This window comes from Pongo pygmaeus, chromosome 9, assembly GCF_028885625.2.
Source record: "Pongo pygmaeus isolate AG05252 chromosome 9, NHGRI_mPonPyg2-v2.0_pri, whole genome shotgun sequence".
NCBI classification, from domain to species: Eukaryota; Metazoa; Chordata; class Mammalia; order Primates; family Hominidae; genus Pongo; species Pongo pygmaeus.
In genome coordinates, this window is record NC_072382.2 from 11108104 (window position 1) to 11179198 (window position 71095).

The 71095-nt window shown below is 45.4% G+C and overlaps 2 protein-coding genes across 3 annotated transcripts; both read left to right on the forward strand.

The window, feature by feature from the left end:
- The first annotated feature begins 470 nt into the window (after positions 1 to 470).
- Positions 471 to 40680, forward strand: PLAAT3 (phospholipase A and acyltransferase 3). 2 transcript variants are annotated; one of them, XM_054439859.2, is made up of 5 exons: positions 471 to 622; positions 939 to 1007; positions 16861 to 16963; positions 24595 to 24863; positions 40438 to 40680. In XM_054439859.2, exons 2-5 carry the CDS (start codon positions 993 to 995, stop codon positions 40537 to 40539), a joined length of 489 nt encoding a protein of 162 aa, XP_054295834.1. In that variant the 5' UTR covers positions 471 to 622; positions 939 to 992; the 3' UTR covers positions 40540 to 40680. The 2 variants fall into 2 exon arrangements, with proteins under 2 accessions (XP_054295834.1, XP_054295833.1); XM_054439858.2 differs by having other exon boundaries at positions 558 to 1007.
- Positions 40681 to 53351: 12671 nt separating this feature from the next.
- PLAAT2 (phospholipase A and acyltransferase 2) lies at positions 53352 to 68664 on the forward strand. The gene is made up of 4 exons (XM_054439523.2): positions 53352 to 53573; positions 56678 to 56786; positions 62762 to 63030; positions 68369 to 68664. The coding sequence occupies exons 1-4, from the start codon at positions 53565 to 53567 to the stop codon at positions 68468 to 68470; spliced, it is 489 nt and encodes a 162-aa protein (XP_054295498.2). The 5' UTR covers positions 53352 to 53564; the 3' UTR covers positions 68471 to 68664.
- Positions 68665 to 71095: the final 2431 nt, after the last annotated feature.

A 71095-nucleotide genomic window follows, 5' to 3' on the forward strand; every position in this document is an offset into this window, starting at 1 on the left:
GACGGAGTTTCGCTTTGTCGCCCAGGCTGGAATGCAACGGCGCGATCTCGGCTCACTGCAACCCCCGCCTCCCGGGCTCAACTGATTCTCCTGCCTCAGCCTCCCGAGTAGCTGGGACTACAGGCGCACGCCTCCACGCCCGGCTAATTTTTTGCATTTTTAGTAGAGACGGGGTTTCATCGTGTTAGCCAGCATGGTCTCGATCTCTTGACCTCGTGATCTGCCCGCCTCGGCCTCCCAAAGTGCAGAGATTACAGGCGTGAGCCACCGCGCCCGGCCCATGGTGGTATATTTTTAACTCCTTCAGTTTTTAAACTATAAGCCCATTCTTGAGTGAAGGCGAAAGTAAACCGATCATGGCCCTGCAGTGTGATGTGTGTGCAGAGGTAGAGCGTGTGCGACTCCTGGATGTTGGGCGCGCAGGGCATGGGTGAGGCGGGAAGAGGCGGTGCCGGGGGCGCGGGCGTCCTGCAGTCTCAGGGGCCGGGGCCGGGCGCTTTGCGAGGCTCTCATTAGCCGGCGGCGCGGGGAGGGGCCGGGTGACCTCACGCTGGCCCGGCCACCGCGGCCATTAGATCCGGTCCAATTGCTGGGGCTGCAGCACTGCCTCCGAGACCGCGAGGTGGGTGGAGCGGGTCTTCCTGGAATGTTGCGATAAGGCCGGGCGAGGTGCCTGGGATGCTTCTCCCCTTCCGCGAGGAAGAGATGAAATTGGGTGGGGCGGGTGTAGACTAGCCTGCCGAGCCGCCCGCTGGCAGCTGCAGCCTCCTGGGCGCCCGCTGGGCCCCGGCGAGAAAGTTGTTAAAGGTAGCGAGGTGGTTGTTCCTGGGGTCCGAGGCGCGCCTCGCACGCCCTGCCCAACAGAGGCCGCAGTCCCCTGGGGTCTGGAGACGCAGTTTCCTGTTAATGACAATAAATCCCTGCTCCCCCTGCCTCAGACATCTACGCAGCGAAATCGAGCCTGGCCTTGAGGGACCACACCGCGAGGGAAGATGCGTGCGCCCATTGTAAGTGCGGGGCGGGGCGGGGCTGGGGTGGGGACTCGTTGTCTCGGAGCCTGAATTACTGCTTCCGAGAGAGGAGCCTCGAGGATGTGGGGCCCACACCTCTGTCAGCTGCGAGGCATCGGTGTCAGCTGCGGGTCGGCGCGCACCTGTTGGAGTTGTCTCGGCGCCTCTTTCCGGGGGCCGGTGTGGGGTCGCCCTGCCTGAAACGCGCCCAGCAGTAGGAGGGACCCTCAGGAGGAGGGTGGCCAGGGGGCAGGTGGCCAGGGGGCAGGTCTGTCCGCAGAAGTCTGGCGCTGCCCTCCGGAGCCACACCTGGACAGCGGGACAGGCCTTGGGGGCTATGTCAGCTGACTCATCCCATGACCAGCCCTGCCTGCGGACTCCCAGCGTAACTGTGCTTGGCGACTGCCCCCCTTCCGCCTGGTCGGACCGCAGCAGAGGGATTCAAAGGATGGGATTTGGAGGTGGACCCTCCTCGTGTTGAGCATCTGGCTGTGAGACTCTGATCAAGTTCAAATCCACTGTTTCCCAGAGTGAAGGTTTTGTTTTATTTATTTATTTATTTATTTTTATTTTTATTTTTTGAGACGGAGTCTCGCTCTGTCACCCAGGCTGGAGTGCAGTGGCATGATCTCGGCTCATTGCGACCTCCGCCTCTCGGGTTCAAGCTATTCTCCTGCCTCCGCCTACCGAGTAGCTGGGAGTACAAGCGCGTGCCACCACGCCTGGCTAATTTTTTGTATTTTTAGTGGAGACGGGTTTCACCGTGTTACCCAGGATGGTCTCGACTTCCTGACCTCGTGCTCCGCCCGCCTCGGTCTCGCAAAGTGCTGGGATTACAGGCGTGAGCCACCGAGCCCTGCCGCAGAGTGAAGATTATATCACTTAATACTCAGGAAGTGCCCAGAACAATGCCTAGCACACATTTTGAGTGCTCAACCATAATTCACTGTTGTTATTATCTCAGTCCATATAAAGAGTTTTGCCTGGTGTCAGGGTGTATCTGGCATGTTTGTTTGACACCTGGAGTGGTCACTTTTTAATATCATTCCCTATTTGATAACATTATTTTTAGCAATAATCATGCAATGAACAGTAATAATGTCCAGAAAGAAACACAGTGAACATTTTCTTTTATTGAACCTCGTATATGTAATCATGACAGTAAAAACCTTATATATGTAATCATGAGAGTAAAAAAATTAAAAATGAAAAAGTAAATGTGATAGTGCAAAAGCAGGAAAAAGAAGTGGATTAGTAGGTTTTAATCACATTAATGTATTTTTGAAAAAAGGAAAAACTTATTCTTAGATGTAGGATGGTACCAGAGATGAATAATAGTAACACTACAATTTCTGTTTTTGAAACTTCTGAAAAGTTGTCCATGACACTGTCAAAATCAATCTTTGCATATTCATGGTCAGTATTCAGGGGAGCTATATCTATTAGTCCATCTTTTCTCCCAGTTGATGGAAGAACACTTTTTATTAATTTTAATTTCAAAAGCTGCTTTCATATAAAACTAGAGAGACAAAGGAAAAGCCTTAACCATTAGGATTAGTTTGGCAGAGATTTATAAAAATCCCATTTCATAATAAATTCCAGACATTGCAATACTGCCTAAGTCTTTTTTTCTTTAATGATTAGTTCTAGCAGCTTAAATATCTCCTTTTTAGAGACGTTTTCACTAAGACAGGCTGGGTGCAGTGGTTCATTACTGTAATTCCAGCACTTGGGGAGGGCAAGGTGGGAGGATCACTTGAGCCTAGGAGTTTGAAACTACCCTGGGTAATATAGCAAGACCCCGTCTCTAAAAACAAAACAACAAAATCTTCACCAGACAGTTCATCATACTTTTTTTTTTTGAGATGGAGTTTCACTCTTGTTGTCCAGGCTGGAGTACAATGGCGTGATCTCGGCTCACCACAACCTCCGCCTGCTGGGTTCAAACGATTCTGCTGCTTCAGCCTCCCAAGTAGCTGGGATTACAGGCATGCGCCACCGCGCCCAGCTAATTTTGTATTTTTAGTAGAGACGGGGTTTCTCCATGTTGGTCAGGCTGGTCTCGAACCCCTGACCTCAGGTGATCTGCCCGCCTTGGCCTCCCAAAGTGCTGGGATTACAGGCGTGAGCCACCACGCCTGGCCCATCATACATTTCAATTATATTTGGCAAAATTCCCCAAGTTTTTCTTCTGCAAAAATCAGAGAAAATGGCTGAGTGATAGTGAACCTTGACATTTATTTAATCCATTGCTTTAGAAATGATGAAAATCACCCAGGCTTTCAAACATCATTCTTTTAGTTTCTTTTAGCACTGGGAGACAGGCTGTTTTATGTTTAAACACAGGAAAATGCAGGACCATGGAGATTGGCTACATAAACTGTATAAATGGAGTTCAAATTATCCTGAGCCTTTAGGAACTGATTGCTGAAACAGAACTTATGGCTGAGTCTGTGTGTTTCAGGAACTGATAACTGCGTGTTCTCTGATTTAACTTGTAGAAGACAAAAGTTTTAGAAGGAGAAGAAATAAAAATGTGCTAATTGGAGGCTCACATGTATATGATTAAATCTCAATGGTAACTGCAGCAATTAGAATTTAGGCGAATAAGACATTTTTTGGGGGAGTGGTATTTTATCACTGACATTGTTTAAAATGGCCACACATGGCAGTAATAAAAGGCAGACCGACTTTTGATAGGTTTTATTATTGTTTTAAAATTCCCTTTGGGCCAGATGTGTGGTTCATGTTTGTAATTGCAGCACTTTGAGAGGCCAAGGTGGGTAGATCACTTGAGCCCGGGAGGTCGAGGCTGCAGTGAGCCGAGATTGCGCCACTGCACTCCAGCCTGGGTGACAGAGCGAGACCTTGCAGAAAAAAACAAAACAAAACAAAACAAAAAACTCCAAACAAAACTATCCTCTACAGAAATCTTGCTCCTATTTGTCTACAGTGGGGAAGGACATCCTGCCTCCCCACTGTGGGATTTTACGGCTTTTGTGTTAGTTGTTGCAGCAGCCCCCAGGAGCCTCCTGGGGGATGGAAGAGGGTGTGTCCAGTTTCCTGAGCCCTTTAGTTCAGCCTGTGATGCCTCCTGCTGTGATTATTTCTCTCCTCTCTGTGTTCCAAATTTGCTAGAATGAGTGGGCGGGGAACCTTTCCCTTCCCTCCTCCACCTGCGCCATCCTTGAAACTGTGTGGCTTGTTGAGCAGCTGCTGCCAAGGAAATGAAACCCCAAGTGAAACTGAGGCTCCATAATATGAGGAAATTGATAGGCCTTCCCTGTTCTCTGAGTCTAGACTCCATCATTGACTGCTCTGTGATCTGAGTTTGCTTGATTTTCTGATGGATCTCTGTGGAACTAGTTAAGGTGCAAAGGGGAGGGGAGAGAAGAAGAGAAGAGGACCCTTCTTAAATAGCAGTTGGGGCTTCAGGCCTTCCAGGGTTTCATCCCTATTCAGCCACAGGCTGAGAGGGGCTGGAGGAGGAAGCTGTGCATCCCTCCGCCATACACCTCTGCTGAGAACATTGTCAGTGCCAGGCTGGATAATGGTGAATTAGACGGAATTCTGGTCCTTGGAATGCTGGCAGGCTGGGCAAGGAAATTGATTGCTTCTTCCCACAGGCTAGGCTTAACAATGAGTCATCCAATAATAGGGCTATGGCTTGGCTGTGGAGGCAGCAGCAACTCGCTTTGCTGAGGCATCAGGGGATGCATTGAGGAGTGGACATGTTGAGTCCATCTCGAGGGATGAGTAGGAATCTTCCAGGTGAAGGGCAAAAGAGCATTTCAGGCTGAGAGTGCGGTGAGGCAGAGGCCAGTTTTGCCATGGGAGCACAGTTGTTGAACGTCAGTACCTTGGAGTGAATTACTTGGTGTGGTGGGAAGAACCTCACCTTTAAGCTCAGGCAGATCTGCTGCGGAATCCTGGTGCTGCCTTTAGGGGAGCTCCGAGACCTTAGGGAAGTTCATTCCCATCTCTGAGCTCAGTTTCCCGATTGGTAACATGGGGCTCTTATAAGGATTCCAGGTAACAGGTGAAAACCCCCAGTAGCGTTTGGTGGTAGTGGTGGGGGTGAGTAGAGGGGCAGTTCTGACTCACCAGAAGGTGAGGTTTGCCCTGTAGGAGAATAGGCCTCAGCCTGGTGGTCAAAGTCCGGGAGGGTGGATGAGTTTTGCTTCCTTTCCCAGGATGTTTATGACCTTTGGGCTGCTGAGGCTGGGCCTGGTGCCTGCCAGAGCTGCCAGTATCTTTCCCCCACTTGCTAAGAGGCCTGGGCACAGGGTGGCAATAAGGGAAAGTGTAATGTGTCAGGCCAGCTGCTGTTCATCCCTCCTCTTCCTTCTCTCTGTGCCCGAGGCTGGGAATCTGGGCAGCCAGGCCTCCTCCATCTCCTCCCTGTCCTCACCCAGCCTGCGGCATGGGGTCTCAACCCTCTTGTAGGCATAAGTGCTTTTACAGCTTTCACTTCCATTATTTCAATGATTCTTTACACAAACCCTGCCAGATGGGTCTTAGCCCTGTTTACCAGAGAAGCTCAGACAGGTGAAGTGATCCTTGGAGATCACACAGCAATAGAGTACAGAGGGGCTCAGTTGAGGCCCCCAGGGGTGGGCTGGGCCCTGTTTCTGGGAATGCAGCCTCGGAAAATAAAGACCTAGCTTCTCACGGGTTTTTCCTTTTCCTAAAACCTTGGCACCAAAACTCCCAACTGGGAAGTGTTTTATCAGTACCCACCTTGGACTTCAGCCTTTCCGTTTATCACAGGCTTTTCCCCCAGGGCATCAGAAGTGAAGGGGGTGAGTTTAGGGGTTTCCACACTCACCACAGAATGTGGTTTTGGGAACATGGAGAATTCGTTTCATTCTGGGTTTCACAGCCTCCACAGTGTCTCCACCTGGTCCGAGAGCTGTCTGTGACCTTTTCAAATCAAAAATAATGACAACATCCTGGGGAACGGTGGCAGTAAAAGCTGCCAGTTAGTGAATGGCTCCTACGTTATCAAGCCCTATTTACTGAGTGATTTTTAGGTATTAACTGCATTGATCCTCAGGATAATCCCACAAATCAGGTGCTGTACCTATCCCCATTTTACAGCTGAGGAAACTGAGGTTAGGAGTAATTAGGTGACTTGGCGAAGACTATATAGTAAGTAACTAGTAGAGCTCAGATTTGAACACAGAGCCCCCAAGTGTGTAATCGCTATGCTGTTTCTGAAAATTAAATCCATCTTGATTTAAAAACAGAGCACTCATGCTCTTTATCCCACTTTCTGTATTTTTTGTAGTCCTGAAATATGTCATAAACAACCCCAAACCCTCAAACTCTGATGAGACAAATGGCACGTAGGTGGATTGGAATGCTTCCTGCATAGCCTTGAGTGAAAGAAAAACATTCTTTTTGCTTTGTTTCAACCCTTGGGTTAAAAAGTATTCTGAAAGCATCCTCACTGTCCTCCTTGGTCCCGCACAGTGCCAGAGCGGGGGGTCTTGGACTGAGTCAGAGTTGCATGGGTGCATCTGGAGGGACTTTGACTGGAGAGAGGTAAAGTCCGCTGTAGGGCGGGGCTATCTTCTTTCTCTTTGCAGGGGCGAGGAAGTTGCCACTTTCAGGCTGCCCTCAGCAGGTGATGTTACCTCCCTTAGCTCCAGTTTCCCCACCTGTGAAATGAGGCATGACTGCCATCTCAACCCAACTCTTCAGTCTTCCCCCCCTCTCCCTTTTAGACAACCCTTCTCCTGTGGTCTTGCTCCAGGCTACACAGTAGAATCACCTGGGAACTTTGTTTTAATTAATTAATTAGTTAATTAATTAGTTTGAGATGGAGTCTTGCTCTGTCGCCCAGGCTGGAGTGCAGTGGCACGATCTCGGCTCACTGTGACCTCTGCCTCCTGGGTTCGAGCGATTCTCCTGCCTCAGCCTCCCGAGTAGCTGGGACTACAGGCACGTGCCACTACGCCTGACTAATTTTTTGTATTTTTAGTAGAGACGGGGTTTCACCGTGTTAGCCAAAATGGTCTTGATCTCCTGACCTCGTGTTCCGCCCGCCTCGGCCTCCCAAAGTGCTGAGATTACAGGCGTGAGCCACTGCGCCTGGCCCACCTGGGAACTTTAAAAAAAATACCAGGCTTGGGCTCCACCCCAGGGACCCTGCTTCTGACCAAACCCCGAAAGCACCTTGAGATTCCCACTCACCACAGTGGAAGCCCCTGCCCTGCCTACCCTCTCCTCCCGCCTCCTTATCTCCTGCTTGCCTGTCTCCATACATCTTCATAAAGGCCACTTCCTCCCCACCAGCTTCTATGATTGCAGCAGGGTGTGTAGGATTTGGATGTCCTTAGATCTGGGTTTAAATTATGTCTCTACCACATACACGTTTCCCTCATCTTTCAAGACCGAAACAAAAATCTCAGGTGCTCAGGTGCTCTCTTTGACATCACCTCCAGTTCATCTTCTCCCATTCTCTCTCTTTCTTTTATTATTATTATTATTATTTGTTAAATTTTAGAGATGCGGTCTCACATGTTTCCCAGGCTGGCCTTGAACTCCTGGCTCAAGTGATCCTCCAGCGTCCGCCTCCTGAGTAGCTGGGACTACAGGCACATGCCACTGTGTCCCCATTCTCTCAAGCACATTTCAGCCAGGCTTTTGCCTCCAACTCTCTGTAGGAGCTGATCTCATAAGGATCACAGATGATCCTCATTCTAAACCACGATCCCGAGCTTCATACTGATGTGTGCGCTGTGTCCCTGCCTCTCGTTGGGATACCCGCTGCCCAGCGTGAGTGCCTGGTTCTGCCCCAGCCTACTCTGTCTCTAAACAGCCCCATCCCGCCTCCCAATTGTTCTGTCCAGACACCTTGGAGTCATCTGACTGCTCTTTCCTTCACACCCCACCTCATTCCATCGGCACAGTCGGTGGGCTGCAGCTTCAAAGGAGATTCAGCATCCATTACTACTCATGCCTCGATCCCCCCTAGCAGGCTCCCGCCTCCTCCTTGCACCCTACATCTCATCTCTTCTCAACACAGCAGCCAGAGGGACCCTTTAAAAACCCAAGTTGGATCCTGAGTCTCCTGGGTTCTAAATTTAGCAGTGGCCCCTGCCAGTGACAGAGGCAAAGGCGTAGCGCTGTCAGGTGCTGCGTTGCCTTCCCGACCGGCTGCTCTTCTTGGACTCTCCGTTCTACCCCCGCTTCCCACCCTCTGCCCTCCCCGCACGCCTACTCCGGCCTCGCTGGCCTCTTTGCTGTTGCTCAGACACGCGCCCCGCTGGGGGCCTTTGCTCGGCTGCTCCCCCTGCCGGAGGTGTTAGCCATCTGCAAGGCTCATCTCCGGTCTCCCGGCGGGGCCGCCTCCAGCGCGCTGCTCCGGGAGTCTCCCTGACTCTCTGATTCCTATTGCACCCCCTGCCCTCACCCCACCAGCGCTCAGCTCCTGACCCTGCTCTGCTCTGCTTTTTCTTTCTTTCTGTTGGTTTTGGATCTCTTCTCATATTCTAGATTATTTACTTATTTACTAAGGGGTGTTTTTTTTTTTTTTTTTAGTAGAGATGGGGTTTTGCCATGTTGGCCAGGCTGGTCTTGAACTCCTGACAGGTGATCCACCCGCCTCGGCCTCCCAACGTGCTGGGATTACAGGCGTGAGCCACCGCGCCGGCCTACTAAGGTATTTTTTAAAAAAACCTTTTGTCTCCTGCTACCGAACAAAAGCTCCACGCCCTGATCACAGAGCCCAGGTGCCTAGATTGGTGCCGGGCGCACAGCTCAGCCAGTGTATGGGTTTCCTGGCCCTCCAAAGCAGAGGTGGGCATCCTCCCAAGGTGAAGGGATTCTCCAGGGGTGTCGTTGGCCGCTTACACCGCGCCCTTGATGGCGGAGGAGGGGAATTGCCAAAAAGCTATAGTGATCCTGCATGTCAGCAACCCCCTCTTCTGTAATTGGTGCAGGCTCAGGTCTGAGAACCACAGCTGCGGATCAGGGCTGCAGGCTTGGAGTCAGGAACCCCGTGAACTTGAGCACAGAGCGCTGGTCGGCTGTGTTGTCATTACCCTAACATTGCCTGGGACTCCCTCAGTGCGTTAGTTCTTAAATTAAACAAACAAACAAACAAAGGGCCGGGCGCGGTGGCTCATGTCTGTAATCCCAGCACCTTGGGGGTCTGAGGCGGGTGGATCATGAGGTCAGGAGATCGAGACCATCCTGGCTAACACGGTGAAACGCCGTCTCTACTAAAAATACAAAAAAGTAGCCGGGCGTGGTGGCGGGCGCCTGAAGTCCCAGCTACTCGGGAGGGTGAGGCAGGAGAATGGCGTGAACCCAGGAGGCAGAGCTTGCAGGGAGCCGAGATCACGCCACTGCACTCCAGCCTGGGCGACAGTGCGAGACTCCGTCTCAAAAAAAAAAACAAACAAAACAACAAACAACAAAACAAAACAAAACAAAAACCAACAAAAAACAAAAACAAAAACAAAAGACACTGGACAGAGGGAATGAATGGATGGACATGTTTGTGATGAAGCAAATACAGTCACGTAATCGCACAATCTGTGTGGCAGGTATACAGACGTTCATTAAAAAACTTCCTTTAACTTTGTTTTGTTTTGTTTTTTGAGACAGAGTCTCGCTCTTGTCGCCCAGGCTGGAGTGCAATGGCGTGATCTTGGCTCACTGCAACCTCTGCCTCCCGAGTTTAAGTGATTCCCCTGCCTCAGCCTCCTGAGTAGCTGAGATTACAGGCGCCCTCCACCATGCCCAGATAATTTTTTTTTGTATTTTTAATAGAGATGGGGTTTCACCATGTTGGCCAGGCTGGTCTGGCACTCCTGACCTCAGGTGATCCACCCACCTTGGCTTCCCAAAGTGCTAGGATTACAAGGCATGAGCCACTGCTCCCAGCCTCAATTTTGAACGTTTGAAAATTTTTCATGATAAAATGTTGAGAAGCATGCTGTAAACTTAAAGATACTCATTGCAGAAGACCTGGAATATATAGAAAAATAGAAGGAAGCAAAAATTATCACAAAAACCACGCTTAGCCCCAGCACCCAGAACCCAGAGGGAATGTCCATTAGGATATTGCTATAGAGATTTCTAGTCTTTTTGCTTGTGTCTGCTTTGCTATTTTTACATGATAGTGATTGTATGGATTACCACTGATTCTGTCAAGTCTTAGCTCGATTTCTGGTTCTAAAATGAACACATGCTTATTTAAACATTTCGGAAAACTAGAAAATACTTTTTTTTTTTTTTTTTTTTTTGAGACAGTCTTGCTCTGTTGGCTAGATTGGAGTGCAATGGCATCATCTGGGCTCACTGCAAGCTCCACTTCTCAGGTTCCAGCGATTCTCCAGCCTCAGCCTCCTGAATAGCTGGGACTACAGGCATGTACCACCATGCCTGGCTAATTTTTGTATTTTTTGTAGAGACAGAGTTTCACCATGTTGGCCAGGCTGTTCTCAAACTCCTGACTTCAAGTGATCTACCTTCCTTGGCCTCCCAAAGTGCTGGGATTACAGGTGTGAGCCACCGCGCCTGGCCTAGAATGTAATTAAAAAGAAAATTAATACCTTCAATTGAGAGGCAGTTTCATGAGGTTTGGCAACAGACAATATCTACATTTCCCAACTTAAAAACTGCAAGTCCATCAACATGAGTATTTTTTCCCTTTAAATACTTTTTAACATTTTTATTGTCAAAGTAATTCATATTAATGAAAATTCAAACAATAAAATAATATAACATGAAATATAAAAGTTCCTGAATCCCAACCACCCACTGTTGTGTATGTAATATATAACAGCTTGGTTATTTTTCTTAGCTTATATGTAGTGTATAATACGTTTTCTGTATAAATGTATAAAAAAGTCTATTATATATATATATTTTATTGAAAAAGGCTGGAGTGCAGTGGCGTGATCTCAGCTCACTGCAACCTCCACCTTCCAGGTTCTAGTGATTCTCTTGCCTCAGCTTCTCGAGTAGCTGGGACTACAGCCATATGCCACTATGCCCAGCTAATTTTTGTATTTTCAGTACAGACAGGGTTTTGCCATGTTGGCCAGGCTGGTCTCAAACTCCTAACCCCAAGTGATCCACCCACCTTGGCCTCCCAAAGTGCTGGGATTACGCCTGGCCTAAAAATGTATTTTAAGCAACAATGGAATAATAATGTCTTTCAACGTGCTTTTCTCAATTAATATTTCCGTGTCTGCTCATGTAAATTCACCTTACTCTTTCTAATCTCTGTGTGTGTGTGTGTGTGTGTGTGTGTGTGTGTGTGTGTGTAGGATAATTTACTTAACTAGTCCTTTTTGATGGTTGTTAGGGTTTTTTTTTCTTTTTTTTTCCTTCAACTTTTATTTTAAGTTCCAGGGTATATGTGCAGGATGTGCAGGTTTGTTACAAAGGTAAAAGTGTGCCATGGTGGTTTGCTGCACAGATCAACCCCATTACCTGGGTATTAAGCCCAGCATCCAGGCTGTTTTTTTCAATGTGAAATTCAGAGACCAGAAATTGCTCCTCAGTTTGCTTGCTAAGGAAAATGGTTGCTATGCAGCTTTTGGTAACACTGCTTTTGTGGAGAGAGAAAGGCTTTTTGTTCTGAAATCCCGTGGGTGCAGAGTCTCAACTGTGCCATTGTTGTTGCGTGAGCTGTATGGGAGAGCCTTTGTCACTGTGTGGGCTGGGGTTGCCCTGAACTTTGCCGTGGAGGAGGCAGTTCTCTTCTCAGGCACTCTGCTGGCCCTGACCTTGATCCTGGAACAGAGAACTACCTGACAAGGCAGTGCAGTAGCATTCCTGGAATCAATGTATTGTTCTTTTACAACAGGGGTTGGCAAACTTTTCCTGTAAAGGGGCAGATAGTAAACATTTTATTTTATTTTATTTATTTTTTGAGATAGAGTCTTGCTCTGTCACCCAGGCTGGAGTGCAATGGCGCGATCTCAGCTCACTGCAACCTCCGCCTCTGGGTTCAAGCGATTCTCCCTGCCTCAGCCTGCTGAGTAGCTGGGACTACAGGTGCCTGCCACCATGTGTGGCTAACTTTTATATTTTTAGTAGAGACAGGGTTTCACCAAATTGGCCAGGCTGATCTCGAACTCCTGACCTCAAGTGATCTGCCTGCCTTGGCCTCCCAAAGTGCTGGGATTACAGGCATGAGCCACTGCACCCAGACATGATAGTAAACATTTTAGATCTTGCAGGCTATATGGTCTCTGTCACAATTACTCAAGCTTGCTGTTGTAGAGAGGAATCAGGGTAGACACAATGTAAATGTATGAGCCTGGCGATGTTCCACTCAAGCATTATGGACACTGAAATTTGAATTTCATATAATTTTCATGTGTCACAAAATACCATTCCTCCTTTGACTTTTCCCCCAAGCATTAAAAAAAAAAAATGTACAAACCATTCTTAGCTTGCAGGCAGGCCATATGAAAACAGGCAGAGGTCCAAATTTGGCCCATGAACTGCAGTTTTCATAATTCTAAATTTAGAACATGAGTTTTTGGATTCTTAGTTTTGATTCAGCTGAGATGGGCTATGTGTATAATGATAAGTACTTGTTTTTCTAGGTGGATCTTAGCGGTAGAGGTGAATTATTCATATCCTCAGTTCATAGCACCCTGTCCTTGCTGGTCCCTACAAGATCCCCCTCTCCTGTGTGTTTATTTATTCCCTTTAATCATCTTTTTTTTTTTTTTTTTTTTTTTTTTTGAGACAGAGTTTCACTGTCACCCAGGCTGGAGGGCAGTGGTGTGATCTTGGCTCACTGCAACCTCCGCCTCCTGGGTTCAAGTGATTCTCCTGCCTCAGCCTCCCAAGTAGCTGGTATTACAGGTGTGCACCACCATGCCTGACTAATTTTTATATTTTTAGTAGAGACAAGGGGTTTCACCATATTGGCCAGGCTGGTCTCAAACTTCTGACTTCAAGTGATCTGCCTGCCTCGGCCTCCCAAAGTGCTGAGATTACAGGCATGAGCCACTACGCCTGGCCTCCTTTATTTATTTATTTATTTATTTTTGAAACAGAGTTTCACTCTTGTCACCTAGGCTGGAGTGCAATGGTGCGGTCTCTGCTCACTGCAACCCCCACCACCTCCTGGGTTCAAGCAATTCTCCAGCCTCAGCCTCTCGAGTAGCTGGGATTACTGGCATACGCCACCACGTCTGGCTAATTTTTTTTTATTTTTGGTAGAGGCGGGGCTTCACCATGTTGGCCAGCCTGGTCTTGAACTCCTGACCTCGGGTGATCCACCCACCTTGGCCTCCCAAAGTGTTGGGATTACAAGCGTGAGCCACTGTATCTGGCCGTGTATCTTTAATTTATATAGGTGGCGTTTTGTTACAGAGCTCATCCCCATTTTTCCACTTAGCAGTGTCTTTTAAAGATATCCAAGTTGCCAAGTGAACATCAAGCCCTTGCTCCTAACTAGTGTGTAGGGCTCCATAGGTGAGCCCACTGTCTTTTACTTCATTTTCAAAAAGAAGTTGTCTTGAGTGAGATTATGTGTTGAGCTTGAGCATAATTATGTGTTGAGCTTGGGAATCTGTATCTCTTGCCCTTACAAAGAATAGGCAGCTTGGCTGAATGTCAAAAAAAAAAAAAAAAATTACAGCTTTTTTCCCTTCTAAACTGTAAATAAATATTTAAAATTTATTTATTATTATTATTTTTTGAGACGGAGTCTCACCCTGTCACCCAGGCTGGCGGATCATGAGGTCAGGAGATCGCGACCATCCTGGCTAACACGGTGAAACCCCATCTCTACTAAAAATACAAAAAAATAGCCAGATGTGGTGGCAGGCGCCTGTAGTCCCAACTACTTGGGAGGCTGAGGTGGGAGAATGGCATGAGCCCGGGAAGCGGAGCTTGCAGTGAGCCGAGATCGTGCCACTGTGCTCCAGCCTGGGCGACAGAGCGAGACTCTGTCTCAAAAAAAAAAAAAAAAATTTTCTTTTTGTTTAATTTTTATTTATTTTTAAAATTTAGATTCTTAAAAAAAATTAAGTTATAACTTACCCTTTCAGTGTTTACTTCTGTGAGTCTTAATAAACACATGTAATTGCAGAATGGTTGCCACGGTCAGGCTATAGAAGAATAGGCCGGGCGTGGTGGATCACGCCTGTAATCCCAGAACTTTGGGAGGCTGAGGCGGGTGGATCACCTGAGGTTGGAAGTTCAAGACCAGCCTGGCCAACATGGCGAAACCCCGTCTCTACTAAAAATACAAAAAATTTGCCAGGCGTGGTAGCATACGCCTGTAGTCCCAGCTACTTGGGAGGCTGAGGCAGGAGAATCGCTTGAACCCGGGAGGTGGAGGTTGCAGTGAGCTGAGATCGCGCCGCTGCACTCCAGCTTGGGAGACAGAGCAAGACTCTGTCTCAAACAAAACAAAACAAAACAAAAAAAACAAACAAAAAAACCCACGAAGATGTAGAAGAGTATAGAAATTTTGCCCCTGAAATTCCCTCACGCCTCTTGCTAGTCAGTCCCTCTCCTCAACCCCTGTGACAATCATAGATCACTTTTCCGTGCTATAGTTATGCCTGCTCTGGAATGACATAGATGGAATCATACAGTATGTGGCTTTTTGGGTATGACTTTTTCACTCTTCCTTTTTAGATAACGGAATACTTTTTCTGCCTGAACCATTATAATATTTTAAATTATTTTTCGTCATTGTAATAACTTCTGTTTTAAAAAATGCAGCATGGGGCTGGGTGCGATGGCACATGCCTGTAATCCCAGCACTTTGGGAGGCCGAAGTGGGAGGTTCCCTTGAGTCCAGGAGTTTGAGACCAGCTGGGCAACAAGGCAAAACCCTGTGTTTACTAAAAATGTGTAAAAATTAGCCAGGCATGGTGGTGTGCACCTGTGCTCCCAACTATTTGGGAGGCTGAGGTGGGAAGATGACCTGAGCCTGGGGAGGTTGAAGCTCCAGTGAGCCACGATCATGCCACCTCACTCCAGCCTGGGCAACAGAGTGAGATCCTGTCTCAAAAAGAAAAAAGAAAAGGCAGCATGTTCTATGTGAGGGCTCCTCTCATTGGTATTTATGTGGAGCAGGTGAGCTCTTTGGCTCTGCACACCGCTGGCTGATTATTACTCAACATGGTCTTACTGATGTCCACACCATCTCTTTCCAACCTGCAGCCTTCCTCAGGGATGGGTACCCACCCAGTCTTTATGTCCTTGTCTGTTTGAGGAGATCCCTGTTTAAATTCCTTTTTGGGGATTCTTGAATCCCCAGACTCTGACCAAACAATTAATACTCTTTTTTTTTTTTCCCGGAAAACAATGGGATTCATAAATTGTGACCATTGTCCATTGTTCTGAAATAGGTTCTCAGTAAGAACTGAGTGTCCTCTATTTTGGAATAGAAAATTATATTTACTACAACAAAAGAACATGATTTATCTGTAAAATTCCCTGCCACACATGCTACCTGCTTGCAGTTTTAATGTTTCTGTGAAATAATAAGCAAACTGGCCTTTGACCTGCCTTCATAGGCGTTGTAGAGTTGTGATTGGCTATTACCCACTGCCCATCATTTGTGCCCAGGGGAGGTCATCCGAGGATGAGTCCTCCCCATCCCTCATCCTTAATGGAATGTCTCTGGTAGGCCCACCAAGCTTGGTGGTGAGATGTAGGCAAACCCCTATGGATCTGCCCCTATGTGCAAGCAAGCCGGAGTCCTCACCCCATATCTTCACTGTGCTGAGGGCAGTTTAGCCCTGACAGTGGCTGAAGACTCCAGCAAAGGATGAAGGGGCCAGAAGCAGCCTCTGATGGGCTCTGTCTCTAGGTGTTCTAAAAGGTTGATTTCTTTGCTCATTAAAGGGGTTTAAAGGTTGGCCTGGAGAAGTTCTTTACCCCTGATTCTAGTGAGAGTCGGAACTTCCCCTCCCCCAGCACTTAGTGCAGGGTCTGATTCTGGGATGTGGATAATGCTGAATGGACGTGGATAATGTTGAATGGATGTGATCTTGAACCTCTCTGAAGTTTTCTCAAACTCTGCCCCATGCTCCCCTAACAGGGTGAGAGCATTTACTGCCCCCTCCCTACCTTCTCCTTTTCACATATGCACACTCACACTCACACGTAGTCTCACACTCACACATCCACCCTCACACACATACTCGCTCAATGTGCACATGCACACCTTAGCATCAGGCTGAGCAGCCAGGGGAAATTACTGCTGGAAACTGATGCCAATTCTCCATTAGGCCCAGGCCAGGTGTTGGGGAGTTAGGATCAGAGGCTGCCCTCCAGATCTGGCAGCCTCTGGCATGGACCCCAGGTGGGCAGCTTTAGTCACATAACTGGTGGTGTTTCCTGATGGTCAGACTGGGCTGGGAATCAGCCAGCTGGGCGTTCAGTCCTGGCCAAGTCACTCATGAGCTATATGTCTTTGCACAAATTCTTTTGCATTTCTAGGCCTTGATTTCCTCATCCATAAAATGGGGTTCATCACTGGATGGTTGTGTGGATTTATTGAGCCATCTTGTAAAACACAGAGAGTGCAGTGCTTGGCTCAGAGTAAGAGTTCAATAAATAAGATTCCTAGAAATAATAAGGCAGAGACTCCAGCTCATGAAGAAACCTTTTAGGTTTGCACCTGGCAATTTGTATTGACAGAAGGGCAGGCCCATGGTGCCTGCAGGTCTGGGTCACAAGCTTGTGAAGTTGGACTGGCATTGGACCTGGCAGAGCAGGGCTCAGGACATATGTTCTGCTGAGCTGATAGCTGGGGACCACTCAGCTGCACCTTTCTCACTAAGCCCTGCCCTGGTTCCATGATCTCATGCTCCCTCTAATAGCCCTGTTCTTGGTTTTGCAGCCAGAGCCTAAGCCTGGAGACCTGATTGAGATTTTTCGCCCTTTCTATAGACACTGGGCCATCTACGTTGGCGATGGATATGTGGTTCATCTGGCCCCTCCAAGTAAGAACACATAGGACCTCCGCTGTGATGGGCCCCAGGGGCTGGGAAGAGAGGGGATGGGGAACTGGGTAACAGGTGACCCCAACATTCTTCTTGCTTCCCAACTGGCAGTTGTCTCTGAGTGTTACAAGAAGTTTGATGTGGGGCAGTTTGGTGTGGGGCACTGGTTTTCAAGGTCTGCTCCTGGGAACCTCAGGGGGTTCTTTAGAGCAGGGGTCCCCAACCTCCAGGTCATGGACTGGTACTGGTTAGGAACTGGGCTCCAGAGCAGGAGGTGAGTGGTGAGCAAGCGAGTGAAACTTCATCTGTATTTACAGCTGCTCCCCATCGCTTGTATTACCGCCTAAGCTCCGCCTCCTGTCAGATCAGCAGCGGCATTAGATTCTCATAGGAGCATGAACCCTACTGTGAACTGCACACGCAAGGGATCTAGGTTGCACACTCCTAGTACTAGTCTGTTTTCACACAGCTATAAAGAACTACCTGAGACTGGGTAATTTCTAAAGAAAAGAGGGGTTTTTTTTTTTTTGAGACAGAGTCTTGCTCTGTCACCCAGGCTGGAGTGCAGTGGCACGATCTCAGCTCACTGCAAGCTCCACCTCCCGGGTTTACGCCATTCTCCTGCCTCAGCCTCCTGAGTAGCTGGGACTACAGGTGCCCGCCACCACGCCCGGCTAATTTTTTGTATTTTTAGTAGAGATGGGGTTTCACCGTGTTAGCCAGGATGGTCTCGATCTCCTGACCTCGTGATCCACCCGCCTCAGCCTCCCAAAATGCTGCGATTGCAGGCATGAGCCACCGTGCCCGGCCCTTCAGAAAGAGGTTTAATTGACTCACAGTTCTGCATGGCTGGGGAGGCCTCAGGAAACTTACCATCATGGCAGAAGGTGAAGGAGAAGCAAGGCAGGTCTTATATGGTGACAGGAGGCAGGGGAGTGCCACACTTTTTTTTTTTTTTAGATGGAGTTTCGCTCTTGTTGCCCAGGCTGGAGTGCCATGGCACGATCTAGGCTCACTGGAAACTCCACCTCCCAGGTTCAAGTGATTCTCCTATCTCAGCCTCGCGAGTAGCTGGGATTACAGGCACCTGCCACCACACCCGACTAATTTTTCTATTTTTAGTGGAGATGGATTTTCATCATATTGGTCAGGCTGGTCTTGAACTCTGGACCTCAGGAGATCCACCTGCCTCAGCCTCCCAAAGTGCTGGGATTACAGGCATGAGCCACTGCGTCTGGAGTGCCACACTTTTAAACCATCAGATCTTGTGAGAACTCACTCATTATCAAGAGAACAACATGAGGGAAATCTCGCTCATGATTCAATCACCTCCCATATAGTTCCTCCTCTGACACGTGGGGATTACAGTTGGACATGAGATTTGGGTGGGGATACAGAGCCAAACCATATCACTCCTTATGAGAATCTAATGCCTGATGATCTGTCACTGTCACCCATCACCCCAGAAGGGACCATCTAGTTGCAGGAAAACAAGCTCAGGGCTCCTACTGCTGCTGCATTATGGTTAGTTGTATGATTATTTCATTATATATTACAATGTAATAAAAATAGAAATAAAGTGCACAATAAATGTCATATGCTTGAATCATCCCAAAACCATCCCTCCCCCCTGCCGAGTCCATGGAAAAATTGTCTTCCACAAAACCAGTCCCTGGTGCTAAAAATGTTGGGGACCGCTGCTTTAGAGGGACCGAGGTGGCATCTGAGGAGGAAGCTCTGTTTTGATGTGTTTTTTATACTGTGACTTTGTATGCAACACACTCAACTCTTTTTTTTTTTTTCGACAGAGTCTCGCTCTGTCGCCCAGGCTGGAGTGCGGTGGCGCCATCTTGGCTCACTGCAAGCTCCGCCTCCCGGGTTCACGCCATTCTCCTGCCTCAGCCTCCAGAGTAGCTGGGAGTACAGGCGCCTGGCACCATGCCCGGCTAATTTTTTGTATTTTTAGTAGAGACAGGGTTTCACCGTGTTAGCTAGGATGGTCTCGATCTCCTGACCTCGTGATCTGCCTGCCTCGGCCTTCCAAAGTGCTGGGATTACAGGCGTGAGCCACCGCGCTTGGCCGCAACACACTCAACTCTTAAGCGTAAAGCTCCTGGGAAGAGTGCAGATGTTTGGGCAGAGAGACTTGGTTATGAATCCAGTTTCCATTCTTCAGCCTTGGTTTCCTTTTTTGCAAACTGAGAATATGAATACTTAACTTGGAGAACTCTTGGGAGAATTCCTCACCCTTCTCTTAAGCCTTTAACTTAAACTGGGGTATAACATAAATATTGTAAAATGTACAAGCATAGTAAAGTATACAGTCAGTGAATTAAAAAAAATCCATCCATGTAACAGTGCCCCAGATCCACATCTAGAACATTCCCACTGTGCCACTTACCCTGAAAGGCTCTCTCGTGCTTCTACAATATCCCCTCCCCACCCCTCGCCTAGGCAGCCATCATTCTAGCTTTTCCTGCCATAGATGGGTTTTGCCTGTTCTAGAACTTCATGGAAGAGGTATCACATGGCCAGTGCTCTTTTGTGTCTGGCTTCTTTTAGCCAACATCGTTCCCATGTGAGTCATCCATGCTGCTGTGAGTAGCAGGAGTTCTTTTTGACTGCTGTGTATTTTCTGTTATATGAATATGCTACAATTTAGCATCCATTTTTCTGACATCAGACTCATCAGACTCATTGCAGGTTTTGACTGCTATGAATAGAGCTGTTATAGACACTCTTTTTTTTTTTTTTTTTTCAAGATGGAGTCTTGCTCTGTGGCCCAGGCTGGAGTGTGGAGTGCAGTGGCATGATCTCAGCTCACTGCAACCTCCACCTCCCAGGTTTAAGCGAGTCTCCTGCCTCAGCCTCCGGAGTAGCTAGGATTACATGCATGCCCCACCATGCCCAGCTAATTTTTGTATTTTTAGTAGAGATGGGATTTCACCATGTTGGCCAGGCTGGTCTCGAACTCCTGACCTCAAGTGATCTGCCCGCCTCAGCCTCCCAAAGTGCTGAGATTACAGGCCACCACACCCGGCCCTTGAACATGTCTTGCATATCCCTTTAATTCTAACTAGTGGCCTCACCCTCTCAGACGTAACCGGAGTAGATGTCATCTTCCTCACCCTGAGCCTCTTACCCATGTCCCCCCACCTTCTCCTCTTCCTTTCATAAGCACTTTGCTCCTCAAATTCCCTACCTCCTTCTGTATTGTCATCTTCTCCCTTTCAACTGGATCATTTGTATTGACATAGAGACAGCTGTAATATCTCCCGTTGATCAAACAAACGCCCGGCCTCACATCCTTCTCCGCTTAACGCCCCACAGAGCAGATCTCATTACAACTTTGTCTGCCTGGCCACCTCTGGTTCCTCGCTTCCCATTCTGCCTTCCATCCCCTATACCCACACTTTCTTTTTTCTTTTTCTTTTTTTTTTTTTGAGATGGAGTTTTGCTCTCAGACTCTCTTTTTTTGCCCCCCTGCCGGAGCAGTTCTCAAAGGTAGGAAAAAGCTTCCACATCTTGCCAAAGCTCAAAGCCAAGTCCCATCACAGCTGACTTGGCTTCTCTGCAGCATTTGATGTGAGTGACCTTCCTGTTCTCCACCTGGCACCTGACTTTCTTCCTCTCCTGCTGGGCCCTTCTTTTTGGGTCTCTTGTGTGGGCTCTTTCTCCTCTCCCATTTCTCTAAATCGAGCTCAGATGACCTCATTGGATTCCTTAGCTTCCAATACCTTCTATTTGTCAATGTCTCCTAAGCTCAAACCCTCAATTTAGATCCCCCTTCAGCTTCAGACTTGCATAACCTCTTGACTACTTGGTAACTCCACTTGGGTGTCTACCTGGCATCTTGAACTTGATCTGCCCCAAATGGGAGGCTCCAGTGGAAGACACCATTCAGCTGCTCAGGGCTAAAGCCTAGGAGTCATTCTCTATTCCTTCCAACCCATGTCTAATCTATCAGGGAATCCTGTTGGCTTTATCTCTGAAACAGACCCCAGCTCTGACCACTTCTTACCATCCCCACTGCAGCGCCCTGGTATAAGCGACCACCCTCCCTTGCCTGGTGGTACTGCCACTTCTGGCTGGTCTCTCTGCCTCTTGCCACTCACGGCCATTTCCTCATTCATGGGCAGGTGGTGTGATTGTTTGAAAGTGTAAATCAAGGGCCAGGTGCAGTGGCTCATGCCTGTAATCCCAGTATTTTGGGAGGCCGAGGTGGGTGAATCACCTGAGATCAGGAGTTTGAGACCAGCCTGGCCAACATGGCGAAACCCCGTCTCTATTAAAAATACAAAAATTAGTCAGGCATGGTGACGTGCCACTGTAGTCCTATCTACTTGGAGGCTGAGGCACGAACAGGAGGCGGAGGCTGCAGTGAGCCGAGATTGCACCACTGCACTCCAGCCTGGGTGACAGAGTGAAACCCCGTCTCAAAAAAACAAACCAAAACCAAACAAAACAAAACATCAAAGTCTATGCTGTGGCCTGTAGGGCCCGGCCTGGTCTGGCCTGGTCTGTGCCTTTGGGCCTCGTCTTTCTCCTCCCCTCTCCTGAGTCTCTAGACTCCAGCAACGTTGGCCTTCTTGCTGCCTCTTGGCATGCCAAGCTCTCTCCTCCCTGCAGACTTCGTTCCTGCTGTTCCTTCTGCTCTAGATGCTTCATCATTCAAGCCTCAGCTCAGACGCCTTTCCCTTGGGGTGGCCTCCCCAACCCGAGCTACGGCAGCTTCTCCTGGTCATCCTTGCCATGTCACTCCACTGTCTTTCCATAGTGTCTTTTGGTACCTGCAAGTATCCTATTTTGTGTGTTTGTTCATTGTCAGCATCTTCTCAGTAGCATGGGAATTGCTTGAGGGCCGGCCTGCTGTCCAGATCACGTCATTGACTTCAGCACCTTGGACAAGGCCCGGCACCTAGTAGGGCCTCAGTATTGATTGGCTGCACTGAGCAGGCGTGTGTGGTAGATAGAAGGTGGGGGAAGGCATGACAAGCACCCGGGTGGACAGATGGACAGGTGTGTCACAGACCATCGGGTCAGTGATGCTCCTTCAAAGGAAAAGATGCTTCTATCTGCATCTCACTCGAGTTTCACAGGAGTCATGTGGGATAGATGAGGCAAGGAGGACTGACCTTCTACTGCTGAGAAAATTGTAGAAATTACAGCTGGAAGGAAGCTTATGAACTTGCTGAAGTGCCTGCCCTGTGCCAGACACTGGTGAAAGCATGTTTTGTGGCCAACCCCTTTAATCCTCACAGCTGCCTGTGCAGTAGGGACTATTTTTGTTTCTATCCTACAAGGAATGGGGGACTCAGAGAAGTTAAGAAGCTTACCCAAGGTTGCATAATGGTAAGGGGTGCAGGCAGGACCCAAACCCAGGCAGTCTGACTTGATTCTGTGCCCTTAACCATAATGCTGCACTGCCCAGTCCAAGCTATCCCAAAATTCAGTCACTGATGGATTGCCACATCCACATGCTCTTTCTGTGATTGTTCACTTCATATTTTCTTCAGTAGACTCACTTTTTAAAAGAAGGAACTTTAGGCCGGATGTGGTGGCTCACACCTGTAATCCCAGAACTTTGGGAGGCCGAGGTGGGTAGATTGCTTGAGCTCGGACCAGGCTTGAGTTCGAGACCAGCCTGGCCAACATGGTGAAACCCCATCTCTACTGAAAATATAAAAATTAGCTGGGCGTGGTGGTGCACACCTGTAGTCCCAGCTACTCGGGAGGTTGAGGCATGAGAATTGCTTGAACCCAGGAGGAGGAGGTTGCAGCAAGCCAAGATCACACCACTGCATTTCAGCCTGGGCGATGGAGTGAGACTGTGTCTCAAAATAAGAAAAAAAAGAAGGAACTTTAAATTACTGTGTTAATATGTATTTGTGCATCAATTTTAGTGTGTATTTGGGGATTTCTGGAGCAAAGTGAAGTGACAGGTCCAGACCACTCAGCTGATCAGTGATGTGCTAGGGTCGAACCCAAAGCTTCTCACTGCCAGCTTGAGCACAGGGTACCCCTGTCCTGGGTGGCATCTGGATATAAGTTTAAGGACGTCCGCACTCTTGGTTGTTGACTCTGCACTTGCGTGGCCCTGAGATTTGGTGCCTCCTTAAATTTTGGGCTCTAGGCAACTTGCTTGCCTCCTCCGAGTCCCAGCACTGTCACCCACTTTGCCTGGGAGCTGAGGCTGGGTGGGCCCCAGGAACTCATCCTCCCCACAAACTCAGGGCTCTGATAAGTCACCCTCTCTTTTATTTACTTCAATGAATCTTCCAAGCACCACATGCCCTTTTCCTATCAGGTCTGAATTCCCTAAATTTCTAATATCTTGGCATTGCACGCAGGCTGAAAAGGTTTATTGGTCTTTGGAAAGCTGAGAAGAGCAGGACCTGAAATCTAATCGGCCTCTCCTGCTGTTGCTGTCACACGGATGTCATTGTTGAAGGCTGGTCCTACCCAGTTTAACAGGGTGCTGCTGTGGCACCCTGGGGGCCTTGACCCTGACAGGGTCACAGTGGCTCTTTGAGGAGAGAGTGAACCTCCTTTGACATGCTCCCTGGGTGCGTAGGCCCATCTCTTGAGTGCATACCTACTTTTTCTTTTTCTTTTTTTCCTAAGGCAAGATCTCATTCTGTTGTCCAGGTCGGAGTGCAGCGGCGCAATCTCAGCTGACTGCAGCCTCAACCTCCAGGGCTCAAGTGATCCTCCTGCCTCAGCCTCCTGAGTAGCTGGGATCACAGGTGCACACCACCATACATGGCTAGTTTTTGTATTTTTTGTAGAGATGGAGTTTTGCCATGTTGCCCAGGCTTGTCTGAAACTCCTGGGCTTGAGCGATCTGCCTGCCTTGGCCTCCCAAAGTGCTGGGATTACAGGTGTGAGCCACTGTACCCAGCCCATACCCACTTTTTCAATCGTCATACTCAGTGCCTGCCTCTCCCTGCGCCGCACAGATTGTTTGGGTTGGGAGGAATGCCCAGTCTCTGTTGGCATCAGCTTTCCGTGTCCACCATCCTGGTCTTCACGTTGAACGTGGACTCCTTGTCTTCAAGATCATTTCATTTCTGGAGCTTTGTGGCCCTTCCTTGCCCTGGGCCTTGGCCTGGGCTGTGCCCATGTACCCACTAAGCCTCCTTAGCATCACAGCTAGGGGGACAGCTGTGTGTTTTGGTCGTTCTGTTTCCAGAAGGGCTGGGAATCTGGAAAACCCAGCCATGTTTTCTGCAGTAAGCAGCTTTGTGTGGTCAAGTAGGTGTAGCCCTGATGCCATCATAAAAGTCTCCCCCCTATCTTCCAGGTAGATGAGTATGCTCTTGGCTCATATTTGCATAACCAAGGGGGCCACTTAAGAGTCATGAGGTATAGAAGACCAGCTTCTCTAGAGTAAGAAAAAAAATCACAGTAAATCATGGAACTTCACTCCCTTTCATTTTAGATAAGGAAACCAGGGCCCAGAGACCATACACACCTTCCCCCAAGGCCCACAGCCACGCGTCTGACCCTTCCACATGTTGCTTATCCTTTGTGGATGGAGCCAAGGGCAGATACCCGGCTGGGGGCCAGCTCTGAGCCTCCGTGGCCCTTCCCAGGACCAATCCATCTGTTTCCTCTTTGTGGATCTGCAGGTGAGGTCGCAGGAGCTGGTGCAGCCAGTGTCATGTCCGCCCTGACTGACAAGGCCATCGTGAAGAAGGAATTGCTGTATGACGTGGCCGGGAGTGACAAGTACCAAGTCAACAACAAACACGATGACAAGTACTCGCCGCTGCCCTGCAGCAAAATCATCCAGCGGGCGGAGGAGCTCGTGGGGCAGGAGGTGCTCTACAAGCTGACCAGCGAGAACTGCGAGCACTTTGTGAATGAGCTGCGCTATGGAGTCGCCCGCAGTGACCAGGTGCGTCCTCTGCCCGTGTCGCCTTCCCCAGGAACCAGACCATTCCCTCTGCTGACGGAGGCTGGGCATGGCTATGGAGGCACGAACAAGACAAAATAGCAGAGATGGAATTACTGCCCTTGAGGATGTCACAGTTGGGGTGGGGACAAGGGTGGGGAGAGAGGCAAGTTGGCAATGCAGATCAGTGTAGTCGGGGGCGGGGGTGGGTGGCCAGGGAAGGGAATCACAGACATGATAATCATTCCCGTCGCCAAGCCCTCCCTGGCCACCTGTCCCTGAGATGGCCCTTGCCAGCCCTAAAGGCAGGTTTTAGGACCCACTACCTTACAGATTGGGAAACTGAGCTTAAGTAACTTGTCTACAGCCATTCATTTCATCAAAAAAATCTTTGTTGAGTCTCCAGACCTGGTACCTGTCTTTTCCTGTGCAGATAATTAGCAGAGTTGGGATTTGAAGTCCAGGTCTGTGTGGCATAGCCCGATCACGCTTATAAACAGCACTGTCTTCAGTTCCTAAGGATGAATCTGGGAGACCCTAGGGGATGCAGTTTTGTTCATTTACTTGATTTTATTTTTGTCTTTCCTCTCCTTTCAATCTCTTTTTCTCCTCCCATTTTCTTGCACTTCTTCCCCCTCCCTTTCAGCCACTTCCATCTTTTTTTTTTTTTTTTTTTTTTGCATAGGTGAAAAGAACATTGGGAAGGTTCTTACATGGCTGTTGATGGAAAAGAACATATATTTTTTTCAGTGAATGATTAGGCTAAGATCCATCAGGCTGTTCACTTTTATTATTATTTTTTTTTGAGATCCAATTTCTTTTTCCCTGGTCAGTATGGTGGTTAAGAGCATGGGCTCCTGGAGTCAGGCCAGCGTGGGCTGGACCTGGTTTCTGCCTTTTGCCGGCTGTCTGACCTCAGGAGAGTTAGTCCAGCTCCCTACACTTTGGTAAAGTACGAATGATAATACTCATCTTGGAGGATTACCTTGTGAATTAAATAAGAGCATGTTTATTGTTAGCACACTGAATACATTGTAGTAGTAAAAATAGTCATAATTATCCTCATTTTTTTTTTTTTTTTTTTTTTGCTTGGCTCATCCAGTGCCTGGTCCACTGGCCTCTGTGGGCCACAGCGACTTGAATGCGAAGACATTGACTAACACCACCTATAGGAATCACTCTTACTCTCTTCATACTGCTGATAACCAGCTGTGCTTACTACACCAACCCTCATGTTTGTTAGGCGGTTCCTATACCTGTCTACAGTGGGATATTAGTTACCTTTGAATGGGTATCCTCTTATTTTTTTCTTCAATCAGTTGGGTTATTAATGTTCAACGACTATTTATATATGAATGTTAAAGGTGATCAACTTAGAAATTGAGTAGGTGGTACATAGCTAACTAGGTAAAGAAAGGGCAGTATTGCCAATGTTTGTGAAGATTGCAGTCTGTCGGTCATGGTCTGGCTTCAACTTCCCTGAGAGTTGATAAGAGCTTTCTTCTGGGGAATCAGTGGGCAGGGCCATGAGAAGAACTTCGTTAGTGCCTGAATATTGTCAGATTAAAAAGGTGATGCAGTGAAAGCAGGAGACCAGGGGATGGTGGCACTTACCACATCTATCTCTTGGGGATAACAGCCTTCAAAACATTTGTTTCTTGTTTTTCTTTTCTTAAAACAATTTTATTTTAGGCCGGGCACAGTGGCTCACACCTGTAATCCCAGCACTTTCGGAGGCTGAGGCAGGTGGACCACTTGCGGTCAGGAGTTTGAGACCAGCCTGGCCAACATGGTGAAACCCCATCTCTACTAAAAATACAAAAATTAGCCGGGCATGGTGCTGGGCATCTGTAATCTCAGCTACTCAGGAGGCTGAGGCAAGACAATCACTTGAGCCCGGGAGGCAGAGGTTGCAGTGAGCTGAGATCACACCACTGCACTCCAGCCTAGGCGACAGAGCGAGACCCAGTCTCAAAAAAAATTTTTTTTTATTTTATTGTTTTTTATTTTAATAGAGACGAGATCTCACTATGTTGCCAAGGCTGGTCTTGAACTCCTGAGCTCAAATGACCCTAATGCCTCAGCCTCTCAAAGTGTTAGGATACAGGCATAAGCCACTGTGCCTGGCCACATTTGTCTCTTGTCACACTTGATGAGGCATGGCTGTCATCTTGGTATCTCTCTTTACTAGCATCCTAGAAATTCCTTTCAGTTCCCTGCTGTATTAATGCTTTTATCCTCTGTAGTTCACATCTTTCTCTTTTTTGGTTTATGCCCTTGTTTTGGTAGACTACTTCCTCTAATAGTTTACTGAGAAATGGTACATTTTAAAAAGATCCCTAGGGAGGCATGGTGACATGCGCCTGTAATCCCAGCTACTGGTGAGGCTGAGGCATGAGAATTGCTTGGACCCAGGAGGCAGAGGTTGCAGTGAGCCGAGATCATACCACTGTACTCCAGCCTGGGCGACAGTGAGACTTGGTCAAAAAAAAAAAAAAACAACCCAAGAAACAAAAAACAAACAAAAAAAGATCTTGCATGCCTGAAAATATCTTCATTTTATCCTCATATTTGATTAATCGTTTGGCTGGGTATAGAATTCTAGGTTAAAAATAGTATTTTTTTTCAGAATTTTGAAGGCATTGGTTTATTGTCATCTAGCTGTCTGAAGCTGTTCTGATTTTTTATTGTTTGTATGCGATCTATTTTTTCTTTTCAGAACGGTATAGAATCTTCTCTTCATCCTCAGTGTTCTGAAATTTTATTACCTTGCACAGGTCTATTTTCATGTATTGTGCCAGGTACTCGGTGACTCCTGTCAATTTGGAAACTCACTTTCTTTAGTTCTTGGAAATTTTCCATTTTGTATTTTCTGGCACTCCTATCATTAGGCTGTTGGACCCCTAGACTGCTCTGCTGATTTTCTTATCTTCTCTCTCTTGTTTTCTATTTATGTATCTTTTTATTTATTTATTAAGACAGAGTCTTGTTTTGTCACCCAGGCTAGAGCACAGTGGTGCGATGTTGGCTTGCTGTAACCTCTGCCTCCTGGGTTCAAGTAATTCTTCTGCCTCAGCCTCCAGAGTGGCTGAGACTAAAGGCATGTGCCACCACACCTGGGTAATTTTTGTATTTTTATTAGAGATGTGGTTTCCCCACATCGGCTAGGCTGTTCTGGAACTCCTGACCGCAAGTGATCTGCCTGTTTCTGCCTCCCCAAGTGCTGAGATTACAGGCATGAGCCACTGTGCCTGGCCCATTTATGTATCTTTTTAAATTTGAAAATGAACATTTATTGACAGATTTAGGTATAATAGAAGTTTTTTTTTTTGAATTAGCAGTGACAATATTAGCATAAGAAAGACAAACATGATAAAAAATTGAGTTTCATCATTGGTGATCTTCCATCACAATCAAGGTGTTTACTTACTCATGATAAAACTCACGCTCCTATGCAGCAATAAACTCCAAATACAGAGTACAAGACAACCTTGGGAAGCAATAAGATACGTTTTGAAATTCAGAGTTCTATGTTAAGAATATTTGGTAGGTTTACAAAATATATCCTAATCATCTCATTTAGTTATTCTTTCAGCAGTTATTAATAGAATAAAGAACAGGTCTGGCCGGGCGTGGTGGCTCACGCCTGTAATCCCAGCACTTTGGGAGGCTGAGGTGGGTGGATCACCTAAGGTCAGGAGTTTGAGATCACCCTAGCCAACATGGTGAAACCCCGTCTCTACTAAAAATACAAAAATTAGCTAGGCCTGAGGGCGGGCACCTGTAATCCCAGCTACTCGGCAGGCCGAGGTAGGAGAATCACTTGAACTCAGGAGGCAGAGGTTGCAGAGAACTCAGATTACGCCACTGCACAACAGAGGGAGATTCCATCTCAAAAATAAAAAAGAAGAGGTCCACAAGTTTATATAAGTAGAGAATTTTGTGTCAACACAAAATTGTTACATAATTAGTAAAATACATTGTCATTAGGAACAGACGCTATTTTTAATTTTAATTTTTTTAAAGAAAGGGTCTTCCTCTGTTGCCCAGGCTGGTGTGCAGTGGCACAACCTCAGCACACTACTGCCTCAACCTCCCAGGCTCAAGTGATCCGCCCACCTCAGCTTCTCAAGTAGCTAGGACTAGGCCAGGTGCAGTGGCTCATGCCTGTAATCCCAGCACTTTGTGAGCCTGAGGTGGGCGGATCACTTGAGGCCAGGAGTTTGAGACCAGCCTGGCCAACATGGTGAAACCCCGTCTCTACTAAAAATACAAAAATTAGCCGGGCGTGATGGCGGGCACCTGTAATCCCAACTACTCAGGAGGCTGAGGCAGGAGAATCGCTTGAACCCTGGAGGTGGAGGTTGCAGTGAGCCAAGATTGCGCCACTGCACTTCAGCCTGGGCAACAGAGTGAGACTCCTTCTCAGACACACACATACACACACACACACACACACACACACACACACACAAGTAGCTGGGACTACGGGTGCACATCACCATGCCCGGCTGATTTTTGTATTTTTTGTAGAGACAGGGTCTCACTTTGTTGTCTGGGCTGGTCTTAAACTCCTGGGCTCTAGCAACCCTCCTGCCTCAGCTTCCTAAAATGCTAGAATTATAGATATGAGCCACCACGCCTGGCCACAAATGCTATTTAGAGTAATTAAATAAAATTCCAAATCTTGAGATAGTAAAATAACTAAGAAATGTCTTATACCATTATTCTTTTTGTAAACAATAATTTAACAGTTGCAAAATGAAACAATACAAATTGAACACATCACACTTTTCTTCCTGTGACTTTGGCCCTACCCATCTACCTAGTCACTTGAAAGAGGCAAAACAATGATAACACAACAATGAAACAGCATGAACAATTCTACTTGATCCCATCACAGAAAATGAAGCCAGAATATTCTACAACAAAAACAGAGGTGCCATCTCTACTGCTTCTAAAGATTTCCTCTTTCATTTCTTGGTCTAGGATAGGGGTTTCTCAGCCTCAGCACTATTGACATTGTGGGCCAGATAATTCTCCATTGTCATGTCTTGTCCTGTGCACTGTAGGATGTTTAGCAGCATCCCTGGCCTGTACACACTAGAAACCAGTAGCGTCCCACCGCCAGATGTAAGAACCAAAAACGTCTGTAGACAATTCCTCCCACAGGGAAAACTGTCTCCAGTTGAGAACTAGTGACTTAGGTGAGTAATGATGACTGACACATGCTGTGAGTCAAACTGACATAGAACTTCTGGTGGGCGCAGTGGCTCACGCCTGTAATCCCAGCACTTTGAGAGGCCGAGGCAGGCGGATCATGAGGTCAAGAGATCGGGACCATACTGCCCAACATGGTGAAACCCCGTTTCTACTAAAAATACAAAAATTAGCTGGGCGTGGTGCTGCGCACCTGTAGTCCCAGCTACTCAGGAGGCTGAGGCAGGAGAATCGCTTGAACCTGGGAGGTGGAGGTTGCAGTGAGCCAAGATTGCGCCATTGCACTCCAGGTTGGGCAACAAGAGCAAAACTCCATCTCAAAAAAAAAAAAAAAAAAAAAAAAAAAAAAAGAACTTCGATGCATGCCCCATTTTGCTAGAGATGATAGATTTAGTACATATCGGAAAATGTCCACCAGTATTTTTCTTTGTAAGCACTGTCAGTGCAGTGACTCTCCTTTTCATTTAACTCATGAGGCTATTTTTGTTTGTTTTAAAGAATCTGACCAGTCATTATGTTTATTCGTGCTGAGCTCTTTGAAGCAGACTAGATTTTCCTTCAAAAGAATATTTATGGCCAGGCGCGGTGGCTCACGCCTGTAATCCCAGCACTTTGGGAGGCCGAGGCAGGTGGATCACGAGGTCAGGAGATCGAGACCATCCTGGCTAACTTGGTGAAACCCCGTCTCTACTAAAAATACAAAACAAAATTAGCCAGGCGTGGTGGCCTGTAGTCCCAGCTACTTGGGAGGCTGAGGCAGGAGAATGGTGTGAACCCAGGAGGCAGAGCTTGCAGTGAGCCGAGATTGCGCCACTGTACTCCAGCCTGGGCGACTGAGCAAGACTCTGTCTCAAAAAAAAAAAAAAAAAAAAAAAAAAAAATTTATGATTAATCAAATTTCCTGAGAAGAAAGGGAAACAATGAATTTAAACTAAAATGTAATTTGTGCTTTACATGCCTAAGAATATTCTAAAAAAAAGATTCTCCTACTTTCCACCTACCTAAAAATATTTAGGTTTCAAAAAAGGTATATTTTAGTAGGGTTTTGTAAAGAAACTTTCATACTGAATAGTATTAAAAAAAAAAAAGAACCAGAAGATATACTCACAATGAAGTCTAGTCTGAGTGAGAGAAAATATTAAGGTAAATAGAAATTGAAGATGTGTCTGGTGGCAATACATATATTACATAAATCTGGATAAATTGTGGGGTATTATTTTGAAATTACTGTAAATGAAACCAAATTTCTATACAAATATTTTATTTCTTTTTAAATGATTTATTTATTATTTTTTGTATACTTGATCACTGTTGGAAAATATACAACTATTTCATAACCATTCTTATATTGTAACCTCTAACCTTATAAATTGGATTGCTTTCAGAATAGCACTACTCTCTCCACTTCTTTAATCCACCTATCACATTGTTAAAAGTGAAGGCAGCACATTAGTGCTTTCTTTTTCCCAGAAATGATTCAGATTTCCCTAAATCAGGGCTTAACTCAGAAGAGCTTTGTAGTATAAATGTCTAAATGTCTGTAGTCTGGTAGAATTTGTTTGCCCACTTAAAAGAAAACAGTCTTCTTAATATTTCTAATGAGAGACAGATTTTCTCTTTCACAATATCCTGATATCCTGATTTAAGACCTGTGACACACACCAGGTAGCCCATTTGCATGATCAGAAATCCTATAATAACAACACAGCAGCTGGATTGGACCTTTCAGTCTTGCAACATGAAAACGATCAATAGCATCTGAAGGTAGCACTGACTCTTGGAGAGAGAGTTTTTCCCATAAAGTTTGCACTGTTAGGACTAACTAGCTTCCAACAGTCTTGTGTTTAATCATACTCTTTGACTATGTACAAAGCATGGCCACAAACAATGAGGTTATTGTTGTTTTCCTTGACAAAGTATCTTTTGTATGAACCAGTTGCATCAGCTTTTGTTTTCACACCATGAGGTTCTATAAAGAACTAGGGACATATTGTTCCTCCTCCATTATCTGCAGACTATTTCTCCTACCCTGACACAGAGCTTAGGAAGGAAAATGCTGGATACGAGTGATTTTATGCAGGTTCCCTAGCAAGTTAACCCAATAGAACCATGGCTGCCACAAAACCATGCCTAATTATCTTTTAGAGGAGCATTTAAAGACTTAGCAGCAGTCAAACCTCAGGTTGGTAGCTCCATCCAAACTTTGGTCATCATGAATTCTGTCTGTTAAAACTACTTTTTTTTTTTTTTTGAGATGGTGTCTCTCTCGCTCTGTCACCCAGGCTGGAGTGCAGTGGTGCGATCTCGGCTCACTGCAACCTCCGCCTCCCGGGTTCAAGCGATTCTCCTGCCTCATCCTTCTGAGTAGCTGGGATTACGGGTGCGTGCCACCATGCCCGGCTAATTTTTGTATGTTTAGTAGAGATGAGGTTTCACCATGTTGGTCAGGCTGGTCTCGAACTCCTGACCTCATCATCCGCCTGCCTCGGCCTCCCAAAGGGCTGGGATTATAAGCATGAGCTACTGTGCCTGGCCATCTGTTAAAACTTCTATGTGATCAATGTTGAGAAGAGTTTGGAGATCTTCAGTGGTTAAAAATATATATGTATCTTGATGCTACCGAGGCTTATCTGGGCCATAAATGTGTTTAATGTCAGGAAACACATAGTTGTGTTTAACCTCAGGAAACACAGCAGTGTAATTAACACAAGGTGCCCAGAACTGATTTCTCAGCAGCCAGAACTCATGACGAGAAAACTCATGATGAGAAATCTCACAGCTGAGTGTTGTGGTGAATTTGATAGTTTCCTTTCTGTTTTGGGAGGGAAGTGGAGGGAGTTCTTTTTTCTTTCTGATAATTATTACTTCCTTTCATTGCTGAGTTTTCTTTGTACCTGTTGTCAATTCTTCCCACGTGATCCAATTAGCTCTCAGTACAGTTCTCCACAAGGAAAACCACGTCAAGTAACCTACCAGTTCTTGTTTATTTTGCTTGGACACATCTATCCCAGAGATGGCCCTTCTTCCTTCTGTGCTGGTTGCTCCTTGGCCAGTTGCATGGCTGTCATCCTGGACTCCCCTTTGCTGTCATCCTTTGGATTTCCTTTCCTTCTCTTGGATTGCGTTCTCTGATTCTATGATCTCTTAGTTTTCTGTTTCTTTGCTCTTTCTCTTATTTAAGTAGATCACATCCTCCAGAAGTTGCTTTAGGTTAGAAACACAGTACAATGGGAGAGGATAATGGTTATGGCAGTCCTCAACATGCTAGGCTCTGGAGTCACAATGCTCCAATCTGGATTGATAAATGCATTATTTTCCTATTGCTGCTGTAACAAATTAGTACAAAGTTAGTGGCTTAAGACTCCACAATTTATTATCAACAGTTGTGTGGGCCAGAAGTCTAAAATGAGTTTCAGTGGGCTAAAATCAAAGCACTGACATTCTTTTCTAGTGTCTGTAGGAGAGAATCAATTTTCTTGCCTTTTCCAATTTCTAGAGGTTACTGGTATTGGGGGAACCAGCCCCCAGTATTTCAACGTAGGTTCTTTTCTATTTTCCCTAAGTGTTGACTGGTCTGAGAAGTAAAGAGAAAGAGTACAAAGAGAGAAATTTTTCAGCTGGGCCTCGAGGGGTGCCATCACATATTGGTAGGACTGTGATCACAACCCCCAGCCATAAAACCAGCAAGTTATTAGGGATTTAAAAAGGGGAGAGGGTGTACAAACAGGGAGTAGGTCACAAGGATCACATGCTTCAAAGGGCTATAAAGATCACAAGGTGAAGGCAAAATTAGAATTACTGATGAGGGTCTATGTCCTGCTGTGCATACGTTGTCTTGATAAACATCTTAACAGGAAACAGGGTTCAAAAGCAAACAACCAGTCTGACTAGAATTTACCAGGCTGGAATTTCCCAATCCTAGTAAGCCTGAGGGTACTGCAGGAGACCAGGGCGTATTTCAGTCCTTATCTCAACCACATCAGACAGATACTCCCAGAGCGGCCGTCTACAGACCTACCTCCAGGAATGCATTCCTTCCCCAGGGTTGTTCCTTGCTGGGAAGAGAATTCAGCTGTATTTCTCCTACTTGCACATTCATCTATAGGCTTTCTGCAAGAAGAAAAATATGGCTCTATTCTGCTCGACCCTGCAGGCAGTCAGACTTTATGGTTTATCTTTCCTTGTTCCCTGAAAATCGCTGTTATTCTGTTCTTTTGCAGAGTGCACTGATTTCATATTGTTCAAACACACATATTTTACAATCAATTTGTACAATAGTGGTCCTGAGGTGACGTACATTCTTAGCTTATGAAGATAACATGATTGAGAGATTAAAGTAAAGACAGGCATAAGAAATTATAAGAGTATTAATTGGGGAAGTGATAAATGTCCATGAAATCTTCACAGTTTAGTTCAGAGATTGCAGTAAAGACAGGTGTAAGAAATTATGAAAGTATTAATTTTGGGAACTGATAAATGTCCATGAAATCTTAACAATTTATGTTCTTCTGCCGCAGCTTCAGCTGGTCCCTCCGTTCGGGGTCCCTGACTTCCCACAACATACTGGCATTCCTTGGCTTATAGTCCCCATCTATTTTCAAAGCTAGAGCAACAGCTGGTTGAGTCTTACATTGCATCACTGTGACACTAACTCTTCTGTCTGTCTTCTACTTTTTAAGGAACTTTGTAATTACACTGGGCCCATCTGAATAATCTAGGATAATTTCCTTTTTTTTGTTTTTGTTTTTTTGAGACAGTCTTGCTCTGTTGCCCAGGCTGGAGTGCAGTGGCACGATCTTGGCTCACTGCAACCTTTGCCTCGTGGGTTCAAGTGATTCTCTTGCCTCAGCCTCCTGAGTAGCTGGGATTACAGGCACCTGCCACCAAACCTGGCTAATTTTTGTATTTTTAGTAGAGATGGGGTTTCACCATGTTGGCCAGGCTGGTCTCAAACTCCTGACCTCGTGATCCACCCTCCTCGGCCTCCCAAAGTGCTGGGGTTACAGGCGTGAGCCACCGCGCCCAGCCGATAATTTCCGTATTTTAAGGTAAATTGATTAGCAGCCTTAATTCCATCTGTAAGCTTAATTCTCACTTGCCATGTAGCATGATATATTTATAGATTCCTGAAATTAGGACATGTACACTTTTGGGGCTTACGATTCTGCCTACCAGTTATTCTTTACACCTGGTACTAAGTTGTTATCCTGGAATCTCCCTTCACTGTCATTCTGGGGAGATTCCCTTCCAGTCTCTCTAGTACTAGAAGGCCCATTTTCTCTATCTCATGTCTTCTACTTTCTCCATTTACTCCCCTGTTTTGGGGGAACCATTTTCAGCAGCTTTCTGTAAGAGGATGCATGGGAGGTAAATTCTTTGAGACCCTGTGTATCTGAATTATTTGTCATTTTACCCTCTCACTCGATTTGATACTTTGTCTGGGTATAGAATTCTAGGTTGGAAATGGTTTCACTTCAGAGTTTTGGAGGCATTGTTCCAATTGTCTTCTTCTTTTTTTTTTTTATTATACTTTAAGTTTTAGGATACATGTGCACAATGTGCAGGTTTGTTATATATGTATACATGTGCCATGTTGGTGTGCTGCACCCATTAACTCGTCATTTAATATTAGGTATATCTCCTAATGCTATCCCTCCTCTCTCCCCCACACCCCACAACAGACCCCGGTGTGTGATGTTCCCCTTCCTGTGTCCATGTGTTCTCATTGTTCAATTCCCACCTATGAGTAAGAACATGTGATGTTTGGTTTTTTGTCCTTGCAATAGTTTGCCGAGAATCATGGTTTCCAGCTTCATCCATGTCCCTACAAAGGACATGAACTCATCATTTTTTATGGCTGCATAGTATTCCATGGTGTATATGTGCCACATTTTCTTAATCCAGTCTATCATTGTTGGACATTTGAGTTGGTTCCAAGTCTTTGCTATTGTGAACAGTGCCACAATAAACATATGTGCATGTGTCTTTATAGCAGCATGTTTTATAATCCTTTGGGTATATACCCAGTAATGGGATGCCTGGTCAAATGGTATTTCTAGTTCTAGATCCCTGAGGAATCACCACACTGACTTCCACAATGGTTGAACTAGTTTACAGTCCCACCAACAGTGTAAAAGTGTTCCTATTTCTCCACATCCTCTCCAGCACTTGTTGTTTCCTGAGTTTTTAATGATCGCCATTCTAACTGGTATGAGATGGTATCTCATTGTGCTTTTGATTTGCATTTCTCTGATGGCCAGTGATGATGAGCATTTTTTCATGTGTCTTTTGGCTGCATAAATGTCTTCTTTTGAGAAGTATCTGTTCATATCCTTGGCCCACTTGTTGATGGGGTTGTTTGTTTTTTTCTTGTAAATTTGTTTGAGTTCATTGTAGATTCTGGATATTAGCCCTTTGTCAGATGAGTAGGTTGCGAAAATTTTCTCCCATTCTGTAGGTTGCCTGTTCACTCTTATGGTGGTTTCTTTTGCTGTGCAGAAGCTCTTTAGTTTCATTAGATCCCATTTGTCAATTTTGGCTTTTGTTGCCATTGCTTTTGGTGTTTTAGACATGAAGTCCTTGCCCATGCCTATGTCCTGAGTGGTATTGCCTAGGTTTTCTTCTAGGGTTTTTATGGTTTTAGGTCTAACATGTAAGTCTTTAATCCATCTTGAATTAATTTTTGTATAAGGTGTAAGGAAGGGATCCAGTTTCAGCTTTCTACATATGGCTAGCCAGTTTTCCCAGCACCATTTATTAAATAGGGAATCCTTTCCCCATTGCTTGTTTTTGTCAGGTTTGTCAAAGATCAGATAGTTGTAGATATGCGGCATTATTTCTGAGGGCTCTGTTCTGTTCCATTGGTCTATATCTCTGTTTTGGTACCAGTACCGCTCCATTGTCTTCTTGCTTCCAGAATTGCTTTTGAGAAATCTGAAGCCATCCTGATTCCTGATCTTTTCTCCATTTCCTGTTTTTCTCCCTGCTCTAAATGTTGTAATATCTTTACCAAATGTTATAAAATTTCATAGTAATGTGCCTTCGTGTAGGTCTACTTTTATCCATTAAGATGGGACTCAGAGCACTATTTCTGTTCTTTTCTTTTTTTTTTTTCTTTTGAGGCTGAGTCTTGCTCTGTTGTCCAGGCTGGAGTGCAGTGGCACCATCTCAGCTCACTGCAACCTCCGCCTTCCAGGTTCAAGGAATTCTTCAGCCTCAGTCTCCCGAGTAGCTGGGATTACAGGCGCCCGCCACCATGCCTGGCTAATTTTTTGTATTTTTAGTAGAGATGGGGTTTCACCATGTTGCCAGGCTGGTCTCGAACTCCTGAGCTCAAGCAATCTGCCTGCCTTGGCCTCCCAAAGTGCTGGGATTACAGACGTGAGCCCCTGCACCCAGCCGGATTGTTCTGTTTTTTATTTTTTTATTTTTTTCCCCTTTGGTTTCTATTTCTTTATTTTTTTGCTATTCCTTTTGAGAGATTTCCTTAACTTAGCTTTATCTTTCAACCTTTCTATTGAGTTTTTTTTGTATCACATTTTTATTTTCTATGAACTGTTTTTATTTTCTCAATATTGCATTATTTTTTATAGTACCACGTTCTTATTTATTGGATACAATATGCTGTCTTATTCTCCAATGATAATTTTTACACTCGATCTTAGCCAAGAGGCCGAGAAGCGATCTAATGATAGTTTTTAAAAGGACGTTTCCTTTTGGATGCAATATGCTATCTTATTCTCCAGTGATAATTTTTATACTTGATCTTAGCCAAAAGACTGAGAAGCGATAGTTGTTAAAAGGATGTTTTCGTTTCTAGATATAGTTTCTGTTTCTCCAGATTGCTATTTTTTTTTTGTCTCTGTCTTCAATTTTAGAGGACTTCTTCAGATGTTTGGTATGTTGGTTGTATGCTCATGATTAAAAGTGCTCTTGCCTGGCTGGGTGCGGCGGCTCATGCCTGTAATCCTAGCACTTTGGGAGGCCGAGGCTGATGGATCAAGAGGTCAGGAGTTCGAGAGCAGCCTGGCCAATATGGTGAAACCCCGTCTGTACTAAAAATACAAAAATTAGCTGGGCGTGATGGCGGGCGCCTGTAATCCCAGCTACTCGGGAGGCTGAGGCAAGAGAACCACTTGAAACCGGAAGGCGGAGATTGCAGTGAGCTAAGATCGTGCCACTGCACTCTAGCCTGGGCAACAAGAGCAAACTCCATCTCAAAGATAAAAAAAAAAAGTGCACTTGCCAACCATCACGTTCAGTTGAATTCAAAGAAAACCAACTCACATTACTTAGTGTAAACTAAAACAGTTAACAAATTATATCCTAAAAACAAGGTCTGTTTGTTAAATGTTGTGTGCCCTAGGTTTTTAAATTACAACATCTAAATACAATTTCTCTTCTTAAATTTGTTAAGCTAAATATGTATTGGTTCTTTTTATTTTAGAATCCTTAAAGCATTTTAAACATTTCTTTTTTTCCAAGAGAAATTACAAATAACACTTCTGTCAAGTGGTACTTGTGTAAAGGCACCTTTCTTATTTTATAATTTTGGTTTTTCAGTTTTATACACTTAATATACTCATTGTCTTACTATCAGGAAATTATTTTGACCAAGATTCATTATTCAACTTCATAGGTTAGGAAAGAGATGCTAATTCTTTCTACCTATGTTTTCCTTGTTACTATTCTCTTACCCTCTATATATACTGGCCTCTAATATATACTGTAAAATCATTGTATTGTTGAGATCACTTAATTATGATTTATATAAACAGTACCTCACCTCATTCTTGCTGTGTTGCCAAGGATGGAGCCCAATGGCGCAATCTTTGCTCACTGCAAATTCCACTTCCCGGGTTCAAGTGATTTTTTTCCTGCTTCAGCCTCCTGAGTACCTGGGACTATAGGCACATGTCACCAGGCTTGGCTAATTTTTGTGATTTTTAGAGATGGGGTTTCGCATGTTGGCTGGGTTTGTCTGGAACTCCTGGCCTCAAGTGATCCACCTGCCTCAGCCTCCCAAAGTGCTGGGATTACAGGCGTGAGCCACCACACCCAGCCGAGCATCTCACCTCTTTCATACTGCACTGAACAGTTTTCAGTTTGTCAAAAAAAAGTGGGGATTTGCCACTGGATGGAGTTCTGAGTGAGTGGGGGTGGGTGTAGGGGCAGTGGTTTGCTGACTCTGAGTTGCACTGCAGGATGATCTGGGTGGGCTGTTTGTGAATTCCCAGTATTGGTATCTTTTGTTGTTTGCATTTGGGCCAGATTCTCCAGAAAAGTCTTCTGGACTCTTGTGTGGAGGGTAAAGTTCTGGGAACAGAGGAGTAGGCGGTCTGGGAGTCTCACATTTAGCATGTTTACAATCTCTCAATCCCTTGTTTGTGGTATGATACCCACATTCTCACATGTGCTTCTAGGTTTCTAGGCCCCTAAGCCTTCTGTTGTACCCTCTGCAGAGAATAAACTTTCAGACTTCTTTTGGGGGTCAGGGAGGAGGTTCAGGGACCAGCTAAAGCTCTCTCCCATTCTTTCCCACTTCCAGAGGTACCTGGGTTTAATATGTGATCCTTTTGGAGTATTCTTTTGTATAATTAGGGTTTATCCTCGGCTTTTTCCTCTGCTGCCTTAGGATTTAGTGTTTTCTGTATTCTTGTGGAATTATGCCTTAAACAAATGCCTTAGTTTACTTTTAGTTGAGTTTCAGGAGGCAGTAAAATTGGACATATATTCAATTTTTACCCGGAAATTTACTTTTACTTTTGAAACACTTTTTTTCCTACTACAAACAAGCCAGATATCCTAATAATTCTAAGTATAACATCACTACTATTTATAGTTGAGTCATTTATTTAAGAACATGTGAAGAGTACCTCCATCCTCCATGTCTGGCAGGACCAAGCACTGGGGATACAGTGATGAACAAGACAGCCGAGTTCCTTGCTCTTATGGAGGTCATAGGTTACTGACTACTCAATAACAATTCCTGCCTGACTCCACCTTTGCTTCTAGAGCTCCCCATTGGTCAGCCAAGATCTTGACCATCCTGGCATCAGCTCCCTGTCCTTTCCACAGCCACACTCTGAGGATTTATATGCTTTGAATACCCACATGGTGAATCCAGTTTTCCATCTTTGGTTCCATGTAAATTTCAGGCCAGCTGGCTCCAGCCACGAATTCTTTCCCCATCCAGCCCTCTCCTCCCCTCTTCCCTACCAATGTTTGTTGACTCCTTAGTTTGGCCAGGGAGGCCAAGAGGCATGTGAGGTACCCCGAGCTGAATGTTCCTGCTGAATGTGCAGCCTGTACTCTGAATCCTGACACAGAGTCTGACCCACCCTCTTCTTTGTTGCAGGTCAGAGATGTCATCATCGCTGCAAGCGTTGCAGGAATGGGCTTGGCAGCCATGAGCCTTATTGGAGTCATGTTCTCAAGAAACAAGCGACAAAAGCAATAACTGAAAAAGACTGTCCTGTCAGCGATGACTTTATACATCAAGGGGGTCTTGTTTTGCTAGACAGTTTGGGGTTTGGTTTGTGGATTTCATTGTGACTTATAATAAGGCTTATTTTCACAGAATAAAATAAAGCACAACGAAGGAGGATTTTATTTGGGGAAATGCAGCAAGAACTGCCTGGTGTGAAGTCTGTTCGGGAAACAGCCGGACTGTCTTCCTGGTCAGGGATTTTCTTTCACGTTCTTTTTGCGTGCTGTGTTCTTTGCACTGCAGGAAGCAGAGTCCAACTCCAGTTATCTCAAGTAGAGGGCGTTTCTGGTCGTCAGGATACATGTGGGGCGGAAGGGAGACAGACAGACGTAATAAACAAGAACAGAAACCAGCAGACAGCCGGGACCCTTGGCCTGGAACTAGATCTAGGATGGCCTCTGAGACTCAGCAGCTGGAGTCTGTAGATGTTCAGCCGAGTTGAAAAAAAAAAGTCCTCGGCTATAAGGAAATTTAGTATAGGTGCTTGCCAATGTTACTAAAATTTCCCTTATTTTCCTCTGCTCTACACGTCTTTCCTCTGCCTTGTTGCTTCCATCTCCTTGGCACTACTGCTTCCTCACCGCTTCTGCTTGCCATGATCCCCAAGTCTCTGGCCCACATTCCTGCCTGCTCTTCTCCTCCCACATTGGCTCAGATTCTTTCCCCGCTGTCTGTGGGTGCATGCTCCCAGGGGCCCCTCCAGGAGAGAATCTGATTGGCTCAGTTCGCCAGATAACTGAACTTTCCCATTGGCTACCTTTGGGTCAGGTGATCTCCACTAGACCTATCGCCTATGCCTGATGGCGGGTCGCATGGTGCAAATGTTGCCTGAGAGCTTAGTGGGTTAGGGATGTGGCTGGGCTCATGGCTGGCGTCCCTGCTGCTAAGCCCTTACGGGTCAGGCTGGGAGAAGGTGCCATGTTGTGTGACTGGTCATTTGAGGTCTTGCAGCTGTTGCTTGCTGGGCTTGGCAGGTGTTTAAAGTGACCATTTTTCTGAAGGGTTTTTTTCTGAGTATTCCTCAGATGTATTCCCCTGGGGCCGACGGTCCTTCCTTACACAGGGCGATGCTTCCCTGCTTGCTTGTGAATGTTTCCTTCATCTCCAGGTTGTCTGGGGACAATTCTGTCTTTTGGAGGCTTGGGCAGGATTTACAAAGGGCTCCATGCCAGCTCCTTCCTGCCGGGTCCACATGTGGTGTAGGGTAAACACCTGCCCATTCATGTCCTAGTGTTGATAGAAGAATCATTTTCTTTCAGTACAGTTTCCTTTTTTTTTTTTTTTTTTTTTTGTCCCAGCTCTTTAGATGTAGCACTTAATGCCAGTTCTCGAGCTCCCCAAACTTAAGGGACACAGGTCAACAAGCAGTAGGCCTTTGGAAGCTCGCTCTCTCACATGGTATAAGGTGAGGGGGACACATAGAATGTAAACCTCCAAACTAATTATGGGGGAAAAAGGAATGAGAAAAACAAACACAAGAAGGCAAAACAAAAACATCTGGTTCAATTAAAAACAACAACAAAGCAAAACAAAAAATCCCGAAACGAAACCACACAATAAGTGAGAAAAAAATTACATAAAACAGATGACATGTATAGAAATAAAAAAATAGAATGGAGTAAATAATTCCAAATATATAAGTAATCCTAAGTGGACTAAATTTGCAAAGTAAAAGGCAAACATTACACTGGATTAAAAAAACAAATCCAGGGAATACAGTTTACAGCTGATACATTCAAAATATAAAAACAGATAAAATATAAATAAAATCGGTATGGTGGTGTCTGCCTGTAATCCCAGCTAGTTGGGAGGCTGAGGCAGGAAGACCCTTTGAGTCTAGGAGTTAGAGAGCAGCTTGGGCAACAGAGCGAGACTGTCTCTAAAAAGAAAAAAAAATACACACACACACACTAAGACTGAAATGGAAATGATAGACATTTTGCATGACAACTGGTCTGCTGTGTTAAAAAGTTATCCAGGAGAAAAATCGGGGGTATGTGAAAGCTGCCCTAGATAGAAAGAAATGTTACATGCAAAACAAGTAAATGTGAAAACTGTAAGAGCTATCTGGGATAATTGGAAAATTTTAAATAGGGACTGGATATTAAAGAATATTAAGGAATTATTTACTTTATTAAGTGTGATAATGGCGTTGGGCTTATGCAAACACATGCACTAATTTAAAAAAAAAGATGCAGATAAAGTAAATGTGGCAAAGTAATAAGTTTTTAATTGGGGCAGTGGGTACATGGTAGGTGGGTAGTTATTGCACTATACTAGATTTTCTGGTACTTCCTGTGTGCCAAAAAATTTGCCAAACATCTTTAATAATATCTGAAATTGCCGGGCGCTGTGGCTCACGCCTGTAATCCTAGCTCTTTGGGAGGCTGAGGTAGGCAGATCACCTGAGGTCGGGATTTTGAGACCAGCCTGACCAACATGCAGAAACCCCGCCTCTACTAAAAATACAAAATTAGCTAGGCATGATGGCTCACACCTGCAATCCCAGCTACTCGGGAGGCTCAGGCAGGAGAATTGCTTGAATCCGGGAGGCGGAGGTTGCAGTGAGCCGAGATCGTGCCATTGCACTCCACCCTGGGCAACAAGAGCAAAACTCTGGTCTCAAAAAAAAAAAAAAAAAAAAAAAAAAAAATCTGAAATTTGAACTTGAGACTTGAAATAAGACTCCTAAATCGACTTTAATCATATAATTTAAAAATTAGAAGGATAAAAACGATATGCTAGGTAAATACAAACTAAGAACTGGTGTACTAACTAAAAGCTGGTGTAGCTATATTGATATAAGAAAACATAGGCTTTAGGCCGGGCGTGGTGGCTCACACCTGTAATCCCAGCACTTTGGGAGGCCAAGGCGGGCAGATCACGAGGTCAGGAGATCGAGACCATCCTGGCTAACACGGTGAAACCCCGTCTCTACTAAAAATACAAAAAATTAGCCGGGCGTGTTGGCGGGCGCCTGTAGTCCCAGCTACTCGGGAGGCTGAGGCAGGAGAATGGCGTGAACCTGGGAGGCGGAGCTTGCAGTGAGCCGAGATCGCGCCACTGCACTCCAGCCTGGGCAACAGAGTGAGACTCTGTCTCAAAAAAAAAAAAAAAAAAAAAAAGAAAATATAGGCTTTAAAGCAAGTTATTACTAGACAGAGGACAAAAAGATTCTGATAAAAATTTTAATTCACTAGAAATCTATAACTTGCTTGCATTTAATAAGTCTCAAAATAATGAAATTTTTGACTGATTGCAAAGAGGAATTCATCATCTGCTGTTTATAACAGAATACCTGAAAGTGGTTAATTAATAAGAAATGATTTGACTTCTTATAGTTCTGGAGGCTGAGAAGACCAAGGTTAAGGGCGTGCATCCAGTGAGGGCCTTCTTGCTGGTGGGGACTCTCTACAGAGTCTGGAGGCAGCACAGAGCATCACATAGTGAGGAGACTGAGTGTGCTAGCTCAGTTCTCTCTTCCTCTTTTTATAAAACCACCAGTCCCATTCCTTTGTTAAACCACTAATTCATTAACTCATTAATCCATGAATGGGTTAATCCATTCATGACGGCAGAGCCTTTATGATCCAATCACCAATTAAAGGCTCTTTCTTTTCTTTCTTTCTTTCTTTCTTTCTTTCTTTCTTTCTTTCTTTCTTTCTTTCTTTCTTTTTCTTTCTTTCTTTCTTTTCTTTCTTTTCTTTCTTTCTTCTTTCTCTCCTTCCTTCCTTCTTTCCTTCTTTCCTTTCTTTGTTTTTCTTTCTTTCTTTCCTTTCTTTCTTCTTTCTTTTTCTTTCTTTCTTTCTCTTTTCCTTCCTTCCTTCCTTCCTCCCTCCCTCTCTCTCTCTTTCTTTCTTTCTTCATCTTTCTCTTTTTTCTTTCTCTCTTTCTTCCTTTTCCTTCCTTCCTTCCTTCCCCCCCTTCCTCTCTTTCTTTCTTCCTTTCTTTCTCTCTCTTTCCTTCTTTTCCTCCTTTCTTTCTTTCTCTCTCTTTCTTCCTTCCTTCCCCTCCCTTCTTCTCTCCCTCCCTCCTTCCTTCCTTCTTTCCTCTCTCTCTTTCTTTCTATCTTTCTTTCTCTTTCTCTTTCTTTCTCTCTTCCTTCCTTCCCCTTCCTTCCTTCCTTCCTCCTCCTTTCTTTCTTTCTCTCTCTCTTCCTTTCTATCCTCTTTCTCTCTCTCTTCCTTTCTTTCTTTCCTCTTTCTCTCTCTCTTTCTTTCTTTCGTTTTCTCTTTCTTTCTTTCTTTTCTTTTCCCCTCTCCTCCTCTCCCCTCCCCTCCCCTCCCCTCCCCTCCCCTCCCCTCCCCTCCCCTCCCCTCTCCTCCCCTCCCCTCCCTTCTCCTCCCCTCCCCTCTCCTCCCCTCCCCTCCCCTCCCCTCTCCTCCCCTCCCCTCCCCTCTCCTCCCCTCTCCTCCCCTCCCCTCTCCTCCCCTCTCCTCCCCTCTCCTCCCCTCTCCTCCCCTCTCCTCCCCTCCCCTCTCCTCCCCTCTCCTCCCCTCCCCTCTCCTCTCCTCTCCTCTCCTCTCCTTCCTTTCCTTTCTTTTTTTTTTTTGAGATAGAGTCTCACTCTGCCACCCAGGCTGGTGTGTAGTGGTGGGATCTCGGCTTACTGCAACCTCTGCCTCCTGGTTTCAAGCAATTCTCCTGCCTCAGCCTCCTGAGTAGCTGGGATTATGGGCGTGTGCCACCATGCTTGGCTAATTTTTCTATTTTTAGTAGAGATGGGGTTTCACCAAGTTGGCCAGGCTAATCTTGAACTCTTGACCTCAGGTGATCTGCCTGCCTCGGCCTCCCAAAGTATTGGGATTACAGGCATGAGCCGCCACACCCTGCCAAAAGCCCCATCTTTCAATATTGCCACATTTGGGATTAAGTTTCAACATGAATTTTGGAGAGGACAAACACCATCATAGTGGGAGATCTAAATACACCTTTCTAAGGAACTGATGAATGAAGGAAACATAAAAGTCTATAAAGACATAGAAAATTTACCAACAAGCTTACTTAATGACCATATATAATATGATTGTGGAATACAGATTCTTTTCACCTGCGCACATGGAATATTTATGAGAGCTGAGCATATCTTGGGTCTTAAAGCAAGCTAACAAATTTTAGATTAGTAACATAGAAATAATCTTCTTTAACCGTAATGCAATTAATTCAGGAATCAATAGCAAGAGATAACCAGAAAAACCCTATACTTTCAGGAATTTTAGAATATACTGCTAGATACATTATGAGTCAAAAAAAGAAAACTAATGGGAGTTAGATAATATTTAGAGCTGAATGATAACAAAAATACTAGATACCAATATTTGGACCATGCAGCTAAAGGGGTGCTTAGAAAAATTTTGTAGCATAAATCCTTACATTAAGAAAGAAAAAGGTGACTGGGCATGGTGGCTTATGCCTGTAATCCCAGCACTTTGTGAGGCTGAGATGGGAGGATCGCTTGAGGCTAGGAGTTCAATACTAGCCTGGAGAAAAGAAAAGAAAAAGAGAAAGAAAGCAAAAGAAGAAGAGAAAAAGAAAGAAAGAAAAGAGAGGTGCAAGTTAAGGAGTTAATTATCCAATTTAAGAAGACATAAAAAGGGGAAGACAATACAAAGATATGAGCAAAAATAAATGAAGAAAAACAAGCATATAAAAGAGAGGAGGCACAGCAAATGATTTAGGAGTAAAAAAGAGACCACAACTATAGATGCTGCAGATATTAAACCAGCAAAAACAAATATTGATAAATAATTACAAAAAATTGGAAAATTTTGATGGAATTGATACATTCCAAGAAAAATGTCATCACAATTGAACCAAGAAAAAATTTAAAAATCTAAGCAGTCCTTTGCTCATTAAAGGATAAATCAGTAGTTAACACTTTTTCCACAAAGAAATGGTGTGCCTGGATGGTTGTATAGGTGAGTTTTACCAAGGATTATGGTAGCAAATGAGTGAGACGTCTATGGAGAAAATATTGAAGGACATTAAAGAAGACCTCATAAACGGAGAGAGATATATCATTCATGGATAGGAAGCCTCAATGGCATAAATATGTCAGTTTCTTTCAAAATTCACCTATAGATTCAATGTGATTCCAAACCAAATCCCAACAAGGTCTTTCCTGGAATTGGAAGCCAGATTCTGAAATGTATTTGGAAAAGTAAAGAGGCAGGGTTAGCTATTTCATTAACAAAGAAGGAACATTAGGCAGGGAGACTTGTGTTATTATTAAGGCTTATTATAAATTATTATTGTGATCAAGATAGTGTATTTTTGGTGCAGAGATAGTTAAATTGGCCAATGGATTGAGCCAAATTTCCAAAACAGACCCACAAATAAATGAAACTCTAATTTACAACAAAGACAGTGCTGCAGATCATGGGGGGAAAGGATGAACTATTGAGGGATTGGCAAACTTTTTTGGTAAGGGCTAGACAGCCTTATGTGGTGTTCACAGCGTCTGTTGTAGTTAGTAACCTCTGCTGTGGTAGTGTAAGAGCAGCTATAGACAATACTGTACATGAACAAATGATTATGGATATGTTCTAATAAAACTTTATGTGCATTGAGATTTAAATTTCATATAATTTTCATGGGTCATGAGTTATTAGCTTTTTATTTTTCTCAGCCATTTAAAATGCAGAAACCATTATTAGCTACTAGGCTGTACAAGAATGGGAGAAGGAGACCAGGCATGGTGGTTCACACCTATAATCCCAGCACTTTGGGAGGCTGAGGCAGGAGGATTATTTGAGCTGGGCAACATAGTGACACCCAGTGTCTATTATAAACAAAACAAAAACAGGTGAAGGGCTGCATTTGCCTGTGGGCTATAGTTTGTTGATGCCTAACTAGTAAATGGTATTCACATATAACCACATGGACTTTGCACTACACCAAAAAAGTCAGTTTGGGGAGAATTTTAGACTTACATGTGAAGCACAAAGTCAATTTTCATTTTTATTTTATTTTTGAGACAGAGTCTCGCTCTGTTGCCCAGGCTGGAGTGCAGTGGCACGATCTTGGCTCACTGCAACCTCTGCCCACTGGGTTCAAGCAATTCTTGTGTCTCAGCCTCCTGAGTAGCTGGGATTACAGGCGTGCACCACCACGCCTGGCTAATTTTTGTATTTTTAGTAGAGATGGGTTTCACCATGTTGGGCAGGCTGGTCTTGAACTCCTGACCTCAGGTGATCCACCCACCTCGGCCTCCCAAAGTGCTGGGATTACAGGTGTGAGCCACCGTGCCTGGCCAAATGTCAATTTTTAGAAGCAAATACAGGAGAACATCTTTATGACCTTACTGTAGTTCGTAAGCACAAAAAATAAAGACAAAAAGTAACGTACAAAGAGATAAATTTCATTACATTAGATAAGAACATCTGTTTATCAAAACATACCATGGAGAGTATTAACAGTAACCTGTTCAGTAATGGTGACACACTGGGAACACCCCTAATATGGTTTGGCGGTGTCCCCACCCAAAATCTAATCTTGAATTGTAATTCCCACGTGTCAAAGGCGGGACCAGGTGGAGGTAATGGGATCATGGGGGTGGTTCCCCCATGCTGTTCTCATGATGGTACGGGAATCTTGTGAGATCTTATTTTTATTTATTTATTTATTTTTGAGATGGAGTCTTGCCCTGTCACCAGGCTAGAGTGCAGTGGTGCGATCTTGGCTCACTGCAACCTCCGCCTCCCGGGTTCAAGCAATTCTCATGACTCAGCCTCCTGAGTAGCTGGGACTACAGGCGTGCACCACCAAACCCAGCTAATTTTTGTATTTTTAGTAGAGATGGGGTTTCACTATGTGGGTCAGGATGGTCTTGATCTCTTGACCTCGTGATCTGCCTGCCTCGGCCTCCCAAAGTGCTGGGATTACAGGCGTGAGCCACTGCACCCAGCCAATCTGGTGGTTTTATAAGAATCTGGTATTTCCCCTGCTTGCACTCACTCCATCCTGCTGCCCTGTGAAGAAGGTGCCTGCTTCTCCTTTGCCTTCCGCCATGATTGTAAGTTTCCTGAGGCCCCCCTAGCAATGCAGAACTGTGGGTCAATTAAACCTCTTTCCTTTATAAATTACCCAGTCTTGGGTATTTCTTCATAGCAGTGTGAGAATGGACTATATACAACCCCCAGTGATTGTTGACAGGAGTCAGGATAAGTAAACTGTGGCACATTCCCATTTGCCGCATGGGAATACCATGCAAATGAATGAATAGCTATGGCCAATCAACATGGGTATGAAACCTAATATTGAACCAAAAAAATTGTTATCGAATGCTTGATGTTTGATTCTACTTTTACAAACTTTAAAAATTATAAACTAAATGTATATTGTTAAGGATTACATTTATATATTATTAAGGGATGTGCTTATAAAAAATTTAAAAATCAATAGGACAATAGAGACAAAATTCAGGAGAGTGGCTACAACTGCATTAGGAGGAAGAGGAACACAGGGTAAATTTTTTTGGTAATAGCTTCATTGAGGTATAATTTACATACTGTTGACGGTGATTGTGAGACCTCTGTTCTTGTCTTCTTGGTTAAAATAGTTTTAACAAGAGACACAACCATAGAGGAACAACAGAAAGCAATTTATTGCAAAAGAGAAAGAGCACTCTGAAAGCTGAGTGTAAAAAGAAACAGCTGAAAGTAATTTAGTGCAAAGCTAAAACTCTGAAAGATACACTCTGAAAGGTACACTCTGAAAGGTAAGTGAGAGTGGGCTGATCAAAAGTGAGTCAGCAAAGACTGGCTCTGAGGGAACTCCCTTTATGAGAGTCTTACATGATTATTCATAGGGGGTGGGAAGAGGTGTGTTCCTAGTAAGCATGTTCTGGGTGGTCCTCTGGGTGCACATGAGCAGTTGCTGTACATGCTTGTTTATACATTGCATGTCTCATTACCGTCTTAAATCTCTACCCAGGGGTGTGTTTTTTACTATTACAATTAGCAAAGGGTCATTCTGAGGACAAGCAAAGTGAAAATGCACATGCTCTCTACAGGGGAAAGTCCCCAGTGAAGGTAGTTCTGCTTGGATGAGCTTGATTACAATGTGAATGCTGAGGTTTGTTGTGTTGTTGGTGCAGTTGCTATGTCCCAATGAACATGGTTACAGGGCTCATTGTGCTGTTGACAGTGTGGTTGCCATGTCCCAAGGACGTGGTCATCTCCTTGACTATCTATCCTGCCTCAATACCATATAGTTCACTTACTAAAGTATATAATTCAATGCCCTTTAGTATATTCACAGTTATGAAACTATTACCACAATCAACTTTAAAACCTTCTCATCACCTAAAAAGAAACACTGAACCTGAATCCCCTAGCGCTTCCATCCCTAAATAATCATTACAATCATGAATTTACTTTATGTCTCTGTGTGTTTTCCCATTCTTGACAGTTCAAATAAATGGAATCATATACTATGTGGCTTTTGTGACCAGCTTCTTTCACTTATCATGTTTTCAAGCTTCCTCTATATTTTAGCATGTATCAGTACTTCCTTTTTATGCTGAATAATATTACATCATACGAATATACCACATTTTGTTATTTATTCGTCAGTTGAACATTTGGGTGTGTCACCTTTTGGCAGTTATGAATAATGCTGAGTATTAGTCAGGGTTCTTCAGAGAAACAGAACCAATGGGAGGTTATCTATCCATCAAGATTTCTTTTTTTTTTTTTGAGACAGAGTTTCGCTCTGTCACCCATGCTGGAGTGCAGCGCCGCCATCTTGGCTCACTTCAAGCCCCGCCTCCCGGGTTCACGCCATTCTCCTGCCTCAGCCTCCAGAGTAGGTGGGACTACAGGTGCCCACCACCACGCCTGGCTAATTTTTTTTTTTTTTTTGTATTTTTTAGTAGAGACGGGTTTCACCGAGTTAGCCAGGATGGTCTCAATCTCCTGACCTCGTGATCCGCCCGCCTTGGCCTCCCAAAGTGCTGGGATTACAGGCGTGAGCCACCATGCCCGGCCCCATCAAGATTTCTTACAAAAAATTAGCTCTTGCAGCAATCATGGAGGCTGAGAAGTCCCACCATCTGCTGTTTGCAGGCTAGAGACCCTGGAGACTCAGGAAAGGCAGTGGTATCATTCCGTCTGCGTCAAAAGACCTGGGAATCCAGGGAGCTGATAGTGTAAATCCCAGTATGAGGGCAGAAGATGAGGTGAGCTGTCTCAACACAAGCAGTGAGGCAGACAAAAAGGGGACGAATTCCTCCTTCCTCTAGCTTTGTTCTAATCATGCCCTCAACAGATTGATGCTTCCCACTCACATAAGGGAGGGTCATCTGCTTTTTACCTATTCCATCAATTCAAATGCTGATCTCATCTGGAAGCACCTCACAGACATGCCCAGAAATCACACAGCATCTGGGCACCCCATGGCCCTGTCAGATTGACACGTCAAATTAACCACCACGGCTGCTATGAACATCTGTGGACAGGTTTTTGTGGGACACAGGGCTTATTTAAGAAACTGGTTATTTTCTATTTCTTCAACTAGGTTTATTGGTACCTGTTTTGTTATTATTTCTAGTGTTTTATACTTATGTTGCAATTATTCTTCTATATGGATATAAGATTTAATAAAATCATTTATTTATTTATTTATTTATTTATTTATTTATTTATTTATTTCTGAGACATAGTCTTGCTCTGTAACCCAGGCTGGAGGGCAGTGGCATGATCTTGGCTCACTGCAACCTCTGCCTCCCAGGTTCAAGTGATTCTCGTGCCTCAGCTTCCCAAGCAGCTGGGACTACAGGCGCGTGACACCAAGCCCAGCTAATTTTTGTATTTTTAGTAGAGAGGGGGTTTTGCTATGTTGGCTAGGCTGGTCTTGAACTTCTGACCTCAAGTGATTCACCCACCTTGGCCTCCAAAAGTGCTGGGATTACAGGCATCAGCCACTGTGCCCAGCCAAAGCCCATTAAAATTATATGTAGCCCAAGATATTCCTGGCATATACACAGAAAGATAACATTGCCTCTAGAAAGGGGAACTGGGTTGCTGGAGGCTGGAGGCTGGAGGTGGGGAGAATGGAAGCTTATCTTTCCTTTTATAGCCTTTTATACAATTAAACAAACATAGAGAGCGTGTATGTGAACAAAAATGTAAATATTCCAGGCTGTAGGCCTAGAGCTCACCAGCAGGCTGAGTGTGGCCTGCTCTACCCTGTTCTCTGTCAGTAGAACTTTGTCACCTTTCCTGCTTAGCATGAACAGTAGGGAGACAGCAGAATTCTCAGTTCACTGGCCCTTGATTTGCAGACTCTCCTTTCCTATAGCTCCTGGACATAATTTCCTGACACTCTGAACAGCTTGGATTCGGTGAAAAGCCACAAGCCCCAGCATGAGTACAGTGATGTTCCTCCCCAACTCCGCCCTGCATGGTCTGGTTGGTCATTGTGCCAACCCACCTGAGATCCCTTCAGCGGACAGCACGTGGAAGTCCTCCTGCCCAGGGAAACGGGTATGATGTGGTTGCAAGGGGAGGGCAGGCATAGGACGAACTGAGATTGCTGGACTGGAGGTCAGCCCCTAAAAAGATGATCAGCAAGCCCGAGTGGGACTGGCCCAAAGGGCTCTGGACAATGGGGCAGGAGATAATTAGCCAAGCCAACCCCACCGTCTCCCTCCAGAAGGAATACTTCGAAGATTGTCCCACTGCAACCCAGAGGAGAATGAAGTGGAGGTGCTGAGAGAGGCCGTCTCCATGGGAGCAAGACCACGTGACCACATGAGCTGAGGGAATAGCTGGTCATGCAGAGCTGCTGTGGCTCCCAAAGAGTTTTCCAGTTCTGGCTCCAGTCCATCTGCATCCCCACACTAAAGCTCTTTGTTTGTTTGTTTATAGCCTGAAGAGAGTAAGTTATTGGTCGTTGCCCCCATGCCCCACAGTGAGGATGCTCAGCTCCCCCCAGCCCCACCCACCCCTTCCTGTCCAGTTTGCTCAGGACCGGACAACTATATGTAGATGACAGAAGAGATACTTATTTGGAGCTTGGGTGAGATAAGCATGCAGGTGCCTCAAAGAAGCAACTTCTACACACCCAGTACTGGGTTTTGGTTTCCATTTGGTGTGGAATGAGCGTTTCTGAACTGTGGGTGAGAAGCAGAAAGGGGAGTGGTTTCTATACTGCTGTCCAAGCAGGCTCACTCTGTTTCCAGGGTAGAGAAATGTGCCTCCAATAATACGATTTGTCTAGGGTCATGGGGTTTGAGGTTGGTGGAAATGTTTGCCTGTCCCGGCAACCATCATTCCTAGTTTGGAGGCATGAATCTCAGTCTCTCTGGAGCTCCTCTCTCCTTTTTGAAATTTTCCCCCGTGGTCTCTGTCTCTATATCCTCCCTTGTCCCCACAACCACTGGATCTTGCTTGTTCCACCTGAAACTTGGTGATTGTCAGCTGTGCCCCTGACCACACTGCCACTAAGTCCTTCTCAATCTATATCCTGAGCTCTGATTCCTCTTCTGTCTGGCTGATTTTCATGCTGCCTTGCCTACTTGATATGTGCTCTGCCCCTGTTTGAAGACAGGGAAAATTTTACATGAACCTTGATCTATGTTCTGTTTTTTTTTTTTTTTTTTGACTGAGTCTCGCCCTGTCACCCAGGCTAGAGTGCAGTGGCACGATCTCTGCTCACTGCAAGGTCTGCCTCCCGGGTTCATGCCGTTCTCTTCCCTCAGCCTCCCGAGTACTGGGACTACAGGTGCCCACCAGCATGCCTGGCTAGTTTTTTCTATTTTTTAGGAGAGATGGGGTTTCACCATGTTAGTCAGGATGGTTTCAACCTCCTGACCTTGTGATCCTCCTGGCTCGGCCTCCCAAAGTGCTGGGATTACAGGTGTGAGCCACCGCACCCAGCCTATGTTCTGAAATAGTTGTATATGGGCTGGGTCACAGGGAAAGCGAAACTCAGAGCTAATTTAAGGCTGGACACAGAGTCAGCAACACACAAGACATCATCTTGAAGGAAGGATGGCTTTGGTAAGTCCCCAGAAAGGGTTTTAAAGCTTTGATTTGAGGAACAACCACCCTGTTAGTGGTGATTATGTGTGTTCTCCTTGTTGGTCTATAGCTCTGGCATGGAAGGCACATGGGCACATGCTGAGTTCTGGGGGTCTGGCTCTCTCAGACAGTGTGGGAAGGAACCGTGGCACTGGGTTATGACCCTGGAGGCTCCCCAGCCTCAGCTGCTGCATGGGGTCTGGTTCTACTGCAGCCAAAGTTTGGGTTGATGCTTTTCCAAGCCCTCCTCTGGCCACACTCCTGGTGGCTCTGCTAAGCCTCCTGAAGGCAGGAATGGTGGGCTCAGGGAGAGCAGCCCTTGGTTTACCACACAGGCCACCTCCTCTGTCACATCATCCTCAGTGGGTGGGATGAGCTGGGGAGGGAGGGTCCAGGGAAAAGGCTCCAGCTTTGTGGGTGGCAATGGGGGCTGTCAGAAAGGGCTCTGTCTCCCTCGCCTCCAGGCAGGGCCAGTCCCTCTACTTTCCCTCTTTCCCTCCAGTTCCTTCTTAGGTTCCTTCTTCCTTCAGGCCCAATAGCAGCCACATTTCCCAAGTGCTCAGGGGTCCAGACACCATGCTAAACACTTTTATTTAATCCACACCAGGTAGTTAATAAGCAATCCTATGAAGTAGGCATAATTACTGTCAACTTCACAGATAGGAGGAATGATATTCTGGTAAGTATTAGAGAGGGGGCTGCCCAAAAGTCAGAGAGGGAATTCGAACTTAGGAGGGTCTGACTCTAAAGCTTCAACTTAAAAAAGAAAGAATGTATTTAATTCCACGAGGAATATGTGAACACATTCACTTTGTTTGAAAAACCAAAACTCTAGCCTGGGCAACATAGTGAGATCCCATCTCCACAAAAAATATTAAAATTAGCCAGGGATAATGGTATGTGCTTATAGTTCTAGCTTCTTGGGAGGCTGAGGTGGGAGGATCACTTGAGCTGGGGAGGTTGAGGCTTCCTGCAGTGAGCTGTGATAGTGCCACTGCACTCAGCCTGGGTGACAAAGTGAGATCATGTCTCAAAAAAAGCCAAAAGCCAAAAACCAAAACTATTAGCATAAAAACTAATGTCCCTTTTGACCATCCTTCCCATCTGTACAGCCTTTCCCCTCTGTACAACCTGGTGCGTATTCTTCCAAATATTTTTCTGTTTTTGCATACATATATGGCTACCTTACAAGTATTGGTTTGTAGCTTTGGGGTTTGTTGTAGTTTTAAATTGCATTCCCTGAGGACAATTCAGTTAGGAAATGCTTGAATCTTTTCCTTTATTTACCAGCTTTTGGAATAATATGGTGATTCTTTTCCGTCCTCCAAAGATGCCTAGTGTTTTTAAAAAATATCCTTATAAACATGTGGGTTTTAACATATTTGATGTGTTTCAGTTTGTGTACAGTTATTTTTATTATTTTTTTTTGATGCTCAAATTGTCCCTTATTTGGTCAAGTTGACTCTTGACCCCTCTAGTCAAAGGCTTTACTTTTTTTAAAATTTCAAGGTTCTGGGTGGGGGTGGAACATGTGGTATTTGGTTACATAAATGAGTTTTTAGTGGTGATTTCTGAGATTTTGGTGCACCTATCATCTCAGCAGTGTACTCGGTACCCAATGCGTAGTCTTTTTTTTGTTTTTGTGATGGAGTCTCACTCTATCGCCCAGGCTGGAGTGCAGTGGCACGATCTCTGCTCACTGCAACCCCTGCTTCCCAGGTTCAAGCAATTCTCATGCCTCAGCCTCCCAAGTTGGTGGGATTACAGGCGCCTGCCACTATACTCAGCTAATTTTAGTATTTTTAGTAGAGATGGGGTTTCACCATGTTGGCCAGGCTGGTCTCGAACTTCTGACCTCAGGCGATCCACCCACTTCGGCCTTCCAAAGTGCTGGGATTATAGGCATGAGCCACCACACCCAGCCCCAGTGTGTAGTCTTTTATTCTTCACCCACTCCCACCCTTTTCCCTGAGTCCGTTGTATGATTCTTATGCATTTGCGTCCTCATAGCTTAGCTCCCACTTACGAGTGAGAACATAGGATGTTTGGTTTTCCATTCCTGAGTTACTTCACTTAGAATAATGATCTCCAATTCCATCCAAGTTACTTCAAATGAAAGCCTTTACTTTTAACCATAGCTCCCCACCAGACTTTGAGTTGGCTGGCACTCTCACCACCCTCAGCAGCCGTTCAACTCCTTTGTGGCCTGGCTCAGCTGAGATAGGGGGAGGAGGGGTGCTGGCTGGCACCAGAGCATACCGGAAACAGAACTTATGTAGCAAGGGCTGTCTCCCATTCTGGGTGTGGCCAGGGCAACATTCCTCCCACCCATGCACCCTCCAGATGGGCACTGCCCTATGACCAACTCCAAACACACCCTGCCATCCCTTGCTTTAATTTTAGCCTGAGCTCAGACTTCAGCTGCCCTGGGCTTGCCTAGGACATTCTGGGATGGTTAAAGGCATTAATGTTGGAAACATTCAGCCCTACCATTCATTCCTGCTCTTCTACTTATTAGGCAAGTTACCTAACCTTCCTGAGACTCCATGTGCTCATTGTTGAGTGGGGGTAATGATAGTTTTCACCCAAAGGAGTGGTGTGTAATGTGGGTCAAGTGTCCGCCTGCCTCTAACATGTTGGGCGTTGCAAGTCAGAGCTCTAGAACTTGTAGGAATCACTTGGGCTCACGCTCATGGCAGGTGGCCCTTAAAGAGGCATTTTAGGCTTCCTTTGGAATCATGCAGTCACTAGCTGACAAAAACATACTCTGTGCATAAAATGCACTCACACTCAGCCTGGGCACATCACTCCATCACACTCCTGTGCTGCACATTCATGAAAATCTCCCTCAAAGATACTCTCCTCATCTCCTCCTTGTCCCCTGAAGAGCACCTTTTCAGTCCTGCAGCCCCAGTAAATGAAGGTGCTTCCTACACATGTGAGGAGTCCTCCCTCCTTCCTGTTTCCTGTAGGTGATGAGCACAGGGAATCTGCAGACTGGGCTGGGGCTCCTTGCAGGTCAGGCCCTAGAATGTTTCCTGCAGATGACTCACCTCTGCCTGTTTCTGGTTTTTCTGTTGCAGGCCAGACCAAGACCGAGACTTGGAGACCTGATTGAGATTTCTCGCTTTGGCTATGAGCACTGGGCCATCTACGTGGGAGATGGCTATGTGGTCCATCTGGCTCCCCCAAGTAAGGATGGGTTCTCTTTTTAAGCACAAGGGTTGAGATCAAGAATGTGAAGAGATGCACAATTACGTGCTTGTCCTCACTTCAGGGTCTAGCAGAGTAGGCACTCAATACATAATGCTGAATGAATTGTGCTTTTTCCTGCTAGATGTAGCAACTGCTATTCTTCTTTTGCAGTAAATTGGTGGAGAGACTATTGACCTTTATTCCATCATAGAGTGGGGTTCAGTCTGAACCAACTCATTGTACTTGGTGAGCATCCCTCCGTGGGATCTCCTATGTATTTGTTGTTCTGGAGGTACAAGCAAGAGTAAGAAGCAGTTGCTTCCTTCAGACAGCATATAACCGAGTGCATAGTATAATGGAAGGAGCACGTAGGCCTCCCAACTCAACACAACCAGTTTGGAATCATGGCTCCTCTGCTTACAAACTGTATGCCTTGAGCTTGCGGCTTCACATCACTAAGCTCAGCTGCACCTTCTACAGAGCAGGGATGAGAATCCCTATATCCTACCTCATGGAGGGATGAAATGAAGGAAGGTACAGGAAAGCACTGGTGCAAGGCCTGGCCAGGGGCTAAAGCAACCTCCCTTTCCATCTGAAGCATCATGGCATCAAAGAAAATGCCAAAATGCTGGAAACTACTCAAGTGCAAGACAGCAGGGGTTGGTCAAGTAAAATAGATATACCTGTATATAATGGAATGCTATACAGCCATTAAAATAGTTGTACAGCAGATGTATATATACACATCTATATATACACACATAGATGTATATCTATCTACATATATAGACATATATATATATACATGTGTATAGATGTATATATATCTACGTATATAGATGCTCTGAGTTTCACTTTCCCTGTGACCCAGCCCAAGTTTGTATGTATATATGTACACATACAGATTTAACTTTTTTTTTTTTCTTTTTGAGACAGAGTCTTGCTTGCTCTGTTGCCAGGCTAGAGTGCAGTGGTGCAGTCTCGGCTCACTGCAACCTCTGCCTCCTGGGTTCAAGTGATTCTCCTGCCTCAGCCTCCCGAGTAGCTGGGACTACAGGTGCCCGCCACCACTCCCAGCTAATTTTTTGTATTTTTAGTAGAGACGGGGTTTCACCATTTTGGCCAGGATGGTCTCAATCTCTTGACCTCGTGATCCACCCACCTCAGCCTCCCAAAGTGTTGGGATTACAGGTGTGAACCACTGCACCCGGCCCAGATATAATTCTTATAGAGATTGTCGTGATGAGTCAGTGGCTGCTGACAAACATTTAAGACTCTTGAGAGAATACAGTGCATAACACGTATTATCAATATGACTAATAGGAAGATATGTATATATACACATACAGACTAGGGCTGAGTTACAGGGGAAGTGAAACTCAGAGCATCTGTATATGTAGATATATATGCAACTCTTTTCAAGAGTTGTAGAAATACTGATACTTATATATGTATATATACACATATATGTCTATGTATAGATGTGTACATAAATGAAATCAAATCAAGCTAGAGAAATTTAAAAGACTTGTTGCATATACAAAAGAACAGTTCTCGAATCCAGAGACTTTGAACTAAAATGACAAGAAGCTTGGCTCACAGCAATGATAGCTCAGTTTATAAAGTTATATAAATGAAGAAGTACATTGTTTTCTGTTGTAATTGACTAGAGACTTACATACTTTTAAGGTAGCAGTGCTGCATAAGCTTACTTATTTGTATCTGAGTGGTAAAACTGTGAGGTCATGTTGACATGTGCCTTTAAACAATTTGGATATGCCCTGGTTACTAGGTCCAATTACAGGCTATAATAGGCTATAGGTCTACTTTTTCCTCCATGTTTTTGGGTGAGAAAAGCCTGATTGTTCCATTCACAGACAAACATGTAGAGGGCTTAGAATAGTTGGGGAGTCCTAGTGTGAAAGGATTCTGTAAAGCCCATTTAAGTTCAGTAAAGGTCTTCTCATGTTTTATTTCCCATGGAAGAAGTTCCTCAGTGCTATTTTTGGTTAGTTAATAGAGTGAAGATGGCTGGGCACTGTGGTTCATGCCTATAATCTCAGCACTTTGGGAGACCAAGGTGGGTGGATCACTTGAGGTCAGGAGTTCAGGACCAGCCTGGCCAACATGGCAAAACCCCATCTCTACTAAAAAAAAAATTCAAAAATTAGCTGGGTGTGGTGGTGCATGCCTGTAGTCCCAGCTACTTGGGAGGCTGAGTCATGAGAATCACTTGAACCTGGGAGGCAGAGGTTGCAGTAAGCCAAGATTGAACCACTGCACTCCAGCCTGGGTGACAGAGTGAGACTCTGTCTCAAACAAAACAAAACAAACCATCAGATCTCATGAGATTCACTTACTATCATTAGAACAGCATGAGGGAAACCACCCCCATGATCCTATTACCTCTACCTGGTCCCGCCCTTAACATATGGGGTTTATAATTCAAGATAAGATTTTGGGTGGGGACACGGGAAACCATATCAGGGATGTTCCCAGTGTGTCACTATTACTGAACAGGCTACTGTTAATACTCTCCACAAGCCTTCTGGCATACACTAAAAAAGAGAGTGGAGAGGCCGAGAGAATAATCTGGGCTCCAGGACTTGCAGTATCCCACAAGCCTGAGGAATCCTCTAAGTTGTCTTTCCGTTACAGGTCAAGGATAATTTTGGATATTATTTATTCTTTCTGGGCACAGAAATATTCCTTTTTTAGATAAATTATGACCTAGATAATGAACCATCTCTTATGAAAGTTGAAGCTTATCTTGAGACATCTTATACCCCTTATGAGCTAGTTGTTATAAGAGATATATTGAGTAAATTTCTGAGTCCTCTTTAGATGAGGAACACAGAAACAAATCATCTACATATTGCATTTCTGGGAAATTTCAGGGGTTTTAAATTTTTATGTAAAACTTGTGAAAAGTATATGGGAGCCTCAGTAATACTATCCAAGTATACTGTTGACTTCTCCAAGTAAAATTTAAAAAATACTGACTTTCCCTGTCTACTGGGATGCTAAAGAAAGCAGAGCATAAGTCCACAATGTTGACATAAGGATAGCTTAAGTTTTGTTGATGGTTATAGCTAGCATTTTGGGGAAATTTTCTCTTTAACCGTGTGCATGTGTTTCATTTTTAAAAAATTAGATTTATTTAAGAATAATTTACAAATAGTAAAATTTATCCTTTTTAGTATGCAATTCTATGAGTTTTGACAAATGCATATGACTATGTAACCATCACCATAATCACCATAATCTAGTTATAGAATAATTCCCTAATGTTCTCTGTTCAGCTGAACCCATGGTTGGAGTGGCCCCAAAAGTGGTGTCAGGGGAGTTTCTTCAGGGGACTGTCCCCAAAAATCCTGAGATGGGGCCAGTTCGGATTCCGAAGAAAGAAGCACTAAATGCCAGGCTGATCAGTCCAAAGCATTTATTAGGGGAACTTGTATGCAGAGGGCTGAAGTGTCCTCTCACTGGACAGCAAGATAGTAGCTGTTCTTCCCAGGAATGTCTGGAACAAGGTGGTTGGGTTATGAGGTTTACATGAGGGTTTAAAGAACTTGGTTCAAAGCTGGGGCTAGTTTCTATGTGCTTAGCAACACACTTGCTTTTTCAGTGTTTCGTGCAACAACCTAAACAACTTTATCACTGCCTGGGAATGAATGTTAAAGGCTCCAGCTTGGGTTCAAGCCTGCAGAGGGCAACACGCAGCTAGCCGGGTTACAGAGTGTCAAGGCATTCTGTATGGCTCAGTCAGGACAAAGAAAGAAAGGGGGGAAAATTGGGGGACACCACACCTCATTCCCCTAAAATTCTCCCATGCCCGTTTGTTGTCAACCCCCATATATATGCTCACACCTCCAGCTCCTGGCAAGCTATGGTCTTTTCTCTGTCTCTATAGTTTTGCCTTTTCCAGAATGTCATATAACTGAAACCCTACAGAAGGTAGCCTTTTGTGTCCAGTTACTTTAACTTAATGCATTTGAGGTTGATGTGTGTTGTAGCATGTGTTAGTACTTTGTTCCTTTTTATTGCTAAATAATATTCCATTGTATGGATGTACCACCATTTATTTATTCATTCACCAGTTGAATGACATTTGGGTGATTTTCAGTTTTTTATAATAATCATTAGAGCCACTATAAATATTCCCATGCAGGGTTTTTTTTTTTTTTGTATGTGTGAACACAGGTTTTTATTTCTTCTGGGTATATACCTAGGAGTGGGATTGTAGGGTCATATGGTAAGTGAATATTTAGTTTAATAAGAAACTGGCAAACTGTTGTCCAAAGTACCTCACCAGCAATACAGGAAAGGGTGCTATCTATTGGGGAGAAGGAAGAACCCCATCCCAGAACTGAGAGACTGAGGGGCAGGAATGGGAGAGTGAGAGGAAGAGGGGAAAGAGAGGGACGTGGGGGAGACTGACAGGTGGAAATAGGAGGTGAGATGTTGGAAGACTAGGGGCAGAGATAGGAAAACTATGGGGCAGAAAACAGAATCGTAGAAGCCAAGAAGGGGAGACATCAGCTTAGGGGATACAAAGGGGTGGAGATGGAGGAGACAGTGTATTTTTCTCATGAAAAAGAATAAATTATTGGTGACGTATTTTTATACCTGTATTAATCTTGTTTCCTCAGCTCCCCTTCTTTTTAGGACCTGCAGTCCGTCCAGGCAAGACTGGGTGCTGACTCCTCTGTTTCTCTCCTTGGCAGAGGGTCTCTCTGGTCCCCATTCCTGCTCCTGTAGCTGGAGTGAGCTGGGACCAAGACATTTGTTTAAATGTCCTTTTGAAAAGAAAATAAAAATCAGTAAAGGAAAGTGTGAATACACTTGTAAGTTTAGGAGCTGGTCATTAGATAAACTGGCTGTTCAGAAACTGACATTACAACAGGCTTTCTCTAAGCTGGGCTGCTTCTAGCAGGGTCCGTTGTAGACTCCTGGGTCCATCAGGCCCTCCCTGAGGGTTCTGGGTGCTGTCACTTGGCCACTGTTTCATTTCAGCTTCCTAGGAGTCTGGGGTCCCCTTTAGAGGCCAATTGGAGAATTTAAAGCTGGAGGGCATGGACATCCCCTGGCCTAGTTCCTCTGATTTGAAAATGATGAAACCAGGGTCCCAAGATGAGAAGGGCTTTTTCTGAAGACACACAGTAAGAGAGCCACGGCCAGGACCTGGGGACCCTGGATTCCCAGGACAGGCTTCTGTCTTGTTCAGCTGTTTCCTTTCCTACTGTTTCAAAATGCCACCCTCACCTACTGGAGCTCCCACAGCACTGGCTCAGGGCAATGGGTGACATTTTCTTTTCTTTACCTTTTTGGAGACAAGTTGTCACTCTGCTGCCCAGGCTGGAGCGTAGCGGCACAATCACAGCTCACTGCAGCCTGTAGTTTCTGCGCTAAAGCAATCCTCCAGCCTCGCCTCTGGAGTGGCTAGAATTACAGGTATGTGCTGCCATGCCCAGCTAATTTTTTAATTTTTATTTTTAGAGACAGGAGTTTTAGCATATTGTGCAAGCTGGTCTCCAACTCCTGGCCTCAAGTGTTCCTCCTGCCTTGGCCTTCCAAAGTGCTGAGATTACAGGCATTTGGCCTGGAGTGACTTTTTCTAAGCCACAAGCTAGTGAGAGGCAGTTGGAACTATGGCCTGGGGCTCCTCTGCCTCCTCTCTTTGCCCTGTACTACACTGCCTTGACTGTTGACTTTTTCAGGTATATCTGAACTCACGTGGTCCTTTAGAGCTCAGGTTATTTACTTTAGAAATGAGGAAATCAGAGCCTAGGGACCTTCTCCAAAGTCACCCAGGCTTGGGTCTTCCCTGTTTTCAAGTTTGAGGCCAGGTAGGATGGACAAGTCCTTCCACAGCTCCTCCTTCTTGACAGTGCTCGGGGCAATGAGGCTGCTTGGCTTCCATCTCTGAGCCCCCAAGGCCCTGCCCAGGAATGAACTCACTGTTTGCACAGGTGAAATTGCTGGAGCTGGTGCGGCCAGTGTCCTGTCTGCCCTGACCAACAAAGCCATAGTGAAGAAGGAACTGCTGTCTGTGGTGGCTGGGAGAGACAACTACAGGGTCAATAACAAGCACGATGACAGATACATACCACTGCCTTCCAACAAAATCGTCAAGCAGGCAAAGGAGTTGGTGGGGCAGGAGTTGCCTTATTCGCTGACCAGTGACAACTGCGAGCACTTCGTGAACCATCTGCGCTATGGCGTCTCCCGCAGTGACCAGGTGCATCCTCAGCCTGCGTTCCCTTCCCAGGAGCCAGGCCACTCCCTCAGCTGCAAGAGGCTGGGTCCCTGCTGGGGCCAGGGTGGGATGGAAATAGACATGAGCAAAACAAAATAGCAGATATGAAACCCTTGTCCTTGAGGGTGTCACATTTGGGGTGGGGACAAGGGTGGGGAGATAGGCAAGTCGGCAATGTAGACCAGTGCAGTGGGTTGGGGGTTGGCCACAGAAGGGAGTCACAGCCTGAAACAGCCCTCCACAGCCCTAGAGGCAGGCTTTATGATTCCCACTTTACAGATGGGGAAACTGAGGCTCACCGTGCTTAAGTAACTTGTCCAAATTCATTAAACTCCTAGTTATTGAGTCTCTAGTCCATGTCAGCCATGGTGAAGAGCGGGGAAGTTAAACCTACATGTGTTCTCTCCAAGGGCCCTGATCAAGGAAGGCTTTGTAGAAGAGGTAACACCTGAGCCCAGCCTGATTTAATTATTTTGATTAGTCTGAAAGAAAATGAGCTGGAGATTACCAGGGAACGGGGGCAATAAGGAGTGTAGGCAGAGGGAACAGCGTGAGCCAGGAATGGGAAAAGCCCAGGTCATGTTTGGCAATTTTTTTCTGTAAAGGGCCAGATAGTAAATATCTTAGATTTTATGGGCCAGGTGGTCTCTGTCTTATTACTCTGCTGCCGTAGCTTTGCAGCACAAAAGCAGCCACAGACAATATATAAATGAACAGGCGAGACTGTCTTCCAAGAAGTGTATTATTTATTTTTTACAAAAATAGTTCACAGGTTGGATTTGATCCATGGGCCATAGCTGGCCAACTTTTGGATACAGGGTCTCACAAACTTTTTTTTTTTTTGATACAGAGTCTCACTCTGTCACCCAGACTGCAGTATATCATGTGGAGTTCGATCATGGCTCACTGCAGCCTCGACCTCCTGGGCTCAAGCAATCCTCCTACCTCAGTCTCCTGAGTGGCTGGGACTACAGGAATGTGCCACTATGCCTGGCTAATTTTTGTATTTTTCTGTAGAGATGAGGTTTTGCCATATTGTCCAGGCTGGTCTCGAACTCCTGGGCTCAGGCAATCCGCTTGACTCGGCCTCCCTTGGGATTACAGGCGTGAGCCACCACACCCAGTCCAAGATAACTTAAAAAAACCACATATCCCCTCATACATTCTTAGATGACATCAAACACTTTAAAAAAATCATAAATGTAAAAAATTTGTAAAGGAAAGGATGGATTTTGTTATATTGCATATTACATATTTGTATACATATTTTCTTCACAATCTTGGAGTTGCACATTTAGCTCATTCAGTTAGGGAAAAATGTCTTCCGTGTAGTTTAAATAGCCAAGCCAGGTGTTATTGTCAAACCAATCAGCCTAATCAGGCTTATTTTGACGTTCAGAAAAAAAACTGACAATTTTTCAATTCAAATGAGTGTGTTAATGCACAGTTCCATGACAACCATCTCACTTTAGAATTCTCATTCTAAAGCAGCAGGCAGATGAGGCAGGAGCCTCGACGTGGTTGCATATTCCTTTCTGAAGCCCTCTCTGTTTAGAAGCAATGCATTCTTGAATCCTCCCTTACTGGTGACTAGGAGTGTTTACACCTTAGCCTGTGCACCATAGATTCAGGGTGTGGGAGGATTTAGCTGTTCTGTTGTATGATAGGAGAAGGAGAGGTGATAAAAAGGGGAGATGGGCAAGGAAAATCCACAACTTCTGGAAACAAGTACCCCAGGAGGGAGCCCACGCTATTAACTGAGAGACTGCCAGGCCACGCTGGGCACTGGGGCACGGTGGGACATGCTCTGGTACTCAGTGGGAACCCTGCTGACAGGGTCTCCCCTCTGTTGAGCTGAGGAGGTTAGACCTATCTCTGGATGGGAGGGGTGTCGCAAGGGGGTTGGGGGTGGGCTGCCTTATCATGCGTCTAAAAGCTCTTCTATAGGCTGTGCAGAAGCCACAAAATCAGTCCGGAAGAACCCAATTTTAGGAAGTGGTTGGCCCTCTGCTGTGCTTCTGAGGGGTCAGAACTCAAGCCAACGGGGAAGACTCAGGGGAGGCAGTTTTCTTTTATTTAGTTTGTCCCTTGTCCTGGAGCCTCTCTTGTTGAACTTCATCTCCTGCAGGTCACCCATTAACTTGCCTTTCTTTCTTCCTTCCTCTCCCTCCTTCCTTCTCATCTGACTCTGTCTGGAAAGACCCTCCTCTGTCTGTCTCTAGCTCTCGCTCTGTAAGAAAGCAGACTTGTGAAAGCTGCAGGACTCTTGGCACACAACAACGCCATCCAGCCCCTGCTCTAATAGATGACCAAGCTCTAGCACTGCTTCTAGCAAAATAAGGCTGTGTCCGTAGGATGACCCCAGCCCCCCGATAAATGCCTGTCTAAGAAAGCGCTCTGCTGCCAGGAGAATTTACCATTTGTTCTAACCAACACCTGACAAAGACCCTGACCCTTTCTTAGACTGTTTATTAAAAAGGACTTATAATTATGAATCCTTCCTCTGTCCCTTTGAAACAGATACAGTCATCTCTTGGTATCCATGGGTAGGGGAGGGATTGATTCCAGGACCCCCTGAGGACACCAAAATCCATGGATGCTCAAGTCCCTTGTATAAAATGGTGTGATATTTGCATATAACCTGTGCACATCCTCCCATGTACTTATTTTATTTTCAAGACAGCATCTCACTCTGTCACCCAGGCTGGAGTGCAGAGGTGTTTCACTGAAATGTGATCTCAGCTCATTGCAGCCTCAACCTTCCTGGGCTCAGGGGATCCTCCCACCTCAGCTTCCTGAGTAGATGGGACTACAGGCACACGCCACCACATCCGGCTAATTCTTGTATTTCTTTTTTGTAGCAATGGGGTTTCACCATATTGCCCAGACTGGTCTCAAACTCCTGGGCTCAAGTGATCCACCTGCCTTGGCCTCCCAAACTGCTAGGATTACAGGCGTGAGCCACTCATAATTACTCATAATACTCAATGAAATGTAAATGCTATGTAAGTAGTTATACTGTATTTTAAAAATGTGTATTATTTTTTATTGTTCTTTAAAAATTTTTTTTCCCAAATGTTTTCAATCCACAATTGATTGGATCCATGGATGTGGAATCCATGGATATGGAGGGCTGACTGTATATCTCTTACAACTCTGAAGTGTCTTCCTCAAGGACCTGAGAGCCAGTCCTTTGAAATATAATCATCAGGAAGGATAGAACCTCTGTCCCCAGTCTCTGTGGGAGGGTAGAGTCCTAACTTTGATAATTGCCAGCTAGCAGACACAGCTGGCCTCATCGCATATTCAGGGACTAACCCTTTGTAATATTTCACCTCCCTGACTCTACTAAGCCCTCGCTCACCTGTCTCCCTACTCCTCCATCTCCCTTTAAAATGTCAGTCACCTCTGCACAAGTTGGAATGGAGCTCAGCTCTTTCCCTGCTGTCAGTAGAGACTGAATCAAATCTGTTTTTGCTGTTTTAAGTTATGTCTGGCTTGGTTTATCTTTGACACTTGGAAACGATTCTGAGTGTATTTGAATAAAATGGTTCTTTTTCCCCCTTTCTTTTCCCCGGTCACTCACATCCTTCAAATTCATTGATACTCCACAGAAATCTGCTGTTTGGTCACTGATTTAAATACTTGCTTCCCTGTCTGTGAAGGGCTTAAGTGCCCCTGTTGGGAAGTCAGGCAGATCTGAGCCTTGTCACTTGTCAGCTGTGTGGCTTTGTGTGAGTTCTTTTTTTTTTTTTTTTTTTTGAGACATAGTCTCACTCTGTCACCAAGGCTGGATTGCAGTGGCGTGATCTTGGCTCACTGCAACCTCTGCCTCCTGGGTTCAAGCGATTCTCCTGCCTCAGCCTCCCAGGTAGCTGGGATTATAAGCACCCACCACCATGCCTGGCTAATTTTTGTTTTTTCAGTAGAGACGGGGGGTCTCACGATGTTGGCCAGGCCGATCTCGAACTCCTGACCTCAGATGATCTGCCCACCTCAGCCTCCCAAAGTGCTGGGATTACAGGCGTGAGCCACTGCCCCCGGCCTTTGCGTGAGTTCTTTACACTGTCCATCCTCAGTCTTCTCCTCTGGAAAGTGGGAATTAGAATCACTACCTACTACAGTTGTCAGGCAGATTAAAAAAATACTGGGCCTGGAGAGTTCCCAGGACATTGCTGATATCTAGAAAACAGCCATTCTCACAGTCTTCACCCCCATCCCCCACCCCATGTTGTTTCCCCCAGTCGCTCCAGTGCTGGTCTCTCAGAGACAGTGGCCCAGGCAGGGGCGGAACCACAGGATCGCAGCAGGCTGTCTTGGCTAGCTCCCAAAAGCTGTGCCGAGCACACCAACCCTCGGGAGTCGGCATCACATCTCTGTGGTTTTTTCAGAGTATCCTCTTCCTTTTGCAGAACCATTTCCTGCCAGCACATAAGTGAGACAATCTTACTCATTAAAGCACACCCTCAATGCTCCTCATGGGCCAGCATTAGTTCAGCAGATGAATTATGAGTGCCGACTCTGTGCCTGGCAGTGGGATCAGCACCTGGGACATTGAGACCAATCCAGGCAAGCTCCCTGCCCTCAAGCCTGTGTAGTGAGAGTTCCCAGGGATGATTTCCCAACTTTATATCTGCCTCAAGGGCCCCAGTTGGCCAGCCCTGACCTAGAACATTGGGGCACTGCCCCTCTGTCTTTGCTGGGGGTTTATTATGCTTTTTGCTTAAATTATTATTTTTTAAGACAGGGACTCACTCTGTCACCCAAGCTGGAATGCAGTGGTGCAATCTTGGCTCACTGCAACCTCCGCCTCCTGGGCTCAAGTGATCTTCCTGCCTCAGCCTCCTGAGTAGCTGGGACTACAGGTGTGCACCACCTGGACTCAGCTTTTTTTTTTTTGTATTTTTTTGTAGAGATGGGGTCTCACCATGTTGCCTAGGCTGGTCTTGAACTCCTGGGCTCAAGCGATCGGCCCATCTCAGCCTCCCAAGGTGTGAAGATTGCAGGTGTGAGCCACTGAGCCCGACCTATTATGCTTTTAATGCCCACAGGTGCATCTGGTTTTCCTCCTTTGACTCTGTGTGTATCACGCCTATGGCTTCGTTCTTCCATTCATTCTGTGTCCACCAGACATCTCCACTCCTCTTTCCTGGGTGGCCTGACCTCTTGGCATCCCCTCTCCCAGCCAATATTTGTTCCCTCTGTGATTCAAATGAAGAGGACTCGGCCAGATGAGTCTTTCCTGAGCTGTAGTTTCCTGGTATATGTATCGTGGTCCCGCCCTGATGCTGAGTGTGCTCTCCCTTCTCTTCTGCTGCAGGTCACGGGTGCATTCACGACAGTAGGTGTGGCAGCAGGCCTGCTGGCTGCCGCAAGCCTTGTGGGGATCCTGCTGGCCAGAAGCAAGCGGGAAAAGCAATAAATCCAAGAAATTGTCCCAACAACAACCAATTCTTACGGAGGAATATTATTTAGCCGGCAGGAGTGGAGTTTGGTTTACTGATTTTACTGTTTTGTGTTCATGAATCTTTATTTTAATGGAGTTAAAAGCATAGGAAAATGTATTTGGAAATGCAGCTGAGTATGAATTCTATTAAAGACACAATTGGGCTCTGCTATGGACTGAATGCTTGTGTTTCTCTAACACCCCAAATTCATATGTTGAACTCTAACCCGCCTGTGGGATGGTATCGGAGGTGGGGTCACTGGGAGATAATTAGGTTGTGAGGGTAGAGCCTCTAGGATGGAATTAGTGTTCTTATATGAAAAGGAAGAGACTAGACCGGGCACAGTGGCTCATGCCTGCAATCCCAGCACTTTGAGAGGCCAAGATGGGAGGATCACCTGAGGTCAGGAGTTCGAGACCAGCCTGGCCAATGTGGTGAAACCCCATCTCTACTAAAAATACAAAAATGAGCCAGGCATGGAGGCAGGTGCCTGTAATCTCAGCTACTCGGGAGGCTGAGGCACGAGAATTGCTTGAACCCGGGAGGCAGAGGTTGCAGTGAGCCAAGATCATGCCACTGTACTCCAGCCAGGGCGACAAAAGGAGACTCCATCACAGAAAAAAAAAAAAAAAAAAGGAAGAGACCAGAGTTCGCGCTCTCTCCACCACGTGAGGACCTAGTGAGAAGGTGGCTGTCTGCAAGCCAGGAAGATTCTGCAGGTGCTCTCAGCATAGCTTTCACCCTGATAAGTGGCTGCCCTGAGCACTTAATCCCTCCCTCCCTTCCTCCACCACCCCAGGGAAGCACAGGTCTCCCCCTGGAGGATGCTTCCGGGGTGCATCCGCCATCTTTGGTCCCACCAATTTCTTCACAGGAAGTGAGAGGATGGGGGGCTGAGCAGCTCCTGACTTTCTGCCCACAGCTTCAAGCTTGCACTGAGTGATGCTGCTCCAAGGCTTGAGCCTGCGAAATCTGCAGCGGGCAGACAGGAGCTGTCCTGGGACATCAAGCAAGGCAGCGAGTGAGACTGCCCATGCAAGTCTCATCAGAGAACATTCCAGTGGCCTGGCCCAGAGAACTGACTTTTGGGTCAAATTGACTTGAAGGGAATCCAGAGTCTTCGCTTAGTGGCTGTGTGACCTTGGGTCAGTGGCTTAGACTCTGAGTCTAGTTTCCGTCCACACAGTATTAAAACTGCCCACCTCCCGGGAACTATGGAGATCATGTAGCCTGAGGATGTGGTTAGTGATTTTGACTTCAGAGTGTGTAAACACAGAACAGCTGTTGTGGTCAATTTGGGCACGTTTTCCAAAACAGAGATGGCAGAAGCTGTGTTTAACATCCCTTTCTTTGATGAGCTGGAGCCAGAGCCCAGGGCCCTATCCCTGGTCCATCATGACGGCTTCCTTCTTCTCCTGTGTCTTGAGTGCCAAGTGTCAGGGCTCTGCAGGAAGGGCCAGGTCCAACCATGGGTCCTCCTGATGGTTTCAGTAGGTCTTTGCAGGAACTAAGACCCTCCCTACTAATGTCTTAAATTATTTTCTCTTACCCCAAAAGGAGACTTTAAGCCACCCAAGAAAGAGGACAATAGGGCAGGCAGCTCTGAGAGCTCCCCTGTTCCTGCTCCTCCTGTGTCCTGGTTGTCTCAGATCCCAACCACCTTCAGAACACTTTCTGGTGGATGCACATAAGCAAAACATTTCGTTGTCCATGAGACAGGAGGGAAGCACTAGGGCTTCTCTGTGTCCTGCCAGCTGTCCCGTCACTCCTGGGTGGGGAGAGGGATGCTGTCTTCGAGAGTGACACAAACAACAAAGAACAATCGAGTCCTACCACACACAGCCCAGGATTCCTGTTTCTCCAGCACCAATCAGTTTTCTTAAAAATTTCTTGAGCTGAAAAACAGCCTGTAGAAGGAATATATGCATGCTCTCTTCAGCCACTTTTATTTATTTATTTTTATTTATTTATTTTTTTGAGACAACATCTCTCTCTGTTGTCCAGGCTGGAGTGCCGTGGCGCGACCTTGGCTGACTGCAACCTCTGTCACCAGGTACAAGTAATTCTTGTATCTCAGCCTCCTGAGGAGCTGGGACTACAGGCGCCCGCCACCATGTCTGGCTAATTTTTGTATTTTTAGTAGAGATGGGGTTTTGCCCCGATGGCCAGGGTGGTCTCGAACTCCTGACCTTATGTGATCCCCCTGCCTTGGCCTCCCAAAGTGCTGATATTACAGGTGTGAGCCACTGTGCCCAGCCTTCAGCTAGTTTTAATCTAGCAAAAAGATTTGCTGAGACCAAGGACTGTCCAGAGGTGATACAAGCATTTAATGAACTTATGAAAAAATGAAGTATGCTTTTGTTACATATATATAATATATATATAAAATATGTATTATATACGTGTGTGTGTATGTGTGTGTATGTGTGTATGTGTATATATATATATATATATATATATATATATTCCACATTTAGTGAAATCTAGTTCATGGAAGTCAGTCCAGAGAGGTCTGGAACTGGTTCAGTGTATTTCTCAACTTCACAGCAACACAATTCTGGTGTGCATTAACCTCTACTGTGGTGGCCACAACATTTTTT

Coding starts and splice junctions, on each gene's coding strand:
- PLAAT3 (XM_054439859.2), top strand. Junction 16,964..24,594: donor GGTTCATCTGGCCCCTCCAA/GTAAGAACACAT, acceptor GTGGATCTGCAG/GTGAGGTCGCAGGAGCTGGT. Junction 24,864..40,437: donor GAGTCGCCCGCAGTGACCAG/GTGCGTCCTCTG, acceptor TCTTTGTTGCAG/GTCAGAGATGTCATCATCGC.
- PLAAT2 (XM_054439523.2), top strand. Junction 56,787..62,761: donor GGTCCATCTGGCTCCCCCAA/GTAAGGATGGGT, acceptor CTGTTTGCACAG/GTGAAATTGCTGGAGCTGGT. Junction 63,031..68,368: donor GCGTCTCCCGCAGTGACCAG/GTGCATCCTCAG, acceptor CTTCTGCTGCAG/GTCACGGGTGCATTCACGAC.